Source organism: Artemia franciscana, chromosome 11, assembly GCF_032884065.1.
Source record: "Artemia franciscana chromosome 11, ASM3288406v1, whole genome shotgun sequence".
NCBI lineage: Eukaryota > Metazoa > Arthropoda > Branchiopoda > Anostraca > Artemiidae > Artemia > Artemia franciscana.
This window is the reverse complement of record NC_088873.1, coordinates 6,453,332-6,525,420: the sequence shown is the minus strand read 5'-3', so window position 1 is coordinate 6,525,420 and position 72,089 is coordinate 6,453,332. Positions and strand designations below refer to the sequence as shown.

General features: G+C 35.1%; 2 protein-coding genes and 1 long non-coding RNA gene across 3 annotated transcripts; 2 read left to right on the top strand and 1 right to left on the bottom strand.

The window, feature by feature from the left end:
* The first annotated feature begins 20,002 nt into the window (after nt 1-20,002).
* LOC136033338 (uncharacterized) lies at nt 20,003-21,496 on the top strand. The gene is made up of 2 exons (XM_065714132.1): nt 20,003-20,612; nt 20,688-21,496. Exons 1-2 carry the CDS (start codon nt 20,003-20,005, stop codon nt 21,494-21,496), a joined length of 1,419 nt encoding a protein of 472 aa, XP_065570204.1.
* A 10,475-nt stretch (nt 21,497-31,971) lies between these two features.
* LOC136032736 (NADH dehydrogenase [ubiquinone] 1 beta subcomplex subunit 9-like) lies at nt 31,972-68,308 on the top strand. The gene is made up of 3 exons (XM_065713064.1): nt 31,972-32,149; nt 57,233-57,372; nt 68,073-68,308. The coding sequence occupies exons 1-3, from the start codon at nt 32,052-32,054 to the stop codon at nt 68,261-68,263; spliced, it is 429 nt and encodes a 142-aa protein (XP_065569136.1). The 5' UTR covers nt 31,972-32,051; the 3' UTR covers nt 68,264-68,308.
* Nucleotides 41,620-49,267, bottom strand: LOC136032737 (uncharacterized). Its single transcript, XR_010618772.1, has 2 exons — nt 49,148-49,267; nt 41,620-41,938 (listed from the first exon to the last, which is right to left on the bottom strand). It is a non-coding gene; the product is annotated as an uncharacterized LOC136032737 (long non-coding RNA).
* Nucleotides 68,309-72,089: the final 3,781 nt, after the last annotated feature.

Below are 72,089 nucleotides of genomic sequence, written 5' to 3'. Positions count from 1 at the left end.
CCCCCGTTTCTTATAAGATATATAAGCATATGTAGAGAATTAGTGATTTTTTCCAGCTTATTACTTTTTAATCTTTTTTTAATTATAGACAATACCAACTCAGCATTTTTCTTTGAAATTTTTGTCTGTGACGCTATTTTCTGCATATCAATTTCATATTCTTTTTTAATTATCTTATTCAGCTCAGTATTTTTCTTCGAAAATTTTGTCTTTGCAGCTGTTTCCTCCATTGGTAACATATGAGTCAGCTCAGACATTTCATTGCTATTTGTACATTTTCGCACTAATACTTCCAATTCCATATCAACACAAAGTGCTTCAAGAAGTTTTGTATCTTTCCAAACCATTTCTTTAAATAGAGATCTAAATATTTTTCTGAATCGACGGATGTTTTATTGTGTTTTTTCATCTGTCTTTAAAGTGAAACATTCTTTGCTTGATCCTTAGCTGAGTAATTTCTGCTAAAAATTTCTTAGCTTGTAAATAGACCTGGGAGAATATCTAGTTTTCAATGTTTATTTAAATATTTATGAAATTACCAATTTTTTAAAATATGCCTGGTGAAACATTAAAAGGAGATCTTACAAATATAATAGTGTTATATCATCGTCCAAATGATCATTTATTTTAATATTGAAGTTGCTATGGATTAGAGATCGTTCTTGATATAATTATGTGTATCGTATATCGATCCTTTATTTAGAGGTAACGCGGCTCAATAGTAAATGAAACAAGTGGGTTATGTCTGTCTGTCTGTCTGTCCGCATATGACGTCTGAATTATTTCATCATATACCAGTTCAAAAACGAAAGTATACAAGCTGATGTAGCTGAGTTGGTAACGCGGTATGTTCCAGGTTCTAGGTTCGAGAGATTCCAGGTTCGAACCTTGAATACAAAAGAAGAAAAAAACTAAAAAAGGTAAAAACTACAAAAAAACTAAAAAGGAAAAAAACTAAAAAAAACTAAAAAAGCTAGAATACTAAAAAAAACTAATAAGTTAAAGAACTAAAAAACTAAAAAAGAAAAAAACTAAAAAAACGTAAAAACTACAAAACTAAAACCTAAAGAAAACTAAAAAAAAACTAAAACGAAAGAGAAACTAAAAACTAATAAAAAAACTAAAAAAAATAAAAATTGAAAAAGAAAAAAACTAAAAAGAAAAAAGAAAAAAACTAAAAAAGCTAAAAAAAAAGTAAAAACCAATAATTAAAAGACACAGGGACACAACTACAATGGCGCGTAACTAATATTGGTAGAGCGTTATGTTTCAGGTTGTAGATCTGAGAGGTTCAACCCTGAATACAAAAGAAGAATACAAAAGAAGAATGAGAGGTTCATCCCCCTGAATACAGGGGGATATATAAATGACGACAGGGGCACAGGGAATGTTAGATTAGCAATCACCATCAACTCACCATCAAAGCTCAAGGACAATCATTAGAATCATGAGGTATAACTAAAAAAACTAAAAAAAAGTAAAAAACTAAAAACTAAAAAAAGATCAATTCAAAAACGAATGGATATACAGACCGGGACACCAGGACACAGGGAATATAAATGACGACTGGGACACTCAAAGAGAGATTACAGACTGGGACACCGGGACACAAATGACGACCGGGACACAGGGAAGAAAAAAGAAAAAAAAAACTAAAAAAAAAGTAAAAACCAAAAAAAAAACTAAAAAGGTGCCAAAAAAGTGCCCCCCGGGACGCCGGGGGGCACAGGGTGATATATAAATGACGACGGGGACACATGGAATGTTTGATTAGCAATCACCATCTACAAAGCTCAAGGGCAATCATTAGAATCTTGAGGTATAAATTTGAATACGGATTGTTTTGCCCATTGAGAATTATATGTTGCATGTTCAAGAGTCTGTAAACCTGACAATCTATTTACATGCACAGACAATGGGACAGCGAAGAATGTTGTATATTCGCAAGTTATTCGCAAGTATATATATATATATATATATATATATATATATATATATATATATATATATATATATATATATATATATATATATATATATATATATATATATATATATATATATATATATATATATATATATATATATATATATATATATATATATATATATATATATCTATATATATAAAAATAAGTTGTCTGTCTGTGGATGTGTGGATGGATGTGTGGATGGATGTGTCAGGTGACGTCACCTGAAAAAACTGGATTAGGTGACGTCAAAACTGAAAAAACTAAAAAAAGGCAAAAACTACAAAAAAAACTAAAAACTAATAAAAAAAATAAAAAAGCTAAAAAACTAAAAAAACTATAAAGGTAAAAACCAATAAAAAACTAAAAAAAAAACTGAAAAAACTAAAAAAAGGCAAAAACTACAAAAAAAAACTAAAAACTAATAAAAAAAGTAAAAAAGCTAAAAAACTAAAAAAACTAAAAAACTAAAAAAAGGTAAAAAACTAAAAAAAATAAAAAATAAAAAAAAACTAAAAAAAAGGAAAAAACTGAAAAATAAGCTAAAATAAAGGTAAAAACCAATAAAAAACTAAAAAAAAAAAGGAAAAAACTAATAAATGACGACACTCAAAGAGAAAGCGACCAGGACAAAAAACTAAAAAAAAAGGCAAAAACTACAAAAAAACTAAAAACTAATAAAAAAAATAAAAAAGCTAAAAAACTAAAAAAACTAAAAAAAGGTAAAAAACTAAAAAAACTAAAAACTAAAAAAAAACTAAAAAAGGTAAAAACTAAAAGAACTAAAAAAGAAAAAAATAAATGACGACACTCAAAGAGAAAGCGACCAGGACAAAAGGAATGTTCGATTAGCAATCAACAAAGCACCGGGACACAGGGAGTATAAATGACGACCAGGACACAAGTAAAAAAAAAAATTAACAAAACTAAAAAGAAGGTAAAAACTACAAAAAAACTAAAAAGAAAAAAAAAACTAAAAACTAATAAAAAAACTAAAAAATCTAAAAATCTAAATAAACTAAAAAAGAAAAAAAAAGGAAAAAAATAAAGGAGAAAAACAAAACTAAAAAACGAATGTATATACAGACCGGTACACCGGGATACAAATGACGACCGGGACACAGGGAATATAAATAACGACCGGGACACAGGGACACAACTACAACGGGGACACCGGGGGAAACAGGGGGATATAAATGACGACCGGGACAAAAAAACTAAAAAGAAATAAAAACTAAAAACTAATAAAAAAAACTAAAAAATCTAAAAATCTAAATAAGCTAAAAAAGAAAAAAAAAGGAAAAAAATAAAGGAGAAAAACAAAACTAAAAAACGAATGTATATACAGACCGGGACACCGGGATACAAATGATGACCGGGACGCGGGACACAGGGAATATAAATGACGACCGGGACACAGGGACACAACTACAACGGGGACACCGGGGGAAACAGGGGGATAACCTGACAATCTATTTATATGCAAAGACAATGGGACAGCAAAGAATGTTGTATATTCGCAAGTTTTACGTAGTTAAAACCATATATATATATATATCTATATTCACAGGTGGGATATAGGGACACAACTACAATGGCGCGTAACTATTATGGCGCGTAACGACTTACGCGCGCGGGGGGGCTTGGGGGGGGCGCGAAGCGCCCCCACCAACTAGGTGTTGGGGTGGCGCGAAGCGCCACCCCAACAGCTAGTATATATATATATATATATATATATATATATATATTCACAGGTGGGACACAGGGACACAACTACAATGGCGCGTAACTAATATGGCGCGTAACGACTTACGTGCGCGGGGGGCTTGGGGGGCGCGAAGCGCCCCCACCAACTAGGTGTTGGGGTGGTGCGAAGCGCCACCCCAACAGCTAGTGATGAAATAATTCAGACTTCGTATGCGGACAGACAGACAGACACACAAACAAACAACTTATTTTTGTATATATAGATGTCGTATCTAAGTATCTATAGGTACTGTAGTATCTATAGTGTCCATGAAGTGTCTATCAGCCAGTAACTGATAAGACAATCAGGCTCTACTGATGCGAAAGCTAGTGTTGCTGAAAATAATTATTTATTTTGTGGGGGCTGTAAGGGGCTTCAGTTTTTGCTTCTGGAGAGAGGAGAGGGCAGAAATAAATGTTTCAGATCTACCTAAACAGCCAGCAATACAAGCCCCTATGGCACTTAATATCTATATACAGTTAAGTTAATGAAATATTAGTGTTAGGTAAATAAGAAGACATTATGGCTCGCCAGGTTGTGAAAATAGAGTTCACGCAATATCTCGGAAACGGCTCAAGTGATCAAATTGAAAACTTAAGGGAGCGTTGGAAAGGCTTACTTTTTGTCTTTTTTAAGGGGGTTCTACACCTAAAGGTTTAGTAGTAAAGTTCTTAGGGATACGAAATTGGTTTTACGTAAAAAAAATCTGCTCTACTTTGTATGCATGGTTCTCTGTAAAGAGTCAAAAATCAATGAGGGATGATGTTGCAAAGGTAAGTGAGAAATCCATAGAGAAGATTTCCAAAGATATTTCAGAAATGATGAAGCTCCTGAGTGCTATTAGTGCGGGTATGTCTCAAAACATGAGCATCACAAATAAGTTCAAATCCAAATTTGGTATTTATTCAGAATTTTTTTTTCGCCCATCTGAATATAGAATTAACTATAATGTTTTTTTTTTCAGTCTTGTAGTAATTTCTCTCCTCGTATCTTTTTTTGGCATGTCTTTGTTTATTTGTCTGTATTCTTTTATTGATAAGAAATAGAAAATTAAAAACGCGCAAATTTTGAATATAGTCTTAATGTATGATGCAAGAAATCTGAAAAAGAAATCTTTTTGTGTCGGAAAATGAATCACGGTTGCAGCAATAGCTAAAATATAATAAAGAACGAACCACAGCCCATAGTAACCATTAATGCTAAAAATCTTTTTTAAAGAACTTATATGAAATAACATTGCCATTTTAAACTGATTCAAAAAGGTTAACTGTTATTCCGCTTAATCTTGATGGTAAAAGTATGTCGCGGAAACAATTTTATGTGAATTTTTAAAATGTAGCGTGAAAACCCTCGAAAAGGATATTGGATCGAAATGAAGATTGAATCGAAATTGGAATCTTCGTTATCAAAAATTCAATTGTTGAAAGCTACAGGCTCCCATCTTGAACAAAAATAGAAACCTTTTTTCTTTTTTCTTTCATAGGTAGTACTGACGTGTCCTTTTTTCTTTCTTTTTTCTTCTTCCCTGATAACATAATTTCTTGAGAAATCAAAAGAATCAGCTCAGCTCAATCGAGCATCAAGATAATTCTCCATATTGACCATTTGTTTTGTATGGACTCCGTGACTTTTCAGAAACGAATACGCCACCGTCGCAACATTACTTTCTCTACAACTGGGAAGCTCAATAATTCGTATATCAATGCTTTTAAATTGAGTGGTTATGTACAAGTTTGTATTCGTCATCAACGTGGCCCTCTTTGGGATAAAAGTCGGGGTTGGGTGCCACAAAATGGCAGAAAACGCCACTTTTCCGTGGTAGATTACGTTTGGTCGCTTAAAAAAGGCATTAGAACTTTTGATTTACGTCCGAATGAGCTCACTCTCGATTTTTCAAAACCGACGGTTTGATACAATTACACCAGGAAAAATAAAGAAAAAAACGAACACGACGCATCCTTGAATTCTCTTCCAGGAAAAATACAAAATTCCAAATTTGCGTATGTAGGACCATGAAACCTCTACAGCGAGGTTCTCGGATATGCTGAATCTAACGGTGTGTTTTCCATAAGGATCACTTGCATTTTTGTTGGTATTTCCCCTTTTTTCGCAAAATCAGACAAATTTTCACTGATTCGTAGCTTTGATGGATAATATTAAACTTACAAATCGGCTAACTCTAAATATTAAGGTTAAAGGGATATGGTTGTATCCTTTTTTTAAAACAGTATTTATACTCTAGCTAAAAGATCAAAATGGTAGTCAATTTTAATTGAAATAAAAAGCCAATGCTTTTGATTTATCCATTGTTATCAAAATCGCGAGTTTTAGATTTTTGGTCACTATTAGTCCAAGTCGCTCTTACTTACAGTTCGTTGCCACAATCTGTTTAATTTGACTAACAACAAGCTAAATTCAAAATAATTGGTTATGAAGGGAATACATAAAAAAAATATTCTGCTCTTTACTCATATTTCAACTAAAGAACCTTATTTAGATTAAAACAAGATGTGAAAATTAATTTTGTCCCAATAAACTGAATAGAAAATCAGCCCATATCCTATCCAGAAAAGGTATCAGATCTGTATAAAAAGAATAATCATAATAATGCCATGTTTAGGACTCCAAAAGTTTCCATGTTAGAACATTTCTTCAAGGATACTTACTTGTGTGCAAGACATAAGTTACCACACGGTAAGTTACCACTGGGTAACTTACCCGGTAATGGTAGGTGTTAGGTCAAACTTACTGGTAAGTTTCATAGGTGGTAATTTCAAGTTTTTGATGAACAAAAACGTTTTCAATTGAAACAAATCCATCCCTAAGAGAGCTGCCATTTCACTAAAGTCTATTGTACAGAAAATTTCATTCACCAGATTCAATGCATGAGTCATACCCGTTTGAGCTTATGCTTACATCACTCAGTTGGACTACCTTTTTGTGATTAAATAAAAAAAAAACAAGTTCTTTAAATGAAAGTAAGGAGCGACATTAAAACTTAAAACGAACAGAAATTATTCCGTATATGAAAGGGGCTTTTCCTTCTCAAAGCCCCGCTCTTTACGCTAAAGTTTGACTCTTTCTCTTAACTCTACATTTTAAAACAGTGAAAAAACTGACTTATTCCCCCTCAGTCCCCGGGGAAGGGGCTGCAAGTTACAAACTTTGACCAGCGTTTACTTTCAGTAATGGTTATTTGGAAGTGTACAGTCCTTTTCAGGGGATTTTCCGGTTGGGGGGGGGGGCGGGTACGGACTACGTGAGAAAATCTTCCCTTGGGGTAATATGTCATGGGAGAAGAGAAATTCCATGAAGGGGGCGCAGGATTTTCTAACATTATTTTTAAAAAAAAACAATGAAAAAATAAATATGAAAAAGTTTTTTCCACCGAAAGTAAAAACCAGCATTAAAACTTAAAACGAACAGAGATTATTACGCATATGGGGGGTTCATCTCTTCCTAAATACCTCGCTCTTTACGCTAAAGTATTTTTAGTAATTTCAACTATTTATTCTACAGCCTTTGTGATTCAGGGGGTCAATCTTAAGGATTTGGGACAAAATTAAAGCTTTAGTGTAAAGAGAAAGGTATTAATGAGGGAGCAAACCCCCTCATATACATCCTTTTCTCCTTTTGTCCCCCTTCTTTTTCTTTTTTTTTCTTTTTTTTAATGTGTTGGTGCTGTTGCATTGGTGATTGCTCTTTTCATTATAATAAAAATATATGAATACTAGCTGTTGGGGTGGCGCTTCGCGCCACCCCAACACCTAGTTGGTGAGGGCGCTTCGCGCCCCCCCCCCATGTCCCTGTGTCCCACCTGTGAATATAGATATATATATATATATATATATATATATATATATATATATATATATATATATATATATATATATATATATATATATATATATATATATATATATATATATATATATATATATATATATATATATATATATATATATATATATATATATATATATATATATATATATATATGTATATATATATATATATATATATATATATATATATAAATATATATATATATATATATAATATATATATATCATATATATATATATATATATAAATAATATATATATATATATATATATATATATATATATATATATATATATATATATATATATATATATATATATATATATATATATATATATATATATATATATATATATATATATATATATATATATGTTTTTAACTATGGAAAACTTGCGAATATACAACATTCTTCGATGTCCCATTGTCTGTGCATATAAATAGATTGTCAGGTTTACCGACTCTTGAACATGCAACATAAATTTGTTCATGGGAAAAACAATCCGTATTCAGACCTTTACCTGATTATTCTAATGATTGCCCTTGAGCTTTGTTGATGGTGATTGCTAATCGAACATTACCTGTGTCCCCGTCGTCATTTATATATCCCCCTGTGACCCCGGCACCCCCCTTGTAGTTTTGTCCCTGTGTCCCGGTCGTCATTTATATTCCCAGTATCCCGGTCGTCATTTGTGTCCCAGTGTCCCAGTCTGTAATTTCTCTTTGAGTGTCCCGGTCGTCATTTATATTCCCTGTGTCCCAGTTTTTAGTTTTCTTTTTCTCCTTTATTTTTCAGTTTTTTTCATTTTTTTAGTTATTTTTCTTTTTCAGTTTTTAGTTTTTTTAGTTTCTTTTTATTAGTTTTTGTTTTGTTTTTTTTTATTCTTTTTTGTAGTTTTTACCTTTTTTCGTTTTCTTTTAGTTTTTTTTCTTTTTTAGTATTTAGTTTTTTTCCTTTTTTAGTTTTTTAGCTTTACTATTTAGTTTTTTACCTTTTTTTAGTTTTTTAGCTTTTTTAGTTTTTTTAGTATTTTCTTTTTTGTTTTTCTGTAGTTTTTACCGTTTTTAGTTTTTTTCTTTTTTGTATTTAACCTTTTTTAGTTTTTTTTTCTTCTTTTGTATTAATGCTAAAGCCAGGTTCAAACCTGGAACCTCTCGGACCTGGAAAATAACGCTTTACCAGCTCAGCTACTTCGGCTTGAATACATTCGTTTTTGAATTGGTATATGATGTGTCCCGGTCGTCATTTATATTCCCTGTGTCCCGGTCGTCATTTGTGTCCCGGTGTCCCGGTCTGTAATTTCGTCAGCCGACAAACATGACGTCAGACGACAAACAACTTCATGACGACATACAGCTCAATCCTTATAATGACGTCAGTCGACAAACATGACGTCAGTCGACACACAAACATGACGTCAGTAGACAGACACATAGACAAACAACTTATTTATATATATACTAGCTGTTCGCGCCACCCCAACACCTAGTTGGTGGGGCACTCCGCGCCCCCAAGCCCCCCCGCGCGCGTAAGTCGTTACGCGCCATTGTAGTTGTGTCCCTGTGTCCCACCTGTGAATATAGATAGATTTATACATGTGTTTCAAACTACGTAAAAATTGCGAATATACAACATTCTTGGCTTTCCCATTGTCTGTGCATATACAAAGCCTTATGTACTAATAATGACGTCATATGCAAACGCTCTTTTTACAAACAAACAAACATGCATACACACAACTCGTTTTTATATAGATAAATAGATAGATAGATACAATACAAATTAACTGCATAAAACGTGCGAATATACAACATTCTTCGCTGTCCAATTGTCGCTGCATATAAATAGATTGTCAGGTTTACCGACCCTCGAATATGCAACGTACAATTGTCCATGGGAAAAACAATCAGTATTAAGATCTATACCACATTTTTCTAATGGTTGACCTTGAGCTTTGTTAATGGTGATTGCAAATGCAAATCGAATTGGGAATTGCAATCTTTTAAATTGAAAAGGCAGATCCGTTGGAATCATGGGAATGCGAGGAATAAGAACAGCCTCACCCTCAAAAGGCCCTGTCAAGATTGTGGCCTCTATTAAGTTTTCCATTGTTTTTTTTACGGCAAGTCGCGTGCCATTGCAAAGCTTTGGTGGGTTGATATTTCTTAAAGTATTATTGGTACGCCTATTTTTAGTTGTAGCACGTGTGGTGGACACCCTGAAAGATCCACGGAATTTAAAAATTCAGATGGATAATTAACCGCTTCATTTGGTTCCAAAACTGTATCGACTGACTTGTAAAGGACTGCCTGGTCTCGAATCTTGGTCAAAACAATATTGTTGATTTGGTGGACGTCTATATTTTTGGGTGCAAGAATCGCTCTTTCGCTTAGCCATTTATTATTTTTATAATTGTTTAGAATATTCGGAAATACTTTTTCAATCAATTCATTTTTGGACGTCACTAAATTACAGAAATCAGCAGGTAGTTGTATACGTCCTGAAATTGAGTCTACTGGGAGCTTTCCGTTTTCAATTGCCAGCAATTGATCTGAAAATGTTTGACCAGAGTCATCGTTTTGCAATCGGACACGCATATTTGTAGTTAATTTTAATGTTTTTACGTGTGCCCATAAATTAGAATTTTTCAGGCAAGCATTCATTTCGTCTGCAGGAGTTGATCTAGGTATTATAGGTAATGTTTGCCTGAAATCTCCTGCAAGCAATATTAATGTGCTGCCAAAGGGTTTCGACTTCCCTCGCAAATCTTTCAAGCATTGATCCAGAGCCTCGAGCGATTTTTTGTGTGCCATTGTGCACTCATCCCAAATAATAAGTTTGCATTGCTGCAATACTTTACCCATCCAAGATGATTTGGAAATATTGCACGTGGGAGTTTCTGTAAATGCAAATTCAGAGGCAATTTCAAAGCGGAATGAGCAGTTCTTCCACCAGGCAGCAATGATGCGGCTATTCCGGACGACGCAATTGCCAACGCTATATCATTTTTTGATCGAATTGATGCCAGAATCAGTTTTATCACAAACGTTTTACTAGTACCTCCTGGCGCATCCAAAAAGAAAATTTCTCCAACGTTGTTATCGACACAATGCATTATCGTATCATAAATGTCTTTTTGTTCCGACGTTAACTTGGAAATGTTATTTTGTACATACGATAATAGATCACTCGTAGTGTAACTTTGTTCAAGATCCAATTCTACGCATGTCGAAACAGCAGCGATACGGTTAGGTGAAGGCATTCCCAAATCCTGAAGAGGTTTGTTTGCCATACGTACGCACAAATCTTCTATAATAACTAAAGTGTAGTTATAAATTTCTGATGTAAAATCAAAAGTCATATCTGACGTCTCTAACTGTTTTCGATGGAGTATATCTTCGGACATTTTTGACTTATATTTTTCCCATAGCTCTGTAGGAGCTGATGGAGAGCAAGTTGTTAAAATGATGCCAAACAATGCACGAATTTGACTTGGAGTTGACGTTTCGCGCGCGTCATTGATGCAGTTATCCCAGTGTTGGTCATTCTCCAATAAATTCAGAGCTTGGCATGCACTACGGTAAGTGTCATGTATAGCACCGTTTACAGTTCTCAAATACTCAAAGGATGTCGGACCGGGTACATTCACCAAAAGCAGGCGTAGAAAGAAGCATTCATGTTGATTGGGGTGAACGGTGTAGAGTCTTCCTATCGTGGTATCTTTGAAGATGGTAGGTTGGCCGTCGACTGACTTACCCTATTTTCGACGTTCAAATACTTTATTTCTAGTATTCCACGTGTAATACGAAGGCACTTCAGTATACAGCAGTTTTTTGTAAAAGAATCATTTTTGCAAAGCGAAAAGAAACCGGTTAACTTTGTATCCGGTGGAATCAGGGCTCTTTGTTGCACGTTGGTTTCCAAGAAATAAACACATTGACCATTCTGTAAACGTACCGCTAAATGAACAACAGCTGGACTACGTTCATGTATCGGAAATGAAAGAATTCGCCAAACAGCTTCATTACTGCTTATGTATCTTCCAGCCTGATATTGTACGATTTCGTCGATATTTTTTATATCGGGCTGCAAGCCAAAAACTGCCATGTCACTGCCTTTGTTGACGTATTTACATATGTATTTGATTGCCTTTACGGAGTTACAGTATTCAACGTTTATGTGTGCATTAAATGTTTTTGATAATAATGGAGAATATGGAACAACCCACTGGTTATCTACTTCGATGGTGGTACCGTTACGCTTCTTTATTATTGCTGTTTTACCGCCATCTTCAGTAGATCTTCTTCTATATTGTGGGTAACCATCATTGCCAGTAATTGTGTTGGATACTAAAAGTCGAGGATATTGCTTTGTGCACCATCCTTTGGCCATGCATGGTGAATTTTCGTTCAGTGCACCGCAAGGTCCATGTATCATATTTTTTACAATAATATCATGTAACCCCTTATCGACATTTTCATCAGGTATTTCAGCGGAAATCACATCATCAATTTCGTTCGAAGTAATTTTTTTATGTAGCCAGATTAGTATATGTGCGTGTGGCAAACCTCGTTTTTGCCATTCCACTGAGTACATCCAGCATCGCACTGACCCAAACACTTCAAAATTTACTATGTAGTTTATCAGTGATTTCAACTTTTGCCGGAAGACACGGGCCGTAATGTCATGTCTATGAACCGCCGATTGTCCTTGAAGTAAAAGCTGCAGTATCTCGTCCCAAGATTGATTACATGTAAATTTAATAAATAAATCTGGACGACCATAGAGACGAACATACGCAATAGCATCTCGAGCATATTCATGCATATAACGGGGACTGACAGCATATGACGAAGCTAAAATTGTTAATCTTCCAACGTTTGTGGTATTACCGTCATTTATAACTGCATCTCGCAAATTAATGTATTGTTCAGAGCGGAGCTTGGTCTGATTTAGGCGGATATATAGCAAACGTTATGATTCAATTTTAGCATACATATCAACGACGAATTGGTGAAACAATTGACGGCATTTTAAAATATAATTTTCTTCATCCTGCCGAATCATTCGTCTATAGGAATAATAATGCATTGCACTGCATTTCTTATTAATTTCTTTGTTGATGGCTGGATTCATCAATTTAATATTAAAGTGATAGCCGTCGGCTCCATCCCAAAAAAATGATAGGATATTGTAGGGCATCGTAGCATCGATGAGTTTCAGCAATTCTTAACAACTGAGCGTTCCGCTTATGAAGAATAATATCTCGAGGAAAAAACTGATCACCGACCATAACAATTGCCACTTCGTCGATAGTTGGAGCATTGTATCCACGCACATGTTGGCCAGGAGGCGTTTTGTCAGCGGAAATAACAATTTTATGCGTATCAGTAGGCATCAAATCGATGGCTGTTTTGAACAGACGCACTAAATTATTATATTCGTGGAAAAGATGTTGCAATTGGGAAACGATTGTCCTTTCAACTTTGGGAGAAATTTCACAACGTGCATTCAATTCAGAATTTCTATCACTGATGAAGTACAATCGTAAAAATTTATGATTCTCGCCTGAGAATGGTAGAAGGGACCCTGCTCTATGATAAATTTGCCCTTTTACTTTGAAAGTAGACATAAATTGATCTGTATTTTCGATTTGGGCTCCAAACGACGTCATTTGGAAACATGAGTTATATTTTCTGATTTGTGACAAAAAACGCTTAGATTCTGACGTAGTTCCAGTAAGAAAGTCTTCAATGGCTCTGGTGGTGCAGCCGATAGAGGAAGTTTAGCTTTTCCTGAGTCGCAACACATTCCCATTGTTTCACCATTGAATTTCAAGGCCTTGCAATAGGGACAAATTTTAGACATAGTCCCGATTTGAACACATCTACTTAAGCTATAATCATCGACTGGGCTGTACCTGAATGCCGGGCGATAACTTCCAGGTTGCTCTGATTCCTCGGCACGCTTTCTTTTCTTACTTTCTCTATCAGCAGCAAGCTTGATTTCTTGCTGTTCTTGTGATTCCTCGGCACGCCTTCTTTTTTCACTTTCTCTTTTAGCAGCAAGTCTGGTTTCATGTTGCTCTGGTAGTTCCTCGGCATGCCTTCTTTTTTCACTTTCTCTTTTAGCAGCAAGTCTGGTTTCGCGTTGCTCTGGTAGTTCCTCGGCACGCTTTCTGTTCTTTCTTTCTCTATCAGCCTCAAGCCTGTTTCCTTGCTGTTCTTTTGATTCCTCGGCACGCTTTCTTTTCTTACTTTCTCTATCAGCCTCAAGCCTGTTTCCTTGCTGTTCTTTTGATTCCTCGGCACGCTTTCTTTTCTTACTTTCTCTATCAGCCTCAAGCCTGTTTCCTTGCTGTTCTTTTGATTCCTCGGCACGCTTTCTTTTCTTACTTTCTCTATCAGCAGCAAGTTTTTTGGCATAGACTCTTTGAGTATCTTCCTCGGCTGTTGCCATTGTAAGTTCATCAGTCATTTTACAGTTAAACATTAATAGATTTCTACGTGAACGCATGTCTTAAATATCTTTAATGACGTCACCGTCATAACAAAAATGACGACAACTAACTCCATGACGTCAGTCAACACACAAACATGACGTCAATCGACAGACAGACCCACACATCCACAGACAACTTATTTTTATATATATAGATATATATATATATATATAGAAGTTCGTTACGTAAGTTATTTTCTAAGTTACGTATATTTTTTACTAATAAAAACGTTCGTTAAAAATTAAAAATTCTAGTTGCTTCTTTAAGTAACCGAAAAATTGGAGGGAAACTAGGCCTTTTTCTCAAAATCGTCCGATCAAAACTAAGAGAAAGCCATTTAGCCAAAAAAAAAATTAATGCACAAATTTCGTTTTATTTATTCATTTGCGGAGAGCCAAAATCAAACATTCATTAGTTGAAAAACTTCAGAAATTAAATAAAAAAACAAGTTGTTTTTAATTGAAAGTAAGGAGTGACATTAAAACTTAAAACGAACAGAAATTACTCCATGTATGAAAGGGGCTGTTCCTTTCTCAACGTCCCGCTCTTTACGCTAAAGTTATTTACTGTTCTATAAAATAGAATTGAGAGAAAGAATCAAACTTTAGCGTAATGAGCGGGGCATTGGAGGAAGGAACAGCCCCTTTCATACACGGAAAATTTTCTGTTTGTTTTAAGTTTTAATGTCGCTCCTGACTTTCAGTTAAAAAAAATTGTTTTTTTATTTAATCTTTAATTATAGAATAAATAATCAGTCAACTATATATCTGGCTAATGCGGGTAGTAAGGACTTTTAATCTATATATATAAAAATAAGTTGTCCGTCTGTGTGTCTGTCTGTCAGGTGACGTCATGTTTCTGTGTCGACTGACGTCATGAAGTTAGTTGTCGTCATTTTTGCTATGACGGTGACGTCATTAAAGATATTTAAGACATATATGTTCACGCAGAAATCTATTAATGTTTAAGTTTAAAATGACTGATGAACTTACAATGGCAAAAGCCGATGAAGATGCTCAAAGAGTCTATGCCAAAAAACTTGCTGCTGATAGAGAAAGTCAGAAAAGAAAGCGTGCCGAGGAATCACAAGAACAGCAAGGAAACAGGCTTGAGGCTAAAGAACGCAAAACCGCGCAGTTAGATGAAGATCCACCTGGACAGCGAGAGTCAAAACATATCAAAACTGAAAATGATAGCGCTGATGATTGGGTTTGGGATTTTGACTTGGATAAGGTCATCAATGCCTACCAGATTTTAGTTAAAAAAACAAAGGTTCGGTGATATGTATTTCATAGTGAAGCTGAAAAATAAAGAAGAAAAAGAAAACTGAAAAAAGAAAAAATGTAAAAAACTAAAAAATACTAAAAAGAAAAAACGCTCAAAGAGAAATTACAGACCGGGACACAAATGACGACCGGGACAGAGGGAATATAAATAACGACCGGGACACTCAAAGAGAAATTACAGACCGGGATACCGGGACACAAATGACGACCGGGACACAGGGAATATAAATGACGACCAGGACACAGGTATTTAAGAATATCGTTCAAAGACAAATTTTTAATTGTAAGAAGACCGTTGAAAGAGAAATTTCTAATTGTAAAATGACTGAAGAACCTACAATGGCAACACCCGAGGAAGCTGCTCAAAACGAATGTATTCAAGCCGAAGTAACTGAGTTGGTAAAGCGTTATGTTTCAGGTTCTAGGTCCGAGAGGCTCCAGGTTTGAACCTTGGCTTTAGCATTAATACAAAAGAAGAAAAAAAACTAAAAAAGGTAAAAACTACAAAAAAACTAATATGGCGGGTAACGACTTACGCGCACGGGGGGGCTGGGGGGGGGCGAAGTGCCACCCCAACAGCTAGTAAAAAATATTCCCGTCCAGTCTCTTCTGATCTATCATTGCGATGGTGACACATCAGCAACTTGTGGTCAAAGATAAATCTTTCCCATTATCCCACTAGATTCTTAATTATTTCCAAATGAAGCGTCGTTATAAGGAGGTTTTCACAAAATCAAACTGAATCTTTTCTTTCGAATCTTTGTTTTCTAATCGATACTTGTTCAGGCTTTTGTCAGTGTTTTGACTTTTTATCTGATTTTATGATCTTAACAAAGTCTGTCTCAATATCTTAAGCTGTTTTCCTTGCTCTCTATCCACCCATCACTGCATATGTTTATAAAATACTTTTCAAACAAATACAAAGTAGAAACAACAGGGAAAATCTTTTCAAGACAGTGGAAATCAGTTCTGTGAATATTTTGGCCCTATTCCAAGGGCCGTCTTCAGCACAATACGAGAAAGAGAGAGAAAATATGTATATATAAATAAACTTACATTAAATTGTGAGAATTAAAACTAATAATGTTTTTTTTAAAAACTTTTTTAAAAACAGCCCTAGCATCCTTACTTCAACGAATTTCAACCAGGACTGACTAAAAGAATGAAGTGAGAATATAAATTCATACAAACTAAAGAGAACAAAGTGATTGAATGCAATTTCTCAGAGCCAACCTTGCATTTTTTGTAGCCTGTCTCAAAGGCCTTTTCGTAGCAGGTTGAATACTATTATTAAATAAAAAAAACTAGTTTTTTTTAACTGAAAGTAAGGAGCGACATTAAAACTTAAAACGAACAAAAATTACTCCGTATATGAAATGGGTTGTCCCCTCCTCAACGCCTCACTCTTTACGCTAAAGTTTTTAATTGTTTTAAAAAGTAGAATTGTGGCAAAGAGTCAAACTTTAGCGTAAAGAGCAAGGGATTGCGGAGGTGACAACCCATTTCATATACGGAGTAATTTTTGTTCGTTTTAAGTTTTTATGTCGCTCCTTACTTTCAGTTAAAACAACTAGTTTTTTTTTTATTTAATTTCTGAACGTTTTTGAATTAATGCATGTTTGATTTTGGCTCTCTGCACATAAATTTTCAAAATGAAATTTGCATATTAATTCTTTTTTGTCTAAATGGTTTTCTCTTAGTTTTGATCAGACGATTTTGAGAAATAAGGGGTGGGGAAGGAGGCCTAGTTGCCCTCCAATTTTTCGGTTACTTAAAAAGGCAACTAGAACTTTTAATTTTTAGCGAACATTTTTATTAGTAAAAAATATACGTAACTTAAGAATTAACTTACGTAACAAACTTTTATATTTTTATTTTATTATTATGTATATAAGGGGTTTGTCCCCTAGTTAATACATCGCTCTTTACACTAAATCTTAAGTTTTGTCCCAATTCTTTAAGAATGACCACTGGATCAGAAAGGCCGTAGAATAAATAGTTGAAATTACTAAATATACTTTACCATAAAGAGCGAGGTATTTATCTCCTCCTAAATACCTCGCTCTTTATGCTGAAGTATTTTTAGTGCCCCTCATATGCGTAATAATCTCTGTTCGTTTAAGTTTTAATTCTGCTCCTTACTTCCAATTGAAAAAACTTTTTCATGTTTATTTTTTCATTGTTTTTTTTTTATAGTAATGCTAGGAGATCCGACGCCCTTTTCATTGAATTTCTCTTTCCCCATGACATATTCTTCCAAGGAAAGATCCTCCCACATAGCACCTTCCCCTCAACCCCACCCCCAAACAAAAATAAATCCTCCTGAAAACGTTTGTACACTTCCCAATAACCATTACTGTATGTAAACACTGGTCAAAGTTTGTAACATGCAGCCCCTCCACCAATGACTGTGGGCGAGTAATTCATCCCCAAAGACATAGATCTTATGGTTTTCGACTATGCGGAACAAAATGGCTATCTCAACATTTTGATCTTTTGAATTTGGGAAAAAATGAGCGTGGGAGGGGGCCTAGGTGCCCTCCAATTTTCTTGGTCACTTAAAAAGGGCACTAGAACTTTTCATTTCCATTAGAATGAGCCCTCTTGTGACATTCTAGGACCACTTGGTCAATACGATGACCCCTGGGAAAAAAACAAAAAAAAACAACAAATAAACACGCACCCGTGATCTGTCTTCTGGCAAAAAATACGAAATTCCACATTTTTGTAGATAGGAGCTTGCAATTTTTGCTATAGGGTTCTCTGATACGCTGAATGCGATGGTGTGATTTTTGTGATGGATGCGATGGTTTGATTGTGATTAAGATTCTATGACTTTTAGGGGGTGTTTCTCCCTATTTTATAAAAAAGGTGCATTTTCTCAGGCTCGTAACTTTTGATGACAAAGACTAAATTTGATGAAAATTATATATTTTAAATCAGCATGAAAATTTCATTCTTTTGATGTATTTTTTAGCATCAAAATTCCGTTTTTGAGAGTTTCGTTTATTATTGAGCCGGGTCGCTTCTTACTACAGTTCGTTACCACGAACTGTTTGACAAATCGGTTTACTAAAACATTTTGTTATATCATTTTAATTAAATTTGAGTATACAAATATTAAACACACAAATATTATTATTTATTTTGAGACTAATTTCGATTGATTCTCGAACCACCTGTTTATCCCCAAATCATTACTGATGAGTTAAGATTTTTCAAAAAGTATCGTGTAGGACGGATTATTAAATATATGCCAACCTAAAGCAGAATCAAAGGAGTTGTTAGAACTATTTGAAATTAATACCTTGTCTATGTCTTTTTTATGCTGTTGTAACCGTTTTTCTAGATTCTGATGGGTCCTGCCGACATAGTAATTTCCACAATCACAGGATATTTGATAGACCCCTCTTTGGCGAGTAACTGGGGTTTTATCTTTACCGGAATTTAAGAAATTAATGATTTTAAAATTATTAGTAAAAACTACGTACAGATCATTTTTTGTGCAAATATTTTTTTTTAATTTTGTTGTGATTTTTGGGATATACGGAAGATGGACAATATTTGAGGGCTTATCAGTAGCCTCACATTGTGAAATATCTTCTTCGATTTTACAAGAATTTCTTTTTATTCTACGGTGAATTATCTTATTAACAAAAGGAATGGGGTATCCATTACCAAAAAGCATATCTCTGATAAAGTTTATTTCTGCATCTATATTCGAATCGGAGCAAATATTCAGGGCACGATCAATGAGGGAAATTACAACTGCTCTTTCAAGGTTCTCGACATAAATATTTGCCAGTAGCCCGGATAAGGGTGCCCCCATGGGTAACCCATTTTTTGCTGATAAAAAGAATCGCGAAATTGAAAATACATAGAAAACTTATTACAAATTTTAACCAGAGTCATTAAAACATCCCAAGGCTATAGTTTTTTTCTATAAAGGCTGTGCCATTAAGGTATTAAAAAGGAAGGTTTGGTATATAGGATTTTATGAATGTATAATTACTGCAGCTTTTTCTCCAAGGAAAGATTATATGATGGGTAAAATCATGCGGTTTTGAATAAATTGCACAGATTAGCGCATGGATTCGAGCCAAAAAAAGTCTAGCAATGAGCAAAATGCTGCGTTTTTCCGAACGATTACCTGTTCAAAAAGTTCTTTTCTTTTTTATCTGAGAATTGTATTTATCATCCCGCCTTTTATCCTCAAACATATTCACCTTCTACTCCCTTCACAGCTATTACTCTGGTCCCTTAACCCTGTAATATTTTCAACGAGTGTAATATTTTGAACTGTAGTTTTAGTATCATTTTACGGTCTTGCAAAGCTGTTAGTTAGGTGAAGGAAATTTTACGGAAAATATATTCTGCTCAAATTAAGGATGGGCTATTAAATTTGTTTAAATATTTAGGCCTACCTTTACAAGTTCTAATGCTTGAGCAACTAATAACCCTGTATGAAGGCTAATCCTGAGATAGATATAAAAAAAATTCAGACCGTTCTCAGAAGTGCAATAATAATAAAATACAACTAGAATTGTGCAAAATTTTTGGGGGTTTCAGCCCTGCAAGCCGAAATTATTTCCATGCATTCGCCTAACCCATTTTCCCCCTAAGAATAGTTGAAAAGATGAGGCTGGTGGGATGCTTCGTCTATCAACTCTGTCTCCCGTCGCATACAATGCAAAGAAGCGTTTTCCCACATTCCTGCTCTGTAACGCACGTTCTCTTTGCAATAAAATAGATGAGATCGATGTAGTATTAAGGCAGAACAATGTTTCTGTCGCAGACATAACAGAAACTTGGAACCTGACTGAAGTGACAGGAAGACTCACCGGTTATGCCCTATACCTCAGAACAAGGCAAGCTCTTGGTGACCAGAGACTAGGCGGTGGAGTAGCCCTTTACGTACGTGAAGATATCTCAATGACGGAGCTACGTGAACTTGAAAGCACAGAACATGAGGCTGTGTGGGTTTGGTGCAAACCATCGGCCATGCGGCGTGCTTACTCATGCATCATCTTTGCTTCAATCTACTACCCTGAAAGTGCTAAAAACCGCCGTGATCTTGTCACATATCTCCAAAAGACTGTCGACCACCTTCGTGCTTTTTATGGAAACCCTGCCATTGTTCTGGCTGGGGACTTTAACCAAACCAAGAAAAGCTGGCTAGCATCATGCCTTTCCCTCAAGCAGGTTGTAAATTTTCCAACACATGAATCTGGCAGCATACTTGATTTAATCCTGACCAACTGTGAGACATATTACCAAACCCCTGAATCCCTTGGGCCGCTTGCCTGTTCTGATCATAACGTTGTGCTCTGATCAGCTGCCGCTTCAATACCCAAGCCTAAAATTAAGCGTGTCAAGTATCGTCCGCTTACTGATTCAGCAATTTGCACCTATGGTCGATGGATAGCTACTTACCCTTTTCCAGAAGTGTATGGAGACAAAAGCCTCGATAAAAAATGCCAACTGTTCAACGAAATTCTCCATGCCAAATACCTCGAGTTTTTTCCTGAAAAGACTTTCACTAGATGTGAAAGTGATAAGCCCTGGATAACCCCCCAAATCAAGAAACTAATCCGAAAAAAGTGCAAGCTTTTCCAAGAAGGAGATTTGCAAAATGCGAAAAAATTGCGAAATCACATTACCTCTCTCACGAGAAGTGCGAAGAAAGATTACGGGCGTGAGAAATTTTCGGACAGTCTTAGGCACACTAATCCCAGGAAATGGCACAGAGCGGTCAAGCAAATCACTGGCAAGTCCATTCATAACAGCATAAAAATAAGCCACCCTGACGGAACTTACACAACTGCTAATGAGGTTAATCAATATTTCACCCGCATCTGGACCTCATTTCCATCTCCCACACAAGCCCGGAAGTCTGAAATACTTGACTCCTGTGCAGATGAAGGTGAAGTTGTTATCGATGAGATGACAACCTATAAGACCCTGATGAAGGTGAAAGTAAACTGTTCAGCTTATCCAGACGAACTTCCACCCAAACTGATTCGAGAATACGCCCCTTTTATTGCGAAACCACTCTCAGTGCTGATAAACCTTTGCTTTCGTATCTTTCCAGCTGTTTGGAAGAAAGCTTACGTTAGAATAATTCCGAAGGTTACCAACCCTTAGAGCTGTGACGAACTTATACCTATTTCACAAACACCATGCCTAGCGAAAGTGGCCGAGACCTTTATCATGAGGGTCTTACTTGACCAAATCCAGGGATCTATCGACCAGAGACAATACGGCGGACTGAAAGACTTTAATACCTCAGTGTACCTAGTGAGGATGTACGATAGTCTCCTTAAGTGGGTCGAAAAAGGTCGAAGTTTTGTAGACCTTGGTGCCATAGATTTCCGAAAGGCATTTGATCTAATCAATCACATTGTAGCTGCCCTTAATCTCAAGCTAATGGGGGCTAAGAAAAAGACTCTTACGCTCGTGTTGGACTTTCTCAGTCAGAGGATGCATCGTGTGTTTGCTCTCTACGAAGGTGATACCAATTCCGAATGGTCCTCATCCACCTGTGGAGCCCCTCAGGGCACTAAGCTTGCAGCTATTGTATTCTTGTCTGTAATTAACTTTTTAATAGCTGACTATGACGACCGCTACAAGTTCGTCGATGACCTGTCATTTATCCTGAAATATTTAGTACAAAACGGAGTTGTGACGCCACAGTTCAGTTCAAATTTTTTCAGTGTTTTCACAAAAGAATGCGCGGAGCTAAATCTTGAGATTAATGTGAACAAGTCGAAGATAGTAAGCTTTAACCCGCTAAAAGGTGATGTTATGGAGCCAAGTGTTCCATTCCTTCTAGCAAACAGTATCAAGATCCTTGGAGTTACTTTTTCCAATGACTTCAGCTTTGCCACACATATTGAAAACGTGGTTAAAAGTGCAAACGCTAGTCTATAGACTTTAAACGGTATGCGTAGGTTCAGTGCAAACACAGAGAGTATTAAGTATGCATACATAGCGTATGTCCGCCCCATTCTGGAATATGCGTGTCCTGTTTGGGTGCCCTCAGCACTGAGAACAGTGTATCTTTGTCAGGAGCTTGAATCGGTTCAGAAGCGAGCGGTATCGATCATCTTGGGCCGCCGTGACATCCCCTACGGAAAGGCTTTGGAAGTGTTAGGACTGCCGTCACTCCAAAACCAGTACAAAACTCTGATAATGAGTTTCGGAAAGTACTTGCTTTCTAAATCTCAGCACTGTGACATTCTACCTGATCAACCTCTACCATCAAGAACGAGAAAGCAAGATAAGTTAGTTCCCGTTAAAGCAAGAACAAACCGATGTGGTAATTCTTTCGTCCCGGTTTTCGTCAAAATGTATAATAAGAGTTAATATTTAAAGTTTTATTTATATTTACAAGTGTAGCTTGATTTTGTATATTTTGTAAAGAAACACAAATCAGCGACAGCTGTCAAGTTTTTGCTATTAAACCTGTCTACTACTATTACTACTACTATTACTTCCAGGAAAGGGGCTCCCTTGATTTCTTAGGAAGTGGTACTTGCCCTCTCCTCAATTACTGACCCAACATCATCAAATATAGAAATAAGAAGCTTTTTATTAAAGCACTAAAAACATCAGCTTGAACAACGAGGTATTATACCTCGTTATTCAAGCTGATGTTTTTAGTGCTTTAATAAAATGCTTCTTATTTCTATATTTGATGATGTTGGGTTTTCATTGAATTTGATTTACCTTTTTTGAATTCGATTGTATCCCTTCAAAAACAAGTTCCTTGTAGATAGCTATCATCTTTTATGGAATTAGTACTATATGGGATTAAGGGGATACAACTTGGACAACATATGTTAGTTTAAAGACATTTTTTTAACTCTCCAAGCCCCGCAGAATCATCAAAACATACGTGAAAGCAATTTTGATTTTTTTTTTTCTTTTTCTAGCAAGGACACTGGTAGTTTAACACTGGTAGTTCGAAGTCTGGAAAGCCGCAAATCTTCTCGTTTTGGCTTCTGGTATTTTAAAATTTTATGAACTTTAGCCTTTTGCAAAAAATATTTATTAGCAACCAATGAGAAAATTTATTACGTCAGTCTTGGCGTTGGATCAATCAAATTTTTGTTGGTTTGAATGTCAGATCTGGGCTACTGGGACGGGCAGCTTTAGTTGGTAGCTCAGTAATCTTAGTCAAGTAACAAAACGTAAGAAAAAATGTTTTTGTTTGGGCTATTTAATTTAAAAGTGTCAATATTAAACATTCTAAGTAGTGGACACAAATAAAATTGGTGTCAGGTTTTCTTAAGATGTAACTACGTGATGAGCTTTTAGCCAACAGATTCAAGCAAAATGAAAAAAGGCAACTGGTTTCTGCTACATATTTAAAACTAAGTCAACGTTTTAAAATGTTGAATGATCGTAGGACCTACATGATTGTCAACGTAAAAATATTCAAAGTATTTGTATGATTTGCACGGCAAAAATTTTCGCGATTGCTTCTAATTTAGCTTAGATTTTTTAGCATGAGTTCTGACCTTAGTCGGATGTGCCATGGGACATAAATTATACTGTTTACCATCCTTTCAGACATTGTCATCTGTAGTCTAAGAAATGCCACTAAAGCAAGACCCTGTCAATAAAGAGTGGCTGTATAAAGAAATCATTGTTAATGGTAATCCTGTTACCAAAGCTTTCTGCAAGCGTTACGGTTTTTCATTAGTCAAAAATACTTATCGTCAAAATCATCACTTTGCGCTATGTGAAAAGGCACCAATTGACATCAGTGGGTATGATGATGTACAGATATCATCCATCCATAAGAAATCTGCAGCTGTAACAAAGAATTACATGAAGAAGGAGTCGCGAGAAAGAGGCAATGGTGCAGATTCTGAAGATGTCGGCACTGATTCCAACAGTTCTGACGAAGATGGCTCTAATCAAGTTCCAGTACTTTCAAATGCTTTGGCTGGAACATCATTTCTTCCCAGTACTTCTGGGTCTTCTGTACCGACTCCCCTTGTTTGTTCAAGTTCCGTCCCTCTTCCTTATTTAACCAAAGTGGCGCAGCAACCAAAACTTGCGTGTATCCAAAAAGTGACCATAGAACAACAGGATGCATGCGATAAAACTTAGGCTCGTACATTCTATGCATGCAATATACCATTCGCTGTCGTCAAAAATATACATTTTGCACAGGCGATAAGAGCTACAAATCCAGCTATGAAGAAAATTTCGGATCACAAAGTACGAATCAAGTACCTGGAAGAATGCTTTGCTGAAAGCACGCTTGACTTTAAACAAGAAATTCAGAACTGCAAAACAGCCAAAACTCTTTGGCTGTGTTCCAATGGATGAACAAATATTAGACTGGGAACTTATTGTTAACTATGTTCTTGTCACTGACAAAGCTCTCTTCCTTGAATCAGTAGAAGCTGGCTACAAGCAGCACACTTTGCATTTTGTAGCTCATGAACTGGAACGAGCTGCTAAAGTTTGGTGCCCTGCTATGACTGGAGACAGGAATGCAATGATAGTGATTGACGATATTTGCCTTGCTAATCCTAGCGTAAATAAACTTAATACCTCGTTATTGAAGCAAAAAATATCCCCACCTTCAAACTATTGGGTGCATCCCTCACATTTTGAATCTACTTGTCCGAGATACTATGAAAAGCTTATACCAGTGTGTCAATAATATCTTGAAGGTCATCACATGGCTCAAGTTGTCCTTAACGAAAAGCAGATTGCACTTCTTAGCGAAACTATTAACCTAGAACTACCTATCAAAACTCGCTGGGGATCTATCTACTGATCTATGCCCTTCACAAAAGAGTCGTGGGAACCTTTACAGTCTATTTCCATCGATAGAAGGTGATATGTAAATGAGGATACTCAGAATATCAGGAAAGTACTTCTGAGTATGTGAAACTGATTCGATTAACAGCCTATCTGAATTTTTTAAGCCAATTTCACTTGGCTACCTATAGAACTACCTATCAAAACTCACTGGGGATCTATCTACCGATCTATGCACTTCACGAAAGAATTGTGGGAACCTTTATGGTCTATGTCAATCGATAGAAGGTGAGATATAAAGGAGGGTATTTAGGGTATCAGAAAGTACTTTCTGATTATGTGAAACTGAATCGATTAACAGCCTGTCTGAAACTTTTGAAGCCAAATTCACTTGGCTACCTATAGAACTACCTATCAAAACTCACTGGGGATCTACCTACCGATATATGCACTTCACGAAAGAGTCGCGGGAACCTTTATGGTATATGTCAATCGATAGAAGGTGAGATATAAATAAGGGTAATCAGGGTATCAGAAAGTACTTTCTGATTATGTGACAACTGAATCAATTAACAGCCTGTCTGATATTTTTAAATCCAATTTCACTTGGCTGCCACTTCTTTAAAGGAGAGGAAGCTCTTCCTTCGTGTGTCATTCTGCCTTACAATTATAGCAGCTTTTCAGGAGACTGTACGGTTTTGGCCAGTCTCAAAGGCCAATGAAAGGAAAATCCAGAAGTACATAGAAAATAGCAGGATATTCGCCTACGATCCCACACTGGCTCCAGCTACTCTACTTGCTCCGCTTTTTGGTGCAAACTCATTGACACAGAATCAGTTTACAGATGTAATAAGTCGAATCAATAAACCTGCTAAATTTTCCTACCAATTTTGGAATGATGGTGACTTTTAAAAAAGGATCTGAAGTTGGCTTTGTTGGGGTCTTGAACATAGGACTCTGTAGCTACATTTCCAAAAGTGGCCCATTTCCCAAATCATTGTACTTTGAAACTGCAAAAACTGTCGAATCGGCAGCTTGTTAGTGGGCTGTTTTTATTTGCAAAGTTTAGACAAAAGTGTCTGAACACTTTTTTGTAAAACAGTTTCACAGTCTTTCATAAACTTATGCAAAGAGGTATGAGACTTAATGTTGCTCCTTACTTTCAGTTCAGAAACTTGTGTTTTTTTCTATACTAACAGTTGTAATTCTTGAATCATCTTTAAGTGTCAAGATCATCTTAACCGAAGTTTTTCTTTCAAAATACGTTTATAAGCATTTAGTTCCCACACGACTGCGGATGACACTTCACAAGGTAGCAGCTACTGCTACAACTATGACATCATATATAGCACTAGAGTTGTTAGCATATTTTTTTCAATTCAATTCAATTTATTTCCAAAACGGGCAGCGGACAAGTGGAATATTCGCTTAATAGTCAAAACATAGTCTATAGTCAATGCTTATGAAATAATTTAAATGATTCTTATCATACACTTAAAGTCAGTACACAATAACTGACTAGTCAAAACATAATAAAATACAACTAACAAACTAAAGCAGCGGATTTGTTCTGGCAAAGAATTTTCTTATAGAAAGTGTTGCAGTAAAAACATTGAAAATGGTTCATTCTATTGGAAATTTAAAGTTTTATTGCCCTTTTTAAGAGTCAAAGTGATTTTAGGGCAACCAATCCCCCCAATGCCTGCCATTTCCCCAAACATATCCAGTAAAAAATTTTAGGTATTCGTTTTGTTACATACAGGTAATAACTCCAGCGATTATTTCTTTCGTGACGACAATCCCCAACAGCTCTCGGGACAACGGCTATAAGTTATGCTAGTTAGCCATTGCTAACTATAAGTGTTTTATGCAAGGTGTGGTTGTGTAAACTTCACAAGGGGGCTCATTCAATTGCTAATCAAAAGCTATAGTTCTCTTTTTAAAGTCAAATGTGATAAGTTGGTAACTAGTCCCCCCCCCCTTTCTTCTTGTTTCCTAAAATTCATCCAAAGAAAATTTTTCAACAGCCATTTTATTCGAAAGATTCCAAAGATCGCAGAAGAAAGCCTTCAAAGTTGAAAGAAATTCCCAGAGCCTGAACAAGGGTTGTAAGTTTTGCCCCCGGGGGATACAAGGCTCTTAAGAAAGGGGGTTGTATAAATTTTAGAGGAGGTTTATTTGATTGTAAATTGAACGTTATAGTTTCCTTTTAATAGTCAAAATTGATTTGAGGGTAGCCAGACCCCCTCCCACCAACGCCTATCACTGGATAAGATTGCGTAAGAAGAAAATTTACGGATGTGAATTAATTTGTTTTTAATCTTGTTTCCTCAGGGGGTCATAATATTGAACCAATTGTCCTAAAACATCGGGAGAGGGTTTATTGAACAGAAATAATTCGTTTTAGTGCTCCTTATAACTTACCAAAAATATTGGAAGGCAACTAGCCCTCCTCCCATGCCCCTTGTTTTCTCCAAAATCGTCCGATCAAAATATTTGAATAACCATTTACTGCCACAGCTAGTCACCTTACTTTATGTCCAAATCTTCTTGAATATTTAAATGGAAATGGCATTTACAGTTTATGCTTTTGATTCATACGAATAACAACAACGCTTAGGCTGTTTGCAAGTTCTTCAGTAATTTTTTATATTTGTCTGGTGGGTCACCAGTTTTTTTTTCCAATATCAAGTGCTTGTAGTAAAGAAGTGTAATATAAGGAGCACCTCGGCAGAATAGTAGCCAAAACTCTAAAAACAGATTTTGACCACACTAGATATGTGCAAAGAATTTTCTCTTTATGCTGATTCCAAATTTTTAGAATGAATTAAGTTTTATGATACTCCTCAAAAACTACGAGCCTGAAAAAGTTTGCCTGAATTTCAAAACAAGAGGGGAAACACCCTTGTTTTTGAAAGAGGGATCTTCTTGAAAGTACGGAGAAACATTAATGGATCCAGCATATTAGAGAACTCTTTTATAGAGGTTTAAAGCTAGTGTCTACAAAAATGCGGGATTTTGTATTTGTTTGTTTTTTTTTGTCAGAAGAATAAGATCAGGAATGTTTTTTGTTTTTTTTTTAGTTTTTTTCGATACCGATCTTACCAAGCCAATGGTCCTAGAAGAACAAGAGAGGGTCATTAAATGTTCCAGTGGCCTTTTTAAATGACCAAGAAAATGGAGGGAATCTAGGCCCCTCCCATGACCCCTCTTCCCTCAAATCAATCCACAAACAATGAAAATTTTGAGATGCCCATTTGATTCGGCATAGTTAAAAGATCCGACTACTTTGCCTTTGGAGATAAAACGTTCCCCGTCTCTAAGGGAAGGGCTGTAAGTTGTGCAGTTTGCCCATAAAATGTATATAGTAATTTTTATTGGTAAGTATCAAGGCCGTATCCAGGGAGGGGGGCTAGGAGTTTTGACCTCCCACCCCTCCCCCCAGAAAAAATTGTTTTCTTTACTCAAAAATTGTAACAAAAATGAATATAGACCAATTTTTTATGCGTTTTCTGAGTTTTGTTTAATTCCCCCCCCCCCCCCCTCCTCTGCAAAAAAATAAAAAATTGACGTACGAAAACAAAGCAAGGAAATAATAAATGAAAAGAGAAAAATCAAATAGGTGAAAAACAAGGATTTCATCAGCCAGTAGCAAAATATGAAAAACAAGCAAATATTTCGACAAGGACCTCAGCCAAATCGTCTTCAGTGCTCAAAAATAAGAAAGAGGAAAAAGAAAACAAAGAAGAAAAACCAACCAAATCTAACCTTCTTAAGTGAACTGTACGAGAGGAAAAAAGACACTGAATCAAACTACAAAAACCAACTTGAAATCAATGAAAGAGAAGTTACCAATTAGATTGAATAAGTATCCTTTGCCTTGCAACAGATTTCGCCTGTCTACAATTTCGATTTTCATTAGATATGCGGACAGGTTGTCTTAAATTAGAGTGGGTGAAAATATTCATAGAGTCTTTTAATATTAAATTGTTATAATTTGGGCTTAAGGAAATATCTCCCGTATCTCTATTTATAGCCAAATTTCTATTTATATGTTTTTTTTTTTATTTCAATTGCTTCTTTAAAAGATCGTGGTAAGCCATTTACGGTAAATATTAAAGTTGCCTCTTCAAAAAGAACTAAATGGTCAGGATTTTCGTATATATGCTGGGCCAGAGCTGAATCAAAGTTATCATTTTTATTTTCCAATTTCTGGGACTTATCTATTGAAATTTTGTGTTCATGTAATCGCTCCGCTAGTCGTTGATGGTTCCTGCCAATGTAAAATTTTCCACGTGAACACGGGACTCTGTAGGCACCACTACCTAGTATAGGGTCCGTTTTATCCTTTCCCAAGTTGAAAAAATGTTCAACTTTTTGTTCAGTTTTGAAAGAAACAGAGAGATTATGGTTTTTTTTTTAATTTTTCAAAGTTTGTCGCTGAGTTTCTAGACGTATGGTAATGTAGTGAAAGTTTTTTTTTCAATTGCCAGTGTAACTGAATCAAGGGGGACGGGCTTCCTAATTTCCTGTTTTACCTTTTTTAATCGTCTATCTATTATATTTTCAATGAGATTGATTGGGTAGCCATTGCAGAATAGAATATCTTTAACATAATCTAAATCGGATTTTACATGATTACGTGAACATATTTTTAGAGCCCTGTCGACTAAAGAAATTACTACCCCTCTTTTTACACAAGGAGGGTGATATGACGAGAAATGTAGATGCCGATCATTATGGTTTGGGTTTCTATATATAGAAAATTCAAGGCTAGGATTGTTTTTTATAATTAAAACATTGAAGAAAGGGAGCTTTCCTGAATCTTCCAGTTCTATTGTTAATTGAAGATTCGAATTAAAAGAATTCAAATGTGCCAAAAAATCTTTTAGAGAGTCCTGACCATGTTCCCAAACAGCAAGAATATCATCAACGAAACGAAACCAGAGAGAGAGTTTTAAGGGGAAACTATTCAAAGCAGACTGTTCTATGACGTCCATGTAAAAATTTGCCAAAAAAAGAGTTAAAACAGTGCCCATGGGTAAGCCCTTGACCTGAAGGAAATTTTTTTCTCTAAACATAAAATATAAAGAGAACTTGTTGTAAAGACGTACAAGCGTCATTATTGTGTCAATTTCCAAAGTTTTATAATCTGACCAAGCAGAATTTTCCTCTAATTTTATTTGTAAGGCCTGTTCACATTTATGGACATCGCATGAAGTGAAATTTTTGGATACAGCCTTAGGAAGTATACAGTTTATCTTTTGGGGGGGGGGATTATTTTCATAGAGAGAAATTTCTGTTGGGAGGAATGTTTCTAGGGAGCATATGGCATTTTCTGGTATAATCTGAGAAATGGATAGAAAGTAAAAGTGAAAAATGTAAGTGAAAAGTGAAAGTAAGTGAAAAATGGTTTTTGTCGGCTGAAAAGTAAGGAGTATGATTAAAACCTAAACCGAACTGAAGTAATTTCATATATGAGGGGGGCTATTTCCCTCAACTCTAGCTCGTTATGGTAAAGCTACACTTTTTGTCATAATTCTTTAAGAAAGACTTCTCAAAAACAAGGGACGTTGAATTTGAATGAGAAGTACTTTTAAAGCTTATTATGACATTTGCAAAAGAGCAAGGGAAAGAACCGCCCCTTCATATTTAGGTTTGCATCAGTTCATTTTAAATTTTAATGTTGCTTCTTATTTTAATCGGAAAATTTGTTTTATATTTTTTAGAAATAAAACAACTTTGAATACTGACAGAACTGTACATTGTCCTATCAACAACTTAAGCAAAATTGTGATTATCTTAAAGGTTTTTGGGAAGTAACACCAGAAATCCAGAATTTTTAACTGACGCTCTTTATTTTTTACGTTTAAAAGATTTTTGATTTCAGTGTCTATAATGCCATGTCGTAAAATTTCACAAAAAGTAAACAAGAAGGCATGACGTCTTCTACGTCCGACAACGAACTATACACCAAGAAATAAAGTTCACACGATGAGTTGTTACACGGAAGTTCATTGCCAACAAAAAATAGTATACAGTCTTGATATACGTAAGAACAATAAGATTTTCTCTAAAATCATAAAATGCAATCTTAAGGCCGTGATTAAGTGAACTAATAGAAGTCGAAAATCCCATGTTAAAATCCAAAATTTATGTTTAAAAAGTGCTCAAGTATTCACTGGCGGAATATACCGCTTTTAATATCAGGTCATAGCTTCTTGAAAATGTTACAAAATGTTTGCTAGGATTTTGCTCTATTTTCTCTAATGCTTAGAAATGCTTAAAATTGCTTAGAAATGAAGAATATTGTTTTTAGAACAAAATCGGTACTATCATGAGCAGAAGACAATAACCTATAAAATTATTGCAACCATTTTTCGATGTATTTTTCTATTTTTGAACAGTCCCATAGAATATTTTCAGCTAGCTGAAAATTTTACAAGTTTCTTGCCAGAAAGAATCGTTTCAGATCGAACTAGAGACCAAATTGACAAGCTGGTATAATTAACCTGCTATTTCAAATTGAGAGACAGAAGGCTACCCTAACTTCAATTTTAAGCTTCGATGTTTTCAAGTTCACTTAATCACGGCCTTAATAATAAACCAATTATTTTCTTGCCAGAAATTGAACTATAACTTAATAGGAAGACTGAATTTAGATTTATTAGCAAATAAGTGAAATTTGAGTAAAATCTCCAGGGGAGAATTAAAAACGATTTTCATAAAATTTAAGTACAATCATTATCAGTTGTAACGTAGACTGAATCTATAGCATTCGTGTTAGCATACCTTCTTGCAAAAAGGCTGCCATCTATTGTAAAAATTCTGAGCGTTTAACAGCTGCCATCTGCCGCATGTAAAAGAAAACTAGAATAGAAAATAAAAAAAGCCAAGAAGTAAATTTTGAATCCAAATGTCTCATCTTCAAACAAGGGTATTAAACCACTCTCAGAGGGTACTGAAGCTTTACAAAGAGGCTTTGAGAAATATTGAAGGATATCATTATGTGAGGTAGGTTCTAATGGGCTTTGTTTGCAATTGTAACCCAAGCTATCCTATGTTTGTATTTTGATTATAAACTAGCCTACTAGTGTAGGGATTGCAGTTAGGATACCCAGTAGTTGGAAAATGGTAAATTTGTACAATAGAAAACTCCCAGAAGAAGAATTGCAAGAACACCAAGAACAATTTTTATATTAGGCCTACCACTAGGCTAAATAACTAGCCTAACTGAAAATAAGGTAGTACCATTAAATTCTTCATTATATGCTCCCTATAATGTAATAGCTTTGGTAAAAATATTGCAGTTCATTTAATTGACTTACCAATAAAGTGAACATACCACTTGATGCCTTTTTTATTTTTTATGTGAATATAAGGGTAAAATTCTAGTTAATTGACTTCTTGCTATCTCAGAAAGGCAAAGAAAAGGCAACTAGTAACTGAAAATTAAGGTAAAATGTTGTTTTGTCAAAATTTCAATAGGTATAGACCTGTCATGTAGGCAAATTTCAGGGCCCTCTATAGGGAGAAGAAGTGGAGGTAGGTACTTTAAAATACCTTCTTGGGACATACTTTAGCCTGTAGACCCATCCCTGGAAGTTTCATTTTCCTAACCTAAACCCTTTCTGAGATAGCAACAAGCCAATTAAGTAGAATTTTCCTAAAACAACATTTTACCTTAATTTTCAGTTACTAGTTGCCTTTTCTGGTAAAATTCCAGTTACTATGCACACTCCTCCTCCAACATAATCTATTCAAGGCCTTCCTCTTTACACCCTCCCAAGAAGTTCCCATTTCCTTTAAATTTTTATTTATGACATCCTCCCAACTCAGACAAGGACAACCTGCTTTCCATGTAACCCCAGACAGTTGGACAATTTCAGGCAATCTGTCATCTTTCATCCACAGAATGTAGCCCAACCATCTCAACCTTTCTTTTGTCATTCTTTCATTTATTTTATTATACAGTAATAGGCTATTCAAACCTATTCTAGCACCCTGTACTCCCAAAACCTCTGAAGTTTCATTCATTTTGCTCACACTTTCATCTAATATGCTTAAATCATCAGCATAATCTAAGTCTGGGAGCATTTTCCTCCCCATTTGATTCCATATGCTCCTTAAGACAAAGTCCATGAATATGATCCATATAAAGGGGGAAAGAACACAACCCTGCTTAACTCCTGATTTAACACAAAAACAGTTGCTAACCTCATTTCCTACCTTAACCACAGTAGTATTATTCTTGTACATAGCACAAATCACTTTACTGACAAATTTTGGTTGTTTTCAACAAAATGATAGGCTACTACATTTTCTCAGTGACAAAATTGTTTATAATAAGGTTAGGTTAGGTCAAAAAGTGTTTAAATTTTAATTTATAATAGAAGCAATTATTATATTTTCAAGAGCTTAAAAAATGGCATCAAGTGGTATGTTCCCTTTTATTGGTAAGTAAATAATATGATGATAGAATATTTATCTCTCCTCTGATTTCTGACATTTCACTTCTTAGTCCTTGTATTTTTGCTTGAATGCTTGTCACAATTGACTTGTCAATGCTTCACAATGCTTGTCACAACTCTTTACAATTGATAATATCTGTTGGATATTCATTGGGAGGCTTTCAAGAAAGGACTTTCCTACAGATGTTTGTCTAGCTATTTGTACTTTATCTCTTGATAGATATTTGAAAGTCATATGGGTAATTAATAAATGAAATGAGACTCATTGCATCAAAAATTTTCTGCTAGATATCAAAGATATAATTGTTAGAGATATTGAATTACTAGTATTGTTTGTTAGGATGGCATTATGTCTAACTATTTGTACTTTATCTCTGGGTAGATATTTGGAAGTCATATGGGTAATTAATAAATGAAATGAGACTTATCATATCAAAAATTTTCTGCTAGATATCAAAGATATAATTGTTAGAGGTATCAAATTACTAGTATTGTTTGTTAGGATGGTGTATTGTGTTGGATATTGGGAGGCTTTCAAGAAAGGACATTCCTACAGATGTTTGTCTAGCTATTTGTACTTTACCTCTGGATAGATATTTGGAAGTCATATGGGTAATTAATAAATGAAATGAGACTTATCATATCAAAAATTTTCTGCTAGATATCAAAGATATAATTGTTAGAGATATCAAATTACTAGTATTGTTTCTTAGGATGGCGTATTGTGTTGGATTGGGAGGCTTTCAAGAAAGGACTTTCCTACAGATGTTTGTCTAGCTATTTGTACTTTATCTCTGGGTAGATATTTGGAAGTCATATGGGTAATTAATAAATGAAATGAGACTTATCATATCAAAAATTTTCCGCTAGATATCAAAGATATAATTGTTAGAGATATCAAATTACTAGTATTGTTTGTTAGGATGGCGTATTGTGTTGGATATTGGGAGGCTTTCAAGAAAGGAGATGTTTGTCTAGCTATTTGTACTTTATCTCTGGGTAGATATTTGGAAGTCATATGGGTAATTAATAAATGAAATGAGACTCATCATATCAATAATTTTCTGTTAGATATCAAAGATATAATTGTTAGAGATATTGAATTACTAGTATTGTTTGTTAGGATGGTATATAAAATGGCACATTTTGTAAATGTCTTAAAATTGTCTTTTTTTATACAAAGAACAGACATTGAGAGGCTTTGAACTGATTCATGTATTGTTGCACTATCAGTGGATTCTAAATCCATATGTCTTTTCTTAGTTTTCCCCATTTAAGTTGTTTGAACAAATTTGCAAATACCAGCAGAGGAGACAATCACATTAATAGCAATTAGTTTATAATGTCAACAGGTGTATAATTCATTTATATTTCAATGTGCTTGCACAAAATCAATGCTATTTGGCTGAGAGCATTGAATCAACTGACTAAGCTATCATTTCACAATAATTTTTTTCTCTGTTATTTTTATTTAGATATTTGTGAACATTATTAGAACAGTAAATAAAAAATGAACAGAAATTAAATGGAAATAACCAAGTTTTATGTACTGATGTAAAGGAAAGGTTCAAAGATAAAAACACAAAAACTAGCCGACTGATTACAGGCTGTTGCCCCTGAACAGCATAGCAAGTCTGAATGGAGGCTTTTTCCGGCTTGGGAGCCCCCCCCCCCCATCAGGAAAAATATCAAAATTTTCTCTTCTGATTTCTCATGTATATGTTTGATTTATTCACTCTTTTTCTTCTTCTTTTTTAACAAGTAGGCCTACCTACTCTCGAGAATAAATATATGTATTCTTGCCTCTACCTGGTAATCTGTCATGTGGTGAACTAGTGTTCCAAATATGCTTCTGGAAAGGGGGTTATGTGGAAAAGTATTAATACCTAATTGAAATGTTTTTGTTATGCTACTTTGTCTAACAAAAGTAAACAAGAATAACTCATGCTTCTGATCATTTCAAAAAAACTAATATATTATCTTGATTTTATATTTTCAAGTTTAAAGGTCAAGTATGCTGGGTTTGTACATTCTCTGGGTTCCAGTTAAGTGTGCCATCTATAGAAACATTCAAGAGAAAAAAAAAATCAATGGCTAAAATCAACTCTTTACAATTGTTAATTTCTTGAATGTTTTAAGATCAAGTATAATTCTTTTCTTAAGAAGACTTTTTATTTTTCAAATTTCTGTAGATGAGTCCATCAGTTCATGTTTGTGGTTTGTAAATAACTTATGTTTTTGGTTTTCTAACCCCTTTGAAATATGGATTGCATGGCAGCAGGAATTGTAAAGAGACTTTTGGTATAGGAATAGATCACTTCTATACCATTGCAAATCACGACGTCAAGATTCAATCATAATTTGTCATACAATTGTATAGCTAATATGCCTACTGCTACATTTGCTATAAACGTTGATTTTTTTTTTTTTGATTTTTTTTTTTTTTTTTTTTTTTTTTTTTTTTTTTTTTTTTTTTTAACTAAGTGATCCAGAAAATCTTCAAAACTTTGGCAGGAGAAAAAGATTATGCAGGAAGAAAATGAAAAGCAGTGAATAAATAAACCTCCAGAATTTTTTATTATGTTATTTGTTTTAATTAGGTAAATTGGTAATTCATCATGGTACTTTGTTAATTACTTCTACTAATTGTGTGGTTTTGGTTATCCAGAGATTCTTAATTAATAACCTGAAGCTTTAGAAAGATGTATGGTGTCTGAAATTTTGTCAGGATGGCAAAATGTATCAAAGATAAATCCTGAGAATTTCAGGGACTGATGTCCTAGGTCATCTCTCCTGTGTAAATTGTCAGATACACGGAACACAACCTAATTTTATATCATTTTTTTACCCACTTTTGCAACAGCGGCATCAAGGTTCAATCTTTACTCGAGTCTTGGAGTTGAATAGATGACACTTTTGTATATGCAGCACCATTTTAAAATTACTAATTTTTCTTATATTGTTCCTTTGTGGTTTTACCTCTGAACTTTTAGAGTTAAAGCATTATATTGCTTTGAGCATATCTGATAATAAAACCCATCCCGACGTATAATTTCATAGCTTGATCTTAAATATAGATGGATATACAAACTCAAATATGTTTTCTATATTGTTATTTTTCACATCAGTTCCTGAACAAAGACAATTGATTCCATTCATAACTCATATCTAAGAATTCAGTAGATGGCAATGCTTTACTTGATATAACGTTTTAAATTGGAATTTTTCTTGTGTTATTGCTTTATGGCGATCTAAAATAGCATAAAAACTTGCATTTCTATTTCTGTTTTTTTTCTTAAACATTACTTTGCTATTAACATCAATATATATTCTGATGATTGTACCTATTCCTATTGTTGGACGATAATATGATTAAACGGTGTATCGATATTTTTGCTTTCGATATTTGATAATCGACGTATCGATTTCAATAATTTTTATCATGTTTTTTTGTTTGCTCAGATTAACAAAGCAGTTCAACAGTACAGTTCAATAACAAAACAATTCAATAACAAAAATAGTAAAATACAGAAAAACTCCTATTGGAGGAACAAATATTGCAAAAACTCTGATTTGGAATTGCTCAGGAAAAATAAGCTACTGACTATTTTTGGCTATTTAAATCGGCAACATGTCAATATTTCCACCTGAGAATTGTTTCAGCCTTCCAGTGGTAAATGAAGAAATTTTTTCAACTGAAAGTAAGGAGCAACACTAAAACTTGAAAGAACAGAAATTGTTCTGTATAAGAGGGGTATAATAAGGGGTATCAATACCTTTCTCTTCACGCTAAAGTTTCTTTTGGTATTTTAAAAATCTCCTTACTCTAATAAGACGGCTCTTGCGTTTCAGGAGTTGTTCTTAAATAATTGGGACAAAAATTAAAAATTATCATAAGAAGCAAGGTATTGAGGAGGGGGATTTGCCCTTATACACGGAATAATTTCTCTTCGTTTTAGGTTTTAATATTGCTGTTTAGTTTTAGTTGAAAAAATTTATTTTTTATTTAATTTCTAATCTTTTTCAAATAATGCCAAAAGATCCACCTTTTCAGTCCATGGAAAACCCCCAAGAAAATTTCCTCCACGGAAAACTTCTCTCGCGTAAGATCCCCCATCCCACAGATAATTCTACCCCTGCTGAAAATTTCCCAAAAAACTTCTTGCTGACAATTCTGCCTCGATAATTATTTTTAGCCTACTTTCTTTTGAAAAAAGTTGTTTTTTTCTTTAATTTCTAACCGTTTTTCAAAACGTGCCGAAAATCTTTCCTTCGTGAAAAATTTTTCCTGGAAATTCTCCTCTCCCAATGTCTCAATGGAAAGTTTCTCGCGAATAACAATACTACTTCCCAATAACAAATACTGTATGCAAACACAAGACAAATTTCATAACTTATAACCATTTTCTCCAGAGACTTGCAGGGTCGTGTCATCCCCAGAGGTAGGGTAATTGACCTTTCAACTATGCTGATCAAAACGGCTGTCTCAAAATTTTGGTCTGATAAATTTAGTAAAAAAAGGAGCAAAGGAGGGAGGGATAGTCTAACTGCCCTTAAATCAGTTTGGTCACGAAATGGGGAACTACAACTATAATTTCCCTTCGAGCGAGTATTGACAAGGGGGCGAACCCCCATATTACGTGTATGAGGCAGTTTCTTCCCCTCGTCAGTACGTGGCTCTTTACGCTCAAGTTATAATTTTGTTAAATAATGGCTGGTATAAACAATAATTTGCTTGTGTTATTTTGCGACCGATACTTTGCATTTAATGTTATGTTGAACAGCTTCTGAACTGAGATTTTTATGTGATAATAAACCAAAGATATTGTACGTTTTCTGCTCGTGGTTGCTTTTAAATAATAAAAAAAAAACAATTTTTTGTTATTTGTTATTTTTCGACCGATACTTTGCATTTAATGTTATGTTGAACAGCTTCTTAACTAAGATTTTTATGTGATAATAAACCAAAGATATTGTACGTTTTCTGCTTGTGGTTGCTTTTAAATAATAAAAAAAACAATTTTTTGCAACTGAAAATTAAGAACAACAATAAAACTGGAATCGAACAGAAATTATTATGTATATGAGGTGGTTACCCCCTTCTCAGTACCTCACTCTTTACGATATTGTTTGACTTTTTGTTCCTCGAACAAATTGTTTAAAAATGACTTCTGACACACAAGGACCGTTTGATTAGAGTAATAAGCTTTTTGAAAATTCATAATCATTCTAGCGTTAAGAGCAAGGTACTGAGGAGGGGGCAACTTCCTTATGTACTTAATAATAACCAAAAGAAAAATCTGAGAAAATTGTGGTTAAAACAGTTCCTTACACGAACTGTAAGTAAGGAGCGACCCGGCTCATTAGTAACCGAAACTGTAAAAAAAAAACGGTTTAAAAAAAAGAAAAAAGGATTTTGGTACCAATAGGTATATTAAAAGAATTGGCTTTTTATACTGATTTCGAATATATAAATTTCATTAGTTTAGTCTTACCCATCAAAGATTACAAGGCTGAGAAAATTTTTCTGATTTTCGAAAAAAGGGAAAAACACCCCCAAAAAGTCGAGTGATCTTAATGAAAATCGCACCATTAGATTCAGCATATCAGAGAACCCTACTGTATAGGTTTCAAGCTCTTAGCTGCAAACACGTGGGACTTCGTATTTTTTGCCAAAAGAAAGATCATGGATGCGTGTTTATTTGTTTATTTGTTTTTTCCAGGGGCGATCGTGTAAACCCAGTGGTCCTAGAATATCCTAGAGAAAGAGTTTGACTCTTTCTCGCAGCTCTATTTTTTTAAACAATAAAAAACTTTAGCGTAAAGAGCGAGGCGTTTGGAGACGATAGCCCCTTTCATATACGGAACCGATTTCCGTTCGCTTTAAGTTTTAATGTCGCTCCGTACTTTTAGTAGAAAAAAGTTGTTTTTTATATTTTTATTCTACAGAAAGGAGACTTGAATTTTTTTTTTACCTAAAAAGTACTTTCGATTGGGTTGAAATTTTAATGAAATGTAGATTTTAGTAAGGGAATATCCAACTCACCGCCCTTCTTTCACCACCTTTGTTTTTTATTATTGCCCACCCCCTTGGAAAAAAATCTTCCTACGTGCCTTGAATAGAGACTAAAAGGGCCAATCTTACAAGAGACTGAATTATATGAAAATAAGGGGATAATCCCTGCATTATTGGAATTGACAAGAAAGCATCAGTTTCATTTTGGCAAATAATTAATTTTTGGGGGGGACTTTCAATTTGCAAAAATCAGATGAAATTTACGGTCTTCACGCAATACCTCGCTCTCTACGTTAAAGTTTGACTCTTTGTTCCAATTATTTAAGAATGAATAATTGTTTAAGAGTGTCTAATTAGAACAATAAGCTTTTTAAAAGTTAAAAAAAAGTAATGTAAAGAACGGGGCAACTCCCCTTATAGTCATAATAATTTCTATTCGTTTTAAGTTTTAACTTAAAACGAATTTAACTTTTACTTTTATTTGAAGAAACGTGTCTTTTTTTATTTAATATCTTATGTTTTTTAAATAATCCCGTGAAATCAAACTTCTCTTCTATGGGACCCCCCCCCCCCCGAAAGGTATCTGTATACTTCCCAATAGTCAATACTATATGTAAACAATGGGCGAAGTTCATAGTTTGTACCACTTTCCCCGGGGGCTGTGGGGAGTCCAGTCATCCTAAAAAACACAGTTATTAGACTTTCGACTGTGCTGAACAAAATGGCTATCTCAAAATTTTGACGGGAAGACTTAGGAGAAAATGAGCGTGGGAGGGGATCTAGTTCCCTCCAATCTTTTTTGTCACTTAAAAAGGCATTAGAACTTTTAACGCAGCGTAAACAGTATGCATTTAGTCCTTCCCTCTCACACTGTTCTTCGCGTAGTTTCTACCTATTTTTATTTTCCATGGAAAAAAAATAAGCAGAAGTCCTCAAAGAAGGTATTTTCAAAATCTTAAAATCCTCAAGCTACATCTATGACTATTATATGATATATATATATATATATATATATATATATATATATATATATATATATATATATATATATATGTGTGTGTGTGTGTGTGTTCGACTTAGTAGGGAAAATATACTGCCCCCTCCCCCTCCACTAAGGTATCTACATAAATGAACGTAACGTGTCTTACTTCTCTACAGTGTTGGTTGTGTGTAGTTCATAGTTAAGATTTGAAAATAAATCTTGATGGGGGGAGGCGAAAGCAAAAAAATCCTATAGTAAGGATATTATAGTAAAGGGAAAAAACACTACCTTTATTGGTACCACTATACACATGCACTTGAATCAGGACACCGAAGAACAATAGGCGAGAAATAACACCGTATTTATAGTAGACAATATGCTTAGTGGTGTGCCCTCATTGATGTGCAGAATGTATACGCGTGCCACAAACGAAACAAATACTTGAATATTTCATTATGGGAATATTCACTAAATGCTTTATACACCAATTTAATTAAAAATAATCTTGCAAAATATTTAAAAAAACAGTAGATGTTATCACAGAACCAGTCATAAATAGACCTTTGAGGTTAGCTGCCAAAAAAGCAAGATTAGCACTAAAAACTTGCTTTTAATTATCCTTGTTTCATTTCAATGAATTACCTTGTTTTATCTCAGTTTATTTATTAGTCCTGGTTGAAATTTGCTGAAGTAAGGATGCTGGGACTGATTTAAAAAAAATTATTTTAGTTTTATTGTTCGTATGTTGTTGTAAGTTTTTCTTCTTTTATATATTTATGTTTTGCTGAGCCCTTGGACATAGGGCCGAAATATTCAATCAAATTAGATTTTCACTGTTTTACGAAAAGAATTCCCTATTTTTCTTCTTGTTATTGATGTTTGTATTTCATTGTGCTTACACGTTTTGTAGTTCTAGGGAATAGATTGCTTTAACAAAAAGTCGGGTCAAGACACTGAGACTCTGACCTGTTACCTTTGAAAATCATCGTATTGACTACCTAAATGAAGGCCAAAATCTAAAAAAATAGATATATTAAAAAAATCAACATAAATAAAATTCATAATTTGTTTACATATTATCCACTATTGAAGCTATTGAACTGAGGTGGCCCAACTGGTCCAAATTCCCCATTTTCAAAAGAATCGTTCTGGTCTCGGTTTCTATTCCGTAAGTAGGCTATCAATCCAATCAGGCCTAGTAGCAAAGTTCTGTCTTCAGCTACCTGGGCCTTTGCTACCCGTCTTTCCTTAGTTTCGTCGACTAGGGGATGACAAATCCCTACGGCTGCTATGACTATCACCAAATAAGCAATTGACATCTGCTTAACTGATACCTAAATATCAATAAAAAATACAATGTAACTGTAATTGAATATATAAATAGAAATATATAAAAAATATAACTAGGTATTCAGATTTGAATTGAGGCAGTAAAACCTAGTTTGCAGGATCGACCATATGTACATCCAGGTTGTAAATTCAAATGGCAATATTTATGATAAACGATTAGTTAAGAAAACAGGATTAACGGAATGCATATTCCAGAAACAGCTATTTTTTTCACTTTTTTCGATTTGAGGATTTGTACAGAGGAGGAGGAGGGGGTTGCTCCGCTCTCGATCATGGCGCTTGGTGGCCCTGCTTACCGAGTGTGCGCTTCGTAGTGCGTGCACCTTGAAAAGACCCAGAGCTGAATGGCGTGAAACTGACCACAGGTTCCATCTCATCATCAGTTTTGTTGTATGTATTAGTTTTTTTCTGATCAAAAGTAGATTTATAACACCAAAGAACAACAATAAACAAATAATACTAATAAAAAATAAAAAATCAGTAAACTTCTGGATTTAGCCGAAGGTAGTAGCCGGTAACATTTTGCCCGTGAGACACGTGCGGTTCTTTCGTCATCAAAGTGCGGCCGTTGAGAAACTCTTGGTCATTCTGATTCTGCATGTTCCGTAATATAATTGAGCCGTAGAAAAAGAATAAACTCGTTAAAACCTCTCTTAAAGAACCCGTCAACATGGCTAACTGGAAATCGGAGGTACTCTACACAACTCATATCCGGATTTTAATCCCAACATATGTTAAAGTTTAGTTGATGACTGATTTCCGAGAAAATTCGGTGTGCTGATCCGTGGGCAATATTGCTGCTGTACTCTCCCGTGCCTTTTTGTGCTTTTGTGCTTTTTTCTCCCGTACCTTTTCCCACACCTTTTTGTGCTACCAAATAGCTTATGAAAGAATTTGCACGAGTAGTTTGCCCGTCAAAAAATAAGAGAAGAAGATAGTTTGAGGACGAAGTTTGAGTCAGGTTTAGCCGTCTTAGGTTTAGGTTTAGACGAAGTTTGAGTCAGTTTGTTTGTTGTTCTATATGTATGTATACGGCCTGAAAAATGGCTTTAATACAGTCATTCATTCATTCATATACAACGGTTTGAAAACAAACACAAGACAAGAACTTGACTGAATTGAGACAGGAAAGGGACTGATTAAAACACTTCAGAAATCCGCTTATAAATGTTTCTCAAAGTTCATAGAAATATGTTCATGAGCGCTCACAAGAGGGGGAGCAGGGGGCGCTAGCCCCCTCCCCTGGCTGAATGATGCTACCTTATATTTTATTTTTGAGATTTCTATTATACTGCATTAGAAGTACCAATTAGACCAAGTAAGCCCTCCCCCCTAAAAGTCAGCTTATGGGTGCCAATGAACATGTTATTCCATATCAAAATTGCCCGAGTTCCACTTTTCTGGTATCATAAATCTAACATTCTGATTTTTCATTTCTAGAAGACAAAAATCATACATTTTACAGACCGTGGTCTGCATATAGTTCCCGACCCAATATAAATTACAAGATAACTTGACCCACATTGTATTGAAATTAGATGACATATTTCTTGTTCCATGACTTATATTCAATAGTTTACACTTTGTTTGATAACTTATGGATATTTTAAACTGAAAGTTATGGTTATAAAGTGAACGGTACATTTTTATGGATAATAACGCCCTAACTGCGGCTCTTCATTGTATTTTTGACAAACGTAAAAAGGTTATGCTTTGGACAGTAAAGATTTTCAATCGCTGGCCTAGGACTATATCCAGGCATTAGAAGGAGGGGGTGGGATGGAGTTAAGTTCGAAGTGAACCGAGGATTGAATAAATGCAAATATTCTGACTATAATGAACTAAGATTTGTTTTTACTATAGCGTTTAGTCCACAAGAGAGAATGAACTGCGCTGCTGGTTTTTTTTTTTTTTTTTTTTTTTTTTTTTTTTTTTTTTTTTTTTTTTTTTTTTTTTTAGAAATAACTTTTTTCTTAAGATAAGACTTATTCATCATGAGATACACATACAATATTAAATTTTGCCATTCCCTCAAAGGCTCTTTGGCCTGTATAGGAGGGGGAAGACAAACGAGTCGCTTACTCAAAGAAAAAAAAGAATAATCACTTACTCACAGAGGGAAGAGCAAAAAGGAGAAGAAAAGAAAATATAAATAAAATAAAATCTATAGAAAACAAAACTTAATAGATTGGATAGACAAAATTTATTAGGTAGATTAAATAGACTCCAATAAAATATAAGAAAAATAAATAAACAAATAGATAAAAATAATTTTTAAGAAGCCAAAGAATTTTTAACCATTTATTTTTTTTTAACAAATCGAACAAGTGGCACCTTCGAGCTGATTCAGGGAACTTGTTACATACAATATGACTCGCCATTAAATATTAAAATCTGACGTTACACCTGGAGTAAAAGGAACTTGAATATTATTTTTCATATTGCGAAGATTATAATCATTCTGATCAGAGGTAAAAGATGGTGGAAACAGGGCCCGGAGGAGGTCACTGTGAATCTGAGAAAAGGTCAATAAGGAGGATTCTACACAGGGCGCAACTGAGGAAACCCTGGACTCGCTGGTGCCTCTCATGGTGGCTCTACTCACATGGGTTACCCTTAAGAGGAGGAGTAGATTTCTTCTTGAACGAAATAGTCCATTTTGGGAGTATATTTCTTACCCCTGTTCCATTGCTGTCTTTAATTTTTTTTGACTTGACTTGATTGACTTTATTTATTGAGAAAATAAAAAAATACATACACTTATTCCAGTACTGCCAACTTGCCAGAGGCTAAAAACGGCCAATACGGGGAGCTTTTTAATGAAAAGCTCTTAGTCTTTTTGATAAATCCAGTCCCCAGTGCACTTTACAATATGGTTCCATCTCTCTTTACCTGACTGGATTCATTTTTATTAATGAATAAGGAGGATTAGGATACCCAGTAAATACGGTATAATAAATTTACTTAGAGGTTCAGTTGTTCAACCCCGGTCAGGTGTGTGGACTCTCCCGCTTCGTTAATTTTGCCTACACAGAGCAGGCACGAACTTTCGAGGGGAGAATAATAAAACAACCAGGATGGAGCAATAAAACACTTATTTTATCTTATAATTTGAATAAGAAGTACGCAGAAATCCAAGAAAATTTAGGCTATGGGGCCTAGCCCCCTAAGTTTTTGCGTACATCCATGTACCAGAGATGTCACGACTCCCAAAATCTGTCACTAATTAGCTTTTTTTGGACTTTAACGAATTTTGCCATCTGCAATAGATGAACATGCGTGTGTATGTCCCTTGAGTCTGCCCTCTCCCTCCTCCCAAAAAAATTGTATGGGTAACTTCAGATTGAACTATCGTTGCTCGTTTTCCAATGCAAACTATCATGTTTAAAAAATGCCCAGTATATGAGGCAACTTAGAAAAATCCCAAAATTGGTTGCAGGCGTAAAAATACTTGATTTTTATTAATTTCTCTTGGGATGCGGGAATTTTTTGAAGAGCCCCCAGAAGAAATGGGGCGCATTGAATCCTTAGAGGGATTCCAAATTCTATTCCTATATCACAAACTTGCTGATAAGTGAAGACGATAAGTATTATACGAGAAACACTCGAGAAATGAAGTTTCATTAATGCTAATGAAATATACCTAAGATAAAATATAATTGTTTAGAAACAAATTTGGGCTATATATTTGCACATTAGGGGGGTGTGGGTAAAGCGTAGAATATATTAAACGTGTAACCTAAACAAACTTAATATAACCTAACCAAAATACCAACTAAATATTTAATTAAAATATAACTATCCATGGTCAGACATTAATTTGTATCCCGATACATTGCAAACTAACCGGAATGAAAACCAGATCTTAAGTGTTTCTCCTATAATACGTACGTACCGATGATTCATAAGAGCATTTTTCGGAGGGGGAGGGGAGTGAAAAGTGTCAGTTTCAACAAATTTCAGATTTTCTACCGAATAGCATGTTAGGGTCAAGCTTTCACAAAAGATGTTTGAATAAGTTATAGCCTGGTCCATAAATAATTCTGTCTAATTAATTTGTATCTTATTAAATTCAGAATGAAGAACATGAACTTTCCTCGGAAGAATGGGAATTTTACACTAGTTTTTTTCTATTTATAGCGCCAAGCTTTACTCAAAGGTTTCCGAAATATCGCTTTTATGACTGAAAAAAAAATATTGCGACTCAAAAACTGATCTTTTTTTACTGGCTGAAATTTTCACACAGAAAGACAAGAAAACCAATCAGATTTTTGAAGGTGGGGCTATTTTGCTCCTCTTTCTGACATTCGGTTAAGGAATAGTGTTCTTTGGTGCACGAAAGTACGTCACAGACGAAAACCCGTGAAAACAGGCAAATTTTTTCCATGGAACTACGCATATGGAACTATTTCTCTCTGGGTTTACCTTATTTCTTCGATTTATTTTCGACTTATTTCTCCATAGTAATCTTAGACAATAAAACTGATGAAAAAAGACAGCCGGAAGTAACGATTTAGAACGTTTTGGCTTATTATTTGAACGTTTTTATTATTTTACAACATTACTTGAATGAAAGGTATTTAGGCCGTGTATGATTTTTTTAAAGGAATTATTGGTTGATTCTTTTGAAATAGGGTTTAGAATATAGCAGCATTTACTTCCACGCAACATATCTTATTACAACAAAAATAACTAGAATCCGCCTAAAGGACAAGCAAAGGAGTTGACGAAAAAGCTCGTTAACAACGAATAGTTTCATATATACATGAAATTAACCACAACAATCAACACCTATAACCTCCCCCTCCACCAGAAGACTCCTTGGCAAAGAATAGAGCCTTGCCAAAAAGGAGTTAGACCTAAAGCGGTTTTGTAACCTTGTTAAGGTCATGCAAATCATATTTATTTAATGAAGCATATTCTATTTCGGAAGTCTCTCTTCAATCTGGCGATAATTTAACCGCATTTTATCATGTATGTCACTTGAGGTTATTTGAAAAGGTAAATGTTTAGTGATTGGCCACTTCTGAAGGAAACACGCTGAACAAAAAAAGTAGTACTTTTGGGTTCTTTAATTTGGTACTTACCTGTTAGCCAGTACGCACTCGAGAATTTGATTTAAAAGTCGGACAATAACCGGTTTATGGATGTCTACTCGGAGAGAATTAGCTTCGGCTTAGTGGAAAACTACATTATAGCTATATTCGAATTAAATATTTTGTTGGTACTTAGGTTACGTTAGGTTAGCCTACATTCTGCATGCAGGCCCACTATACTTAACACCCAACCCCCGCTAATATACAAATATACAGCCCAAGTCATATGTATCATAGCCATCTCCCAAGCATCTCAGTTGTTACAACCCGGTGCCTGTAGATCCACATTTTTTATGTAGGCCTACTGTCTAATAGATTAGTACCTTTAATGGTATGCTATTCCCAAATATCTTAGTTGCTTTTCTGACAATGCAACCCCCCCCCCCCCGTCTTCTCATGTTCCTATATACAGTCTCCAGATTTTCCCCGTATATACTAGATTGTATTGAGTTGACTGGAAAACCCGTTTCAAGAAAGAACTTCTCTCCTATGACGGCATTCAATTAACGGAGAAATACAGGGTATATTATTTGGGGTAAAATTCTAGTTGATTGACCTTTGGCTATCTTGAAAAGGGGTTAGGTTGGGAAAATGAAACTTTCAGAGATGGGTCTAAAGGCTAGAGTATGTCCCGGGAAGGTATTTTGAAGTACCCAACTTCACTCCTTCTCCCTCTAGAGGGCCCTCAAATTTGCCTACAGGACAGGTCTATACCTATTGAAATTTTGACCAAACAACATTATACCTTAATTTTCAGTTACCGGTTGCCTTTTCTCTGCCTTTAGTTCTGAAAATGCAATTCCTGTTATTTGAGTAGAATTCTGAGCCATATCAATGTTTTTTTTTTTCAAAATTTAGGAAATGTATTTGCATATCTATAAAACCTTATAAATTGAGATTGAGCAAAGTTGTGAAGCTGACTTAATTTTGTTGTACTTCATTCAAGCAGAAGATCCATTTTGCAAGGTATCACTTTTATAACACGCATATTTTTAAAGGTCATCAAAGGTCAGGGCCCTCTAGGGGGAGAAGGAGTGAAGGTGTGTACTTCATAATACCTTCCTGGGACATACTTTAGCCTTTAGACTCATCCCTGAAAGTTTCATTTTCCTAATTAAACCCCTTTCCAAGATTGCCAAAAGTCAATCAACTAGAATTTTACCATTATTTGGAATCAGGGAACGTGATTATTTTAGTGCTGCTGCTAACAACTTACTGTGGCCCCAACCCCAATCTATTCAAAGCATCCCTCTTTACACCCTCCCAAGTAGTTTCCATTTCTCTTAAAGCTTTCCCTATGACATCCTCCCACCTCAATTGGAGACGACCTGCTTTTCGTTTGTCCATAGACAGTTGCCCGACAAGAACAACTTTTGGCAATCTCCCATCCTTCATCATTATAGCCATAGAAAGAAAAATTGAACCATATTTTTCTTACAGTCTATTGTTTGAAATATGGTCAGTCAGTTGGGTACCAAAAACAATTTGTAGGCAATTTCTCCAGAAAACATTTAGCAAATCCTCCTCCGTTTTTCAGAGCGCCCATGCTTTAGAACAATACTTAACCACAGTCGTCGCTGTAGCTTCCAATATTCTAAAATTGGTTCGCAAACTTATCCTCCTATTCTTCCAAACTTTTTTTCAAATGTGGAAAAACACCCTACTTTCAAAATCTTAATAGTATGCATCATCTTTACCAATAATACTCCCTAGGTAAATGAAACATTCCACTTCATCCATCTTTTCATTACCCAGCATCATCTTTTCACCTTCACTTATTTCTAGTCTTAACACCTGAGTCTTCTTAACTTTAATTTCCAAATCTAATCTTACACCCTAAGGAAGTGCTTTAATTTTATTTGTTTCACATATTTCCTTCTACAGAGACCAGCCACTAAATATTTGCCCTTTAAAAAAATAGTATCAGAAAAATAAAGATAAAATGTTTTTTCGAAAGCCTCTTTTTATCACAACCATCAACAAAAGTACTGAGAAATATTCACGTTGTACATTTTTCATAAGTTTCATAAGTTTCTTTCTCAGATAAGCATCCAATGTAAGATGAATCTGTTTATAAAGGTTCTTTTTTTTTCTTACCATATTGTGTGTGAGTATACAAATGTGTTATTATCCACTTTCACTATCGACGACTATAACAGTTTTGGCGGCAAACTGGACGCTGTACTAGTATTTTAGTAGGTTTGAAATCCAAAGGAGGCGAACTAAGTAAAAACTCGTTTTTGCATCATTTCTTATAAATATCATTTATGATGAAGGCCGGTTTCTGTAAGTTGTCACTCAATCGGGTTCAATGTCGTAAAGGGCAGCCCCGCGGTAAATATATTTTGTTATCAAAATTAGCTGCGTGATAATTTTAGTCATGATTTCATTTTCACTAATTTTCTTACCATATTTCGCAATCATCTTATTTTTGCTTCATATGAATGTATAGCTCATGTTCATGGTCATTAAGGATCTTTCCACTTGATGAATTTATAACTGAAATGCCGTTGGTATTATTGCCCATTATGCTGTCCTTGATTAGGGTTAGAAAGAGTTGAGCCTTATACTATTGGCATAACAGTTGATTATGATTTTCTTGATTTAGCGCTAGGAAGGGTTAAAGTACTATGGACATCAAAACCAACGCTTTTTATGGCACTTGGTATTAGCCAAGTGACATAGCAATCGCAAATTCTGTGGGTCTGTCGGTCCCGGCAAACCTAAAACTTGGAAAACACTTAGAGTGGAGGGATCGGGATAAAACTTTGTGGGAATAATAAGCACAAGTCCTAGATACATGATTTGACATAACCGGAACAGATCCGCTCTCTTTGGGGTAGTTGGGGGAGATTGATTCTGAAAAATACGAAAAAATTTGGTATTTTTAACTTAAGAACGGGTGATCGGATCTCAATGAAATTTGATGTTTAGAAGGATATCGTGTCTCAGAACTCTTATTTTATATACCGGATCTGGTGACATTGGAGGGGGAATTCTAAAACTTGGGAAACACTTAGAGTGGAGGGATCGGGATGAAACTTGGTGGGAAAAATAAACACAAGTCCTAGATACATGATTGACATAACCGGAACGGATACGCTCTCTTTGGGGTAGTTGGGGGGGGGGGGGTAATTCTGAAAAATTAGAAAAATGAGGTATTTTTAACTTACGAACGGTTGATCGGATCTCAGTGAAATTTGATATTTAGAAGGATATCGTGTCTCAAAGCTCTTATTTTAAGTCCCGACCGGATCTGGTGACATTGGGGGGAGTTTGGGGTGGGGGAACCTAAAATGATTGGAATGGAGGGATCGGGATAAAACTTGGTGGGAAAAATAAGTAGAAGTCTTAGATACGTGATTTACATAATTGGAAAAGATCTGCTCTATTGGGGGGGGGGGGTGATTCTGAAAAATTAGAAAAAATTACGTATTTTTAACTAACCAAGGAGTTATCGGATCTTAATGAAATTTCATATTTAGAAGGACCTCGTAACTCAGATCTCTTATTTTAAATCTCAACCGGATCCAGCGTAATTGGGGAGGCAGTTGGGGGTACCGGAAATCTTTGAAAATACTTAAAGCGGTGAGATCAGGATGAAACTGGATGGGAAGAATAAAAACCTGTCTAAGATACGTGACTGACATAACCGGACCGGATCTGCTCTCTTTGGTGGAGTTGGGGGGGGGGGAATTTGGAAAATTGATGTATTTGTAACTTATGAAAGGGTGACCAGATCTTAATGAAATTTGATATTTAGAAGGATCTTGTGCTTTAAAGCTCTAATTTTAAATTCCGACCAGATCCTGTGACATCGGGGGGATTTGAGAGGAAACCGGAATTCTTGGAAAACGTGAAAATTGGGCTATTTTTATCTTACGAATATATGAAAACACTTTGAGTGGAGGAATTGGGATGAAGCTTGGTGGATAGAATAAGCAAATGTCCTTGTTACGTGATTGATGGCACCGTACTGGATTCGCTCTCTTTGGGGGAGTTGGGGGGAGGGGTTCAGTGATTTGGCGATTTTGGTGCTTCTGGACGTGCTAGGACGATGAAAATTGGTAGGCGTGTCAGGGAGCTGCACAAATTGACTTGATAAGGTCCTTTTCCCAGATTCGACCATCTGGGGGGGCTAAACGGAGAGGAAAAATTAGAAAAAATTAGGTATTTATAACATACGAGTGGGTGATCTGATCTTAATGAATTTTGATATATAGAAGGACATCGTGACTCAGAGCTCTTATCTTAAATCCTGACCGGCATTAAGCCTCTTATTTTCCTTTTAAATCAATCTATTGACTCCTAGAATTTTGTTAGAGCTAATACCATATGATCTCTTGGCTCTAAGCTCTTCATGCCTCGTCACAAGTGCTATATGAGCTCTTAGCTCTTGTTGTTCTCTGGGCATACATATTAGGTCTATTTATACCTGAAATCCTCGATTCTTTAAAAGTAATTTTTAGGTTGTTTCAAATCTATGAAGTTTTTAGGGAATCTATGAAGTTTAAAAATGACCTATATATATATATAGGTCATTTTTAATAAGCATTGAGCTCTCGACTTTCCTAATTTTCGAAGACATATATGGTTGTATAAGTTTGAGTAACCAACTCACCTCTACAACTCTCTCCACAGCCCACAATCAATCAAATTTCATTTGCACTGTCCCTGGTACTTCACTGCCCTTACCAGCTAAAGCACTCCACTTGAGTGAATTTATGCCTGAAATATGGTTAGCCCATCATGATATTCCTTGCTGTGGTTAGGCTAAATGTTTCTACTTAAAGCAGCCACTATCCCCTTTGTGTCCCTGCAGCACTCAAAATTTTAGGATAGCTATTCTAACCAGTCATTCACGGGACTTGATAAAACGGTCTTATGTATCAACCTTGATCTCTGCGCTTAGATAAAGCTAGGTGACCGGGATCCGCATTTTTCCAGTTTTTCTTTTTTAGATTTTGCACGGGAACACATTTTGACTTTTAATCATGAACGTTAAAGACGAGAATCAGCAGAATTTTCCTAATAAACGCTAAAACGACAAGAAATTTTTAGCTGACTTTGCTAGAATAAAAGAGGAAAAGGGCAAATTCGACTTACTCTACTAAATTGTACATAATTATTTGTTTCGTCTACTCAAATTGGTGTGTAAGGAGGGCAAGAGGGGATAAGACTATGGTGCCGAATAACATATTAGTTTGATATTTATAGACTAGAAAGATATTTTCTTAGAGATATAGTTAAAGGATAAAATAGATGAAACTGGCTGTTTCAGTTGCAAATCAAAAGTTATAACACTTTTTTTTTAAGTTGAAACCGACCGGAGGAAAGCCAATATTCCTTTTGACTTGCATACATAGCATTGGATCAAAATTTCAACATAGCCATTTTAATTGGAACGGTTCAACGGTCTAAAAATGCGCGTCCATGGGCGATATGCTTCCAGCAGTCCTTGGGACAAGGACCCCAGTGATTGGAGGCCACAGAATGGGGTCATCGGGCCTTTATTCCTGAAAAACCACCCTCCCCTTTTTCCATGGGTTTAAGGAAGGGGGCAGTTGCCCCCTAGAACTTCAAATTTACACTATGTATGGCTGATAAAGTAGATGGTTGAAAAAGTAGTTGAAAAAAGGGTAGATGGCTGAAAAGGCAGTTGATAAAAAGTAGATGGGTGAAAAAGCTGGAAATAAACAGATAGAATGACAGAATAAAAGTCCAACAAGAAGCAATTATCTAAAATGTCTTGGAAAGGTTTAGCTCTTATCCAAGAACATTAATGCTGAAGCTCATTTGTGATTTTCCGTGACTACTTATTAATAAAGATTTCACAGTTATGATAGAACTTGCTGGCAATGTAAGGTTTTGTGAACTGCCAATATAATTTCAGCCCCCTCCTGCCCCTTCATCACAAAATCGGCTGCCCCCTCTCTCATCTAGAGAAGAAGTTACGTACGCCCAGGCCTTCTTCTGCTCTCAACTTTGGACACATAGGTATGTTGTGACTCATTCCACTGACGAGGGTTCTTAGAGATTCAACTCAAGAATCGTCCTAAATATTTATAAACATTTATTTATTTATTATGACTTCTATTTCATCCCCGTCCTCGTTTCCAATTGTGATGAATCGTATACTACCAAGGCCAAATGGCCTTGGTAGTATACTTGGCCATTACTTGGTAATACTTGGCCATAGTAGTATACTTGGTAACTACCATTTGGCACCAAGGCCAAGTGGACAACTAAATCAAAGCACTTAAAAAGCACTATCACTGTATGTTGCTTTTTTGCTACGCTTTGGTTAAGTGTAGTCTCTCCAATCATTTATTTTACCTATCTGGTTAGATCGTGTTAAATAAGGCTGTGGATGCATGATTGAGGTTGTTTAATGCATTGCTTGTCACGACCCGCAAATATCTTGACTCAAAACTTTTCGTTGCTTCTAATGGCTTAATATTTGTCACAAAACCACCAACAACCTGTTTAAAAAGGCGTAAATATTTGTTTATCCAGAATTATATTTTCTTGTTTGTCTGGTTTTGTTGCTCAGTATTAACTAACGATAAGTATTTGCCAAATCAGGCTTACAAAGAGGGGTATTTTACTCTCCAGTTGTAGTGAATATTTTGAATCGGCTTAGTGTCATATTTTTCCAAGCATTACAAGGTTTCCATTTTTAATCTTTTTGCCATTCTTGGAAAGGACAGATGTGGGGTGTGTCAGTGCTTATTATTCTAATTCTTTGTCTTGTATATAAAAAAAGTAATTACTATAATAAGCATGTAATCGTCACGTCCAGACTATGGCTGCTACCACTAGGATTTATCACTTAACTGTTGTTTTTTCCCCCTTCGTGTGATATTTTGATGTTAACATTTTTCTCCATAGGGATGGTTTTTCTTCAAAATGTTTTGTCTCTTTTGTCTTTTAGTCAAGATGTTATTTTTGCTCATTGTTTAATCTATCTTTAGCTCATTTTTCTTATTGAAAGTAGAAATTTAAAATATTGTTTCTTTTTCTTTATAAATACTACAAGGTATATAAAAAGTTAAAGAATATTGCACTGGACTTTACAGTCCCTACCAGTGGTGCTAATTTCCGTTTTGTGGCCCTTCATTGAGGGAGTGCAACGGGGATTGGGGGCCGGCCATCCTGTGCTTTCGCACACCCTTCCTGTTTACCTTCCTCGGATGTCTCCAGGTGCCCTCTTAGAGCTGGGTCGACTCTAGCTCAGCTTACGTTGTCACACCATAAACTCCGCTCCGAGCCAAATAACCACTGACACCCGGACTCAATTCCCTGTCCTCATGGACTAAGGGTTTCAAGTCTAGCGTGCTAAACACTCGCCTAGAACGGCTCTTATAAGCTCTCTAAACGCAAGCAAAACTTACCTCTGGAAAGCTGAAATAAAATAGCAGGAAGTTTCACCGTCATACAAACTTTTCAGTTTCTTAAAACACGTAAAGTGTTTTTCAATCTAATGAAATGCTGTGTATTTTTCGGTGGAGATTTTGAATCTCCACAGAAAGCAGATTATGAATGCTCATAATGAATGCACTAGGGGAAAAATACCGAATAGATTTTGCTACTACTACTAACAACTCACTGCAGCATCAACTCTGTGGCTAACACAGCAGCACTCAATCCTCCCCCAATTTATTAGAAGTTTCATTGTTTACCCTCTCCCACATCTTTTTGGGGATGAGCTGCTTTTAGTTTGGCCTTGAATGAATGGTCGAAGCGCATTTTCATCCTTCATCTGTAGAACCTGGCCGAGCCACCTTAAATCTTTCTTTCATTGAGCCCTAGAAGATGGTATTAAGCCACATCTTTCATACAGTTTATGGTTTGATGTACGGTCAGTAAAAGGAGTGCCTAAAACTATTCTTAGACAATTAATTATAATCAGTTTATCAATTAAATTTAATTAGTGCATTAAATATTTAGTTACAATTAATTAATTATAAGACAATTATAATCGGCATTTAATTGTTAGTTAAATGCTAGTCAATTAACTAACGTGAGAAACAAAGCAATTTTTTTTCGGATAAAAGCAAGGAGCGAAGTTGAAACGTAAATTGAATAAAAATTACTACTTCGCAGTTTATTCAGCATATTTTCAAAAGATTGTTTCAAATAAACCGGCTCATTATATTTGCCTATTTTTATAGAATTTTGAAAAACTAGCGCTTTCCTGAAATTTAGGTTTCCTGCGTTGGGTTCTTTTCATTTCGGTCCGACGCCATTTTCTAGGGGTTCTAGGCGCTTTCAAAATTCATGTAAATTTGTTTCCAAAATAACATTTTACAATCAAGACTAAATCGAAAAAATAGTCTCCATTCCTGTATCAGCTGCATATGGCAGCTTTTCTCAATTGACAGTGTTTTAACGCATTTTAAACTTCTGGTTACTATAGGCCGTGGTTTGTTCTTCACTACAACCATGAACACAAATCTGACGCAGCAAAATTAGAAGCAGGAAAATCTTCGTGCTCCCTAGTCTCTTACCGGGCATGAAATGAATAAACTTTACAGCACAATTTTAATTCTCTAAAAAACTTATGCAAGCTTTTTTTTTTCTGAAAATTGGCGTATTCAGGAATACTACTAAGATTAATCGAGAAAATAGTTGCCATTTCTTAATCAGCTACAAACGGTATTTTTCCATTATTTTTTTTTTCAATAGTCGTTTTTAAATTTTTGGCTACTATGGGCCAGGGTATGCTCTTTGCTAGATTGCACCCACAACTGCACCCATGATTCTTCTAGGAAAAAAATTGACAAATCGTTTTTAGCCTTTCAAACCACCATGTTTCATGCAGTTTCAATTACCTCAAATCCTTCCAAGTGGAAATTGTGGTAAGCCTCTGCTTTGTGAGAAAGTAGAAACCGTGGATTGTCTCTGTTGACCCCTCCTCCTTCTTAGGCTCTTAGATGGCCTAGTATTCGTTCTGTAGAAATCGTCTCATATAGTTCTGAAATGTTTAGATTTTCAGTTATACCGCTATAACTGTCTATAAATATCTATAACGGCTATAAATGTCTAGATTGTCAAATACCGCTGATTTCAAACAACTATAAGTTGAATGGTAGAAATGTAATTTAATCATCTCGGCAATCTCGTCTGAAGTTATGAAAGTGAATATTACAGATGGTTTATAAACCTGTGATGATTGGAAATTCAAATGTTCCATTTGACATTTTTCTTTGTTTATTACTGTTTACCCCATGTTGAAATAGTCTCCCTCGCCCACTTTCCCATCATTTTAGTATTTCTTTGTTTTTTGTTGTTGTTTTCTTTACATGGTCCTTTCCTCACCATTATTATTATTACGAGATTTGTGTGCGTTTTTGTTAGTATGCTTAACCTCAGGAACCCTGCTCTTTGCTGGAAATAATGTCTTTTAATAGATGAAATCGACTGAACTGCGAAACATAATTGAACTGCGAGCTGTTGAAACACTGTTTCATAAGCATGATTTGCAAGATTAGCTATATTTGCTTTGTTAAAAATTGGTGAGCCATAAAAGACAATATTTTGTTTTGTGAAGTACAATAGAATATAATAATATCTTTTGCCTTATTCTTTTTTACTCATATTCTTACCTCCCTAGAAAACCGAAATTTTACAAAAAGTGCAAATTAGTGTCATATTTTGAAAAAAATATCACGTTTTATGATTTTTTTATATCCAAATTTTAGCATCGACTGCAAAATACTTTCCGGTTTCCCCCCTACCCTACTTCTTTGAAAAATATCTGAACTTAGGCATACGTTAAAACTCAGCCTCTGCCTTTGAATATATTCCTGAGTTAGATGTATCGGTAGTGCCATCTACAATTCGTCGCAATCTTTTGAATTTATATTTTATTGTGTATTAGATAGCCTTATGCCGTGGTAAACAGCTGACGCTCCAAGTTTTCCTAAGATTATAGTGTACTACATGGTGTATGGTATGCATAGTCTAGTCATCACAAGTACGACTCGGTCCAAAAATTCCAATTTTTATGAATTACACATGTGTTTTCTTCTACAAATCAATCAAGGTTTCCAAGGTTGAACCTCGGATACTTCTCGTTTATTTTTCCCAATTCCTTCCTTCCTCTTGTGAAATGTGTGTATGAAAGTAACTCTGGTCTTCCTCGTGTATATGAAAGTAACCTGTTTTCAAAATTTTCAGACATGAATACCGATACCATGCTGTTTTGTTGCGTGCTCGCTTCGAAGAGAATCGTAATATTAAAGATATGGTTTTAGCACATAAACTTGTCGTAGACGGAGAAGAAGAGCTTTTCGACAGGAGCTTTAATAGAATATACTGTAAGTTAATACTTTTTTCTGTTGCAAACTCAAATTTGGAATGAACAAATGGAGGGTTATCCAAAAATCTTTTTACAACAGTAAAAAATAATGTAAAACAATGAAAAAATGTAAAAAAGTAAAATAATGGCGAGTCAAACAGTTCATACAGTAACGAACTATAGTAAGGAGCGACCCGGTTCAATAGGAATTTTGATACCAATATTTACATCAAAAGAATCGTATTTACGCTGATTCTAAATATTTAAGTTTCATCAAGTTTAGTTTTTCCCATCAGAAGTTACGAGCCTGAGAAAACTTGCCTTATTTTAAAAATTAGGTGGAAACACCCTTTAAAAGTCAAAGTATCTTAACGAAAATCACACCATCAGATTCAGCGTATCAGAAAACCCTACTGTAGAAGTTTCAAGCTCCTATCTACAAAAATGGGGTATTTTTTTTTTTCCAGAAGACAGATCACGGATGTGTTTTTTTTTTTTTTTTTTTTTTTTTTTTTTTTTTTTTTTTTTTTTTTTTTTTTTTTTTTTTTTTTTTTAAGGGTGATGTATCGACCCAGTGGTCCTAGAATGTCGCGAGTGGGCTCATTCTAACGGAAACTAAAAGTTCTAATGCCCTTTTTAAGTGACCTTAAAATTGGAGGCACCTAGGCCCTCTCCTACGCTCATTTTTCCCAAAGTCACTGGATCAAAATTTTGAGGTGGCCATTTTTGTTCAACATAGTCGAAAACCCTAATAATTATGTCTTTAGGGACGACTTAATCCCCCAAAGTCCCCGGGGGAGGGGCTGCAAGTTACAAACTTTCACCATTGTTTGCACATAGTAATATCGGGACGTTTTCAGGGGGACTTTTTCACGTTAAAGGGGCTCGGGGAAGGGGGTTACGTGGGAGGATCTTTCCATGGATGAAATTATCATGAGGGAAGAAAATTTCCATGAAGGGGCCGCAGGATTTTCTAGCATTATTTTAAAAAAATGAAAAAATAAATAAAAAAAGATTTTTCAGGTGGAATTAAGAAGCAGCATTAGAACCTAAAATGAACAGAGATTATTGCGTATATAAGGGGGTTTGTCTCCTCCACAATACCTTACTCTTTATGCTAAAGCATTTTTTAGCAATTTCAAGTATTTATTCTTCGGCCTTTGTGATTCAGAGGTCATCCTTAAAGAATTGGGGGCTCAAATTGAAGCTTTAGTGTAAAGAGCGAGGTATTGACGAGGCGGAGAACCCCTTCATATACGTAATAAAAATATACAAATATAGAATTTCGTTGCGTAAGTTAATTCACGTATATTTATTACTAATAAAACATTTGTAATAAAAAAAGTTCTAGTTACCTTTTTAATTAACCAAAAATGGGAGTGCAACATGGCTTCCTCCTCCAGTCCTTTTTTTATCAAAATCGTCCGAAAATCAAAAATTAATTATTAAAATAGGAGTGCAACATGACCTCCTCCTCCAGTCCTTTTTTTAAAAAATTGTCTTTTTATAAAAAAAAATTAATATGCAAATTTCATTTTAATTATTCATGTGAGGTGAGCCAAAATCAAAACATGCATTAATAAAAAAATGTTCAGAAATTAAATAATAAAAAAAAACAAGTTTTTTAACTGCAAGTAAGGAGCGACATTAAAACTTAAAACGAGCAGAAATTATTCTGTATATGAAAGGGGTCGTCCCCTCCTCAACGCCTTGCTCTTAACGCTAAAGTTTTTATTGCTTTAAAAAGTAGACTTGTGAGAAAGAATCAAACTTTAGCGTAAAGAGCGAGGCGTCGAGGAGGGGACGACCCCTTTCATATACGGAATAACTTCTGTTTGTTTTAAGTTTTAATGTCGCTCCGTACCTGCAGTTAAAAAACTTGTTGTTTTTTTTATTTAATATCATAAGAAAAGGGTATAGAAAGACAAATGCTTTCCATTGTATAAAAGTAAAAAAACTTGTATAGAGAAAACATTGTATAAAGGTAAAAGAAAAATAGACAATGTAACACTCTTGGGAGTATAAATCACTAGAACTAAACCCTCTGAGGGATAAAAAATTATTTATCCTAAGCTTAAAAATTATACAATAGGAAACAGGAAACTTTGGGAACGAAAGTCGATAGAACTAAGCCTTCTTTGGATTTTTGGGTTTAAAACCTCGTTTTGACCCAAAAATGGAAATGTGCAGCTTTCATTGCTTCACAAATCAATTTATGATAGCAAGTTTTTTTATAAATTCTTCAAGTTTTACAATTGTGAAGAGAGGTAGGATTGCTTTATATAAAAAGTCGACAAAACAAATTGGATCTTTCTTTTTTGTTTCTGCTCGGACGTCCTCTCCTTCACGAAAGAGAAATGCGGGTGAAATGAATTAAAATCAAGTAGTTGTAGGCATCAAGCATATTATAGAAAAAACCAAGACAGGTAGTCCGAGTGAGTGAGAGGCAAATCTGGCATAAGCCTTTTTTATGATTGTGTAAAAATGATGTCAGTTCATTTGTTGATAGATAAGTCTATCTATCATCGATCCATGCGTCATTCCTAGGGAAGAACTATGGCAGATAGTCTTAGAAGTAAGAGATGAAAGATTGGATTGATTTTGGGTTGACGCGTGACGGACCGATAAAGACGTCAGCGGGATTTCCGCGAAAAATCCCACTTATACCTCTGGTCCAGACCGATTAGACATTGAATGGTGGTTTGGCGCACAAGCGGCTTATCTTTTAATCTCATGCATAGTTTGATATTAGCTTTATATGCTTTAGTACTTTAACAGGATTCAAGTCCGTTCATTTGTTCAGAAAGAGCTAGTTCAGCCACAGCGCCAGATAGTCATTCAAATTCTTGAATCAGCTGTTAAGAGGGCATATAGGATATAAATTGCGTATGAAATAAATTATTTTAATAAAAAGATGATAAGAGAAAAGTTTCAGTACTTTATCTGTGTTTTGACCGAATGGCTCCAACGGCAAATATAAATATTCCCACTAGAGTCTTCATGGTATAAGCGTTATTTTCTTAAATATTTTTTATCATTTTTTAGTTTTAGTATTATATTTACCGAATATGGTTTTGCGTAATAAATAGCTTTGATATGCTTGCTGAGTAGCAGTATGTATTTCGGGAAAAACTCATCATATTTCGCTTAATAGTTTTCTAATATTCTATTTTTCCAACATTTGTTAATTTATCAGTTTATTAATTTATTATTATTTTAACTTACTTGATTTTTATATTTATTGCTGATACGTTTTTATTAGTATTATAAATTGTTTATTTAATATATGTACTATTATTTATTAATTTATTAGTCTCTAAAAAAATGTATTTTCTTAGATTTCCTAATATATTAGTTTTCTAATACTTTATAATTTCTTTATCAAATCTGTAACTGTGACGAGAACGTTTTATTTTTGTTGAAAGGGTGCTCTGACTTAAATTTGAGTGACATTGTACGTAATATTTTGCCAAAAAAAAACCTGAAATGAGATGGAAGAACTACAAAGATCTCTAAAGATAATCAAAGAATCCGATCTGACGAAAAATCCATAAATATCTTGTAGCGATATTACAGTTCCGTCTTTACATAAAAAAAAAAATGTAACAATGAACCCGCTAGATAAGAATAGAATTTATAATTTGAAAAGAAACAAATACTAATAGAATAAGTGAGACAGCTGAGTATCTCACCTCTAATAAAAGCCACAGAGCAACCTGTTTTTGTGACAATTTGGAATAGTACTGTCTACTATCTACAAGGTCTGCAATGCTTTTAGGGCAGTGTCGCAAAAATAACTATATATATATATATATATATATATATATATATATATATATATATATATATATATATATATATATATATATATATATATATATATATATATATATATATATATATATATATATATATATATATATATATATATATATATATATATATATATATATATATTTAAGTACTTTTTAGAGAATTTACCCTGAAAATTTCCCCAAAAAATCAAATCCTAGTTGACGCATTAGTGTACAAACCAATTTCATCTTTCTTTTCTTCTTTTTTTTTGGATCATTACGCGACGATTTCGCATAATCTCATCAACGGAATCGAATTCGGGGCCCTATTGCGGGTCACTGCAGCTGAGTTTGAACTCTGAGTCCTACATTACCAAGTAGAGATCAATCTCACTTTGCTACCCCATGACTACCTACAAATTTCAACCTACCCAGTTTCGTTTAAACTAATCCACACAAAATTCTACCCAGCCAGATTCTGTCCAAGCAAAATTAAACCACGAAAGATTTAAACCCAAGCGCAAATCAATCCAGGGAAGAATTTGGTCATGGGAAAACTGATTATTGTGAAAACTTTTTACAACAGATGGATGGAGAAAGTCCTAGAAGGAAGGTAGTAGTATTGGTGTGTCAAGCTTTGGATGGAAACTTTGAAAAAGTTAGAAGATGATGCTTACGATAATGATTTCAACAGTATGGAGTATATTCGAGACAACAATAACGACATAGTAGGTAATGACAAAAGTCAGTAACGACAACATGAACCCCTGATATCACCTTCTTTGTCATTGATGCCATCATTGTAATAGGTTGTGTCGTAATCATCACGACTGTCAGTTTCATCGTTCTTGTGCCGTTGGTTTTGGCATCATAGCCATCATTTCGATAGGTGGAAAATGTTCCTGCAATTGCGATACTTTCTTCAGCCTATGCCCCTCTCTCCATATTTTTGGTTTTGTTTCTAACCAATCTCAAAAATGATTAAATTATAAAGTTTTATTGTAATTAAAATCGTCTCAACGAAATGAGAATTGGTAAATAAAACATACCTAAAAGAATTTAACAGTCAGGTAATCGAAGCTGTTTTTTTTTATTTTTTTATTTCTAGTTCCAACATTCGGCGTTACTTGAATTATTTCTATCATCAATTTCAGTAATGCGCTCAAACAATAATACAAACTTGAAGATTCTGACCAGTGCTGTCACTTACTTGAAGTACTACTTAAGTAAAATTTTTCATTACTTGTACTTGTACTTAAGTAAAAACTCTAGGGTGTACTTATTACTTGATGCTTAAGTAAGATTACGAAATACTTATTCCTTAGGATACTTTTAATGTACTTGTTTTTCAAATACTTTACCTTTAACACGAAAATTTTGTGTGTGTGTGCTTTGGCAATGTACAAGAAAACATCACCTTTAGATTTAGAGCAAACTCAGATATAGCTTTTGTTTGTCTGTGCTTTGGCAATGTACAAGAAAACATCACCCTTTAGATTTAGAGTAAACACAGATATAGTTCCATGCCCTATTTTTAGATATGAAATAATGTATTTGTTTTTTATGAAAAAAAAAATTATAGTATGATTAACACTTGGCTTAATTTTTGTTTAAAAGTTATATAACAAAGAAAATTGAAATTATTTCACAGTTCACTGGTCGACAGTGAGCTAAAATCCGTTGTTTTGTGCTAAATGTTGCATACTGTAGTCAATTTGGGCTTATATTTCTGACATTAGTGTTTAAGTTTTGTCATCTCATCAACTGAACCAGATTTCTACCATTTCATCATCTTCAGGACCATATTATTGGTAAAACTACTGAAGCTATGAATCTTTGCGCATCTAAATGTTGTCTGCAATAAACAAGTCTAGACAATTCTTGCTGGATATAATGCAGTGGTATTTTGTCAAATTCCTTCCAGCAAATTCAGGTATTCAGACGAATTTGACTTCAGATTTGTCACTCCATTTATAAGCTATAGGCCCTACTAAATTAAAGGAAAACTCAACTTTCTTAAGACTTAAAACCCTCTCCCTCTCGCCCTATTTGATATAAGCTTTGTGGTACCAGAACTTGATATGAGCCCTGATCTTAGGCATCTTTGGTCTAGTTTTCATTCGGATCCATTACTCCATTTGCAAGTTATATTAAATTAAACAGAAAACTTAAATTTTTCAGGAATTAAAACCCACTCCCCCTTGTTTAATTTGAGCTAGGGTCTGCATCTCAAAACTTGATATGTGTCATGGTCTTAGGCCTCTTTGGATCAATTTTCATTCAGATCCATCACTCCAGTTGCAAGTTACTCTAAATTAAACGAAAAACTGTTTTTAGCAGGTAAAGCCCTCTTCCCCCTGTTTTATTTGAGCTAGGATCTTCATCTTTCAACTTGATAGGTCTTATGATCCTTGGCATCAAATCTGGCCATCAAAATTTTCATCCAAATCCAACCAGAGTTTCTCCCCCTATACGTGATTACACGGACGGACAGACAGACAGACGGATTTTGCAACGTCTTAGGTAGCCATGTTGGCTAATTGGATCCAAAAAAGGAAAACAATGGTATATCAACATCCAGGTATCATCACCTCTTTGGATAGTGGAAAATATCCATCAAGATAGGTTTTTGAGATCTGTCTGTCTGTCCGCCTGTCTGTGCAATCAAATATAGCAAGAGAACCACCAGTCAGATTTGTATTGAAATTGAACTATTTGGATTTAAAATTGAGCTCAATTAGGGCGATGGGGCTTTAAGTGTTAAAAAAATTCAAGTTTTTTATTTAATTCACTGTAACTTGCATATGGAGATGAATTTCGATGAAAATTGAATAAAGATGCCTAAGAGTATGGTATACCTTGAGTTCTGGGATGGAGACCTTAGCTTAATTAAAAGTTGAGTTTTTTATTTAATTCAGTGGAGCTTGCGAGAGATTGATGGATCTCAGTGAAGCTTTTGGTTTAATTTAGTATAACTTGCGAATGGAGCAACAGATCAAAATGAAAGCTAGACCAAAGATGACTAGGATCAGGGCTCATATCGAGCTCTGATATCACAAGCTTTTATCTAAAATAGGGCAAGGGGGGGTTCAAGTTTTAAGAAAGTCGAGTTTTCCTTCAGTTTAGTAGGGCCTATAACTACTTCCAACCATGGCTTGCCCAAAGCATGGAAATAACCCTTTTCCAAAATAAGTCATACTGAAGCCAACCTTCAACCAAATATTCCACTCCCAGAGAAAAATTACTTTGTATGGCACTTGGTATCTACCAAGTGACATACAGTGATCATAAGTTCTGTAGGTCTGTTGGTCTATCAGTCCTGGTTTTGCTAGTTTAGGCACTACCAGATAAGCTAGGACGATGAAATTTGCCACGTGTATCAGGGACCAGACCAGATTAAATTTGAAATAGTTGTCTCCCTGATTTGACCATCTGGGGGGGGAGTGGGAGGATGGTTAATTAGGAAAAATTAGATCGGATCTTAATTAAATTTGATATTTAGGAAGATGTCATGTCTCAGAGCTCTTACATTAAATTCCGACCGGATCAGGTGACATTGGAGGGGGAAACCTAAAATCTTGGAAAATGCTTAAAGTAAAGGGATCGGCATGAAACTTATTGGGAAAAATAAGCACAAGTCCTAGATACGTGATTGACATAAACAGAACGAATTCACTCTCTTTTGGGAAGTTGGGGGGAGGGTTAATTCTGAAAAATTAGAAAAAATTAGGTATTTTTAACTTAAGAGCGTATGACCATTCGTGAGGTATTTTGAATTTCATATTAAGAAGGAACTCATATCTCAGATCTCTTATTTTAAACCCCGACCAGTTCTGGTGACATTGGGTGAGAGTTGGAGGGGGAAACCGGAAATCTTGGAAAACGTTTAGAGTGGAGAGATCGGGATGAAACTTGGTGGGTAGAATAAGCAAATGTCGTAGATACGTGATTGACGAAACGGGACTGGATCCACTCTCTTTGGGGTAGTTAGGGGGGTCCAGTGCGTTGGGGAGTTTGGTACTTCTGGACGTGCTTGGACAATAAAAATTGGTAGGCGTGTCAGGGACCTGCACAAATTGACTTGATAAAGTTGATTTCCCCAATTCAACCATCTGGGAGGGGGTTGAAGGGAGAGGAAAAATTAGAAAAATGAGGTATTTTTAACTTGTGAGTGGGTGATTGGATCTTAATGAATTTTGATATTTAAAAGGACCTTGTGTCTCAGAGCTCTTATTTTAAATGCCCACCAACATTAAGCCTCTGATTTTTCTTTTAAATTAATCTATTTATTCTGATTATTTTGCTAGAGCTCATGCCCTATGAGCTCTTGGCTCTTCTGACCTCGTCACAAGTGCCATATGAGCTCTTAGCTCTTGTTTTATTCCTTTTTTCTCAGAAGATTTTCAGCTTAGTCTCATGGTTTTTACCACTTCATGGTATGAAAACTGCAGTTAGAAATAGATAGGTTGCAACTTCTGCCGTATTGTCTTCTAGTATATTTAAATGTGTGCTTGCATCGTTCCTGCATCCCCTTAAAAGTTCTGTTTCTTATGGTAATATTGGTTTGTCTTCTGTTGCATATGCAGACGACGTTCTTCTTGTTGCCCAGACTTGCTGTGGATTGCTTTCCAATTTTACTATATTAACCAATAAGCTATCTAAGATTGGACTGTCAGTTAATGCGTCTAAATGCAAGTTTATTTGTTTTAATAGCCCTTGGACGGTTGCTCCATTTGTTGCTGGGACTGCAATTCTGCCATGTTCTTCTTTAGTTAGTTGGCTTGGTCTGTGTTTTGGTCCAACACTTTCCACTACCTTTTCATCCCTAGTGAATCAAGCCATGAAAAACCTACACGTCGCTTACAGAAAAATATCCCCAAACAAAAGCCGTTACAAACGCAACGGTTTGTGCATGACTTATAACGCTTATTGCGCCCCTGTGCTTTTGTTTTCATCTGGCATGGCTCGTCTGTTTTGTAAGAAAAATCCCCATACAAAATCCTCCTCCAGTTTCCTAGATGGCACCAAAACAGAAAAATAATTGCTCGATTTGGTTTAATAGATATGCCTTCTTGGATTCGGTCTTCCGGTGATGATTTATGGAAAAAGACTATCTACGTTATTCACGTTTACAACCCTCTGCAGCCTTTTTCCATATTAATACTGGTTAATTAGTCCATGTTGTGTTTTGTTAGTCTGATTTTTTTTCTTGCTGTTCATTGTTTTAGTTTATTTATAATACTCTGTACTTTGTGTTTTTTTATACTTTTACGGATAAAAAAAGTGCATTCATTGATTCATTCATTCATTCTGCAGTTTGACCAGCTGTATGAAATGCGTCTGGATCAGCGGACGTGCTGCAGGCTTGTGATTTTATAATATATGTTTGTAGGGAGTTTTACCGACCATCTGAATTGACTACATACCATGCGGCTTGCTTGAGTGAAAACCAGCCAAAGGATATAGATGCCATACATTTTCATAGCGTGTCTGAAATTTAACTTGAAAACTTGAGGCAGTTTCCTTGTAAAGGTGCCGAGGGCGAGACATGCCATCAATTGATTTTTGATTATTGAGCTTTAATTTCTCTTGTTAAAAAAGTCTGCAACTGACTCACTTGGCTCCTTACTTTTAAATTTGAGTTTTTTTTTGTTGCTAAGGTTTTTATTTATTGAATCAGAGAATGAACTACTTTATTACCTTTTATCTGTTTTAAAGCCAATCCAAAGTTTATTTTTCTATTTTCAATGGTTTTTCCACCATTCTGACATGTTTCAGAATAACACTGTATTTTTTCAAACATGCCAGATTTGACTGAAAACTAATCGCCAGAAGTTCAACTCTATGTGCACTGTATTAATCCTGTCATGTGATCTGTCTGATGCAATCAGAAGTTTTTTGACTGCACTTAATTGTTTTGATAGTCTTTTTCTTTCAAGCCGTTGTGTTGAAAATTGGTTCAGATTATTTTTTGGACTTTGTTGGGTGTCTACCACCCAAACAAGGGAAAAAATATTTTCAATATTTTTTTTTTCATTCCCACATGTTTCAGAATAACCGTGTATTTTTTCAAATGTGTCAGATTTGACTGAACACTAATCACCAGAAGTTCAACTCTACATGCACTGTGTTAATCCTGTCATGTGATCTATCTGATCCAATCAGGAGTTTTTCGACTGTACTTAATTGTTCTAAAAGTATTTTATTTCAAGCCGTTGTGTTGAAAATTGGTTCAGATTATTTTTTGGACTTCGTTGGGTATGTACCAGCCAAACAATGGAGAACAATACTTTCAATATTTTTTCCATTATTCCCACATGTTTCAGAATAACCCTTTTTTTTTAAACGTGCCAGATTTGATTGAATGCTTATCGCCAGAAGTTCAACTCTACGTGCACTGTGTTAATCCTGTCATGTGATATGTCTAATCCAATCAAGAGGTTTTTGACTGCACTTAATTATTTTAATATTCTTTTCCTTTCAAGCCGTTGTGTTGAAAATTGGTTAAGATTATTTTCTTGGACTTCGTTGGGTGTGTACCAGCTGAATAAGGGAAACGTTAAAAACAATAAAACAGAAATTCTGGTTCTTGATTAAGGTTTCCAAGAGAGGAATGACAGGGGACATTTTATAGGCAAGGGAAGGGGCTTAGAAGCCATATACATAGAATAAATACTTGAAGTAGTACTTGAAGTATTACTTAAGTACAATTTTGGCAAGGATTTGATATTTGATACTTAAGTGAGAATTTGGAAAGTACTTATTACTTGATATTTAAGTAAAAAAAATAATGAGTACTTAATACTTGATACTTAAGTAAAAATTTGGAGTACTTGTTGCAGCACTGATTCTGACCTAACCCAACGAAAAAAGGATCAGTCTCCTTGAATCCAGTCGTATAACTAACATTTCCAACTATTTCTAGTTCCACGTGACCCTGGTGGGGTGGCTTATATGAGGAATCCCCATGAATACGATCATATGTTGGATTACTGGCACCCAGATGAGAAAGCACAGTATCCCGACTATTTTGCCAAACGAGAGCAAAGGAAAAAGGAGTATGTAGATTATTACAGGAAGAAATTTGGTGATTATGAACTACCCAAAGATCATTAGTTTTTTTGTTATTTGTTCTGTAATTAAAATGTATTTTAATTAGGATATATTTGAATAGGATTGTTTATGTTGGGTATTGCAGGATTAAATCTATTTTAAATCATTATTTCAAAATCCATTGTAAAATAAATCACAGGGGCAAAGAGACAGAAAGAAAGCTTACAACTACTTGGTAAGTCAGATATAACAAGGCGAATAAAAGAAGGGGGAGATAACTGTTTAATTAAATATTTAAATCGTATACCTTTTTTGGATTTTCTCTATCGTAAGGAGGGAAATAAAACGAAAAATTCGATATATATTTGTAGCATAAATAGAAAGAAAGCATTCAACAAGAAACTCAGAATACCAGCTTGGAACAAGAAAAATAAGAAACACAAGTAAAAAACAAAAATAATAAGATTTAATAAGAAACATTATAATAATAATAGAAACAACCGAAACAGAAACATAACATTAAACATAACAATAACAGAAACATAATAATAATAAGAAAAACAAGAAGGTTAAAAGTAAGTAGAAGTAAAGGGAAAAGGGAAAAAATATGATTATAATTACATATTTTTAATGTGGTTAAGTGTAATATGATAAGCGTCGAAAGCAAAAGCACGCAAAATACCTTGATTGCATTGCTCCCTCTACTTAAAAGTATTTTCGACGCATGGGCTTAGATTATGCCCATTTTCTCATGGTCAGTTTTTTCTCCAAAATTATATTTTATTCCCCTGGAAATTGAAAGCCTTTGTGCCAAATCTTTTAATTTATTTTGGAAATACTGATCCTAATTGCCGCTTCAAATAAATTTTTTGTCATTTAGTTAATAACATCGTGCAAATCACTGCTAGGATTCAGAGTTGTTCCTAGGGTTAGTGGCGCCCGGGGAAAAATTAATTACAGCCCCCCTCCCCCCTTACTGCCTCAGATATAAGCAAAATAAAAGCTAATTCAAAGTGAAAAATTGGACCACAGTGGGCAACCCCGCAGAAGCGGTGCTCTGGGTAGCTTACCTCAGCTTACCTTGCTCTTTATGATAAAACTGTTAGCACTTTTAAAAAAGCTTCTTTTTCTAATTAAACGACCACTGTGTTTCAGAGGCCGTGTTTCACTGTGGCACTATGTTTCACTGTTTCAGTTCAGCCTTCATGTACGGAATAATTACTGTTGGTTTGAGTTTTAATGTTGCTCCTTACTTTCATTTAAAAAAAACTTTCTTTCTTTATTTGATTTCTGTTCGTTTTTCAAATAATGCAGGTGAATCTGCCATGAAATGTACCCCCTCACGACAAACTGAGAAACTCCTCTGTGAAAATTTCTTCCAACGTAAAGTATACTCCACCCGTCAGGTTCCCTCGACAGTTCCATCCTCTCTGAAAATCCTCCTCCCGTAAAATTCTTCGCAGACAATTCAGCCTGAAATAATCATTAGCATACTTTCATTTGAAAAAGACTTTAATCTCTAATCGGTTTATCGATCACTCCGGAAATTCTTCCTTCCGTGGAAATGTTTTCCGGAAATCAAAACATGCGGAAAATAGCCCCTTGATATTTCCCCCGAACATCTTCACACACAAAAGTCAGTTGGCAAAGAGAATCTAAGATAATTCAAAAGACGTTTGTATAAGAATTCTTCCAAATCCTCCCAGTGTAATGTTATCCCTGGAAAATACACCCCCCCCCCCGAAAATTTCTCTTCTCAAGAAAGATTCTCCCAATGGAAATCCACACCAAGCACAACCTGCTTCCCCGTCCAAAAATGTCTTTATACTTCCCAAAATACAAATACTATACGTAAACAAAGGGCAAATGTCATAACTTATAGGCCTCTCCCCACGGATTGTTGGGGGGGGGGGGGTTATTTTACCCCTAAAGACATAATTATTTAATTTTTTCACTATACTGAACAAAATGGTTATCTCAAAGTTTTCATCACATAACTTTGGGAAATAAATGGGCGTGTGATGGGGACCAGTTGCCCTCCAATCTTTTTAGACACTTAAAAGGGGCACTAAAACTTTTTCGTTCGAATGCGCCCTCTACCGAATTTCTAGGACCATTATTTCAATGAGACCCCCTGGAGAAAAAAGCAAGAAATAAACACGCATCCGTGATCTGTTTTCTGGCAAAAATAGCGAAATTCCGCATTTTGTATATGGAAGCTTAAAACTTCTGCAGTGGAGTTCTCAGATATGCTGAATCTGATGGTGTGGTGTTAGTCCAGATTTTTTTTGAATTTTAGGAAGGTGTTTCTCTCTATTTCAAAAATCAGGTAAATTTTCTCATGTTCGTAACTTTTGATGGGCAACGCTAAACATGCTGCATCTTATATATTTGGAATCTGCGTAATAAGCTGATTCTTTTGATACATCCATTGATACCAAAACTTGTTTTTCAAGATTTCTGTTACTATTGAGCCGAGTCGCTCCTTACTTACAGTTCGTTACCATGAACTTTTTGAAAGGGCGATGTATCTTGCTGCTAGCAACTGGACTTTACTAACTGAAACAAATCCACGCACCTTTGTTTTAAATGAACTCAAGGGAAGCGCCTGTTCTTCTCACTAAAACGTAGTTCAACTACTCCCCTGCTTTAGACAGTTGGATTCGTGTAGGGAAAAAGTAGGACTGATTAAAGAAAGCTCGAGGTTGTTTGTCATCACTCGTTTGACCCAGCTTTGTTTTTTAAGAGTTTCACGAGTTCATAGCATTCGTTTTTATTATTTATTGTATAATGTGTTTTTTGTTCATTTTCACATTGTTTATTTTATTATTTATCTAATATTGATTGTTTGTCATTTATTTGCTCATTGAATAATTAATTGAACAAGCTCATGAAAATTGAACAACTTGCAGCGTTTAATCGAAGCGAGAAAACAAAACCAAACTGTTGCTCTCAGAACGCTTAACTCGGTGAAGCCGAACAAAGGTTGCCGCAACACCTCACGTTGTCCATGCAACGTAGATCTAGTTTCTACCTTGTTTACTTTATTATTTAGTCAATATTGATTTTTTATCATTTACTTCATAGCGTTCGTGTTTAGAATAAATAAAGAAGTTGAATATAGTCTGTCAAGCTCATGAAAATTGAACTTGCTCATAGAATAATTAATTGAACAAGCTCATGAAAATTGAACAACTTCATCGTTTAATCGAAGCGAGGAAACAAAACCAAAGTGTTGCTCTCGCAACGCTTAACTTGGCGAAGCCGAACAAAGGTTGCCGCAACACCTCACGTTGTCCATGCAACGTAGATCTAGTTTCTACCTTGTTTACTTTATTATTTAGTCAATATTGATATTTTGTCATTTATTTCATAGCATTCGTGTTTAGAGTAAATAAAGAAGTTGAAGATAGTCTGTCAAGCTCATGAAAATTGAACTTGCTCATTGAATAATTAATTGAATAAGCTCATGAAAATTGAACAACTTCAGCGTTTAATCGAAGCGAGGAAACAAAACCAAAGTGTTGCTCTCACAACGCTTAACTCGGTGAAGCCGAACAAAGGTTGCCGCAACACCTCACGTTGTCCATGCAACGTAGATCTAGTTTCTACCTTGTTTACTTTATTATTTAGTCAATATTGATATTTTGTCATTTATTTCATAGCATTCATGTTTAGAGTAAATAAAGAAGTTGAAGATAGTCTGTCAAGCTAATGAAAATTGAACTTGCTCATTGAATAATTAATTGAACAAGCTCATGAAAATTGAACAACTTCAGCGTTTAATCGAAGCGAAGAAACAAAACCAAAGTGTTGCTCTCAATACGCTTAACTCGGTGAAGCCGAACAAAGGTTGCCGCAACACCTCACGTTGTCCATGCAACGTAGA

Bases quoted from the DNA above. Each gene is read 5' to 3' on its own strand.
- LOC136033338 (XM_065714132.1), top strand. From the start codon at position 20,003: ATGCTTCGTCTATCAACTCTGTCTCCCGTCGCATACAATGCAAAGAAG. The intron at 20,613-20,687 runs GTGAGACATATT...TGCTCTGATCAG, and splicing joins TGATTTAATCCTGACCAACT to CTGCCGCTTCAATACCCAAG.
- LOC136032736 (XM_065713064.1), top strand. From the start codon at position 32,052: ATGTCTCATCTTCAAACAAGGGTATTAAACCACTCTCAGAGGGTACTG. The intron at 32,150-57,232 runs GTAGGTTCTAAT...CAAAATTTTCAG, and splicing joins GAAGGATATCATTATGTGAG to ACATGAATACCGATACCATG. The intron at 57,373-68,072 runs GTAAGTTAATAC...AACTATTTCTAG, and splicing joins GAGCTTTAATAGAATATACT to TTCCACGTGACCCTGGTGGG.